The sequence below is a fragment of the Bidens hawaiensis genome, unplaced genomic scaffold (assembly GCF_021521415.1).
Source record: "Bidens hawaiensis isolate Kalapana, Puna unplaced genomic scaffold, B.hawaiensis_p1.1 tig00005935_1, whole genome shotgun sequence".
Classification (NCBI taxonomy): domain Eukaryota; kingdom Viridiplantae; phylum Streptophyta; class Magnoliopsida; order Asterales; family Asteraceae; genus Bidens; species Bidens hawaiensis.
This window is the reverse complement of record NW_027491390.1, coordinates 1,355,475-1,427,563: the sequence shown is the minus strand read 5'-3', so window position 1 is coordinate 1,427,563 and position 72,089 is coordinate 1,355,475. Positions and strand designations below refer to the sequence as shown.

At 35.6% G+C, this 72,089-nt stretch overlaps 5 protein-coding genes across 6 annotated transcripts; 2 read left to right on the top strand and 3 right to left on the bottom strand.

Annotated features, from left to right (window-relative positions):
* Positions 1-18,342: 18,342 nt before the first annotated feature.
* Positions 18,343-20,171, bottom strand: LOC143631043 (uncharacterized protein At4g22758-like). 2 transcript variants are annotated; one of them, XM_077099907.1, is made up of 3 exons: positions 19,967-20,171; positions 19,580-19,847; positions 18,343-18,703 (listed from the first exon to the last, which is right to left on the bottom strand). In XM_077099907.1, exons 2-3 carry the CDS (start codon positions 19,821-19,823, stop codon positions 18,519-18,521), a joined length of 429 nt encoding a protein of 142 aa, XP_076956022.1. In that variant the 5' UTR covers positions 19,824-19,847; positions 19,967-20,171; the 3' UTR covers positions 18,343-18,518. The 2 variants fall into 2 exon arrangements, with proteins under 2 accessions (XP_076956022.1, XP_076956021.1); XM_077099906.1 differs by having other exon boundaries at positions 19,580-20,170.
* An 8,088-nt stretch (positions 20,172-28,259) lies between these two features.
* On the top strand, positions 28,260-30,965 carry LOC143631042 (MLP-like protein 43). Its single transcript, XM_077099904.1, has 2 exons — positions 28,260-28,446; positions 30,655-30,965. The coding sequence occupies exons 1-2, from the start codon at positions 28,260-28,262 to the stop codon at positions 30,924-30,926; spliced, it is 459 nt and encodes a 152-aa protein (XP_076956019.1). The 3' UTR covers positions 30,927-30,965.
* Positions 30,966-38,655: 7,690 nt separating this feature from the next.
* Positions 38,656-41,825, top strand: LOC143631041 (uncharacterized). Its single transcript, XM_077099903.1, has 7 exons — positions 38,656-38,837; positions 39,087-39,340; positions 39,445-39,500; positions 39,584-39,662; positions 40,549-40,687; positions 40,769-40,882; positions 41,469-41,825. Exons 2-7 carry the CDS (start codon positions 39,150-39,152, stop codon positions 41,658-41,660), a joined length of 771 nt encoding a protein of 256 aa, XP_076956018.1. The 5' UTR covers positions 38,656-38,837; positions 39,087-39,149; the 3' UTR covers positions 41,661-41,825.
* Positions 41,826-42,136: 311 nt separating this feature from the next.
* On the bottom strand, positions 42,137-58,925 carry LOC143631060 (protein ESMERALDA 1-like). Its single transcript, XM_077099917.1, has 11 exons — positions 58,496-58,925; positions 57,003-57,069; positions 56,859-56,926; positions 56,751-56,778; positions 55,875-55,950; positions 55,066-55,263; positions 54,783-54,987; positions 44,188-44,355; positions 43,566-43,733; positions 43,289-43,479; positions 42,137-42,502 (listed from the first exon to the last, which is right to left on the bottom strand). The coding sequence occupies exons 1-11, from the start codon at positions 58,850-58,852 to the stop codon at positions 42,352-42,354; spliced, it is 1,677 nt and encodes a 558-aa protein (XP_076956032.1). The 5' UTR covers positions 58,853-58,925; the 3' UTR covers positions 42,137-42,351.
* Positions 58,926-62,129: 3,204 nt separating this feature from the next.
* On the bottom strand, positions 62,130-64,116 carry LOC143631040 (10 kDa chaperonin, mitochondrial-like). Its single transcript, XM_077099902.1, has 3 exons — positions 63,966-64,116; positions 63,714-63,853; positions 62,130-62,379 (listed from the first exon to the last, which is right to left on the bottom strand). The coding sequence occupies exons 1-3, from the start codon at positions 64,068-64,070 to the stop codon at positions 62,331-62,333; spliced, it is 294 nt and encodes a 97-aa protein (XP_076956017.1). The 5' UTR covers positions 64,071-64,116; the 3' UTR covers positions 62,130-62,330.
* Between the last annotated feature and the right edge of the window lie 7,973 nt (positions 64,117-72,089).

Here is a 72,089-nt window from a genome sequence, read left to right as displayed (position 1 = left end):
CTCAAAGAATGATGAAAATACTAACTTACCCTCCGTCATAGCCCATCTTTTTTTCCTCTGCCACTTGCTACCACCATTTAGTTAACAGTGCGAGATTGGTGTCCAGTATAGAACCCAACCATATTAACATTTGTAATATGAAAAAAGAATTTCAATAAGTGAACATGCTGTTTAATTATTAAACTGCATTTAATAATTAACATCATGTTGTGAATCCAAAACATGATTGATAGTTTGATACTTCATTAAGAATTATAAAAATAATATGAAATAAGTTTTTTCTTTAAACGACTAGTTTTTATAAAAATCCATTCCCTACCAAAAATAGAAAATTTTTCACTATTTAACTTGAAGTTATTGTTTTTTAATTTATCTCAAAGTAGTACAATTATTAATCCAAACAGAATCAAACTAATAGTTTTGGACTTGTGGTACTATTAGAGTAATTGCTTGTGGGGTAGTATGTGTTAAAACTCAAAATTAAAAGAACACAATTTATATTTACACATTCACTCCATTTTCACATATTTTAAAACTATTGTTTCAAATCATAAAAGCCAGACTAATTTTTTTCGCGATATTGACCATAACTCGAAGGAAGCCAGGCTCGACATTTTTCCCGAATAAAGTTCGATAAATTACAAAAGTAAATAGACCGTAACAAACTTCTAACGGTATTTTTGTCACTTTAACAAACGGCGAGATATGTGTGAAGGTGAATTTGGTATATATATGTTGAAGAAAAATGAAATTTATGAACTAGGAGTGATATTAATTTCCGACAAGATAATAACATTACACGATGGCCGTAGTTAATGGTATTGAACTTTCAATGTTGGGGGACCTACCTGTTATTTATGAAAGTCAGATGGTAAAAACGTAAGATATTAAACTATTGATAAAGGTGAACTGAAGTCAGAATAACCAATGGTTCCCATTCGTTGATTGGTTGTTTGTTGGTCAAATTAATAGGAAAAAATGATATACTTGTTGTCACTAAGTTGACCAAAATAAGACTCACCCACGATCCCAATTTCATCATGTATATAATGATGTTAGAAACATAGTAAGTTGAAAACTGTAGAATATGTGAGAAACTTGTAGATACAAGTTTACAAGTTTTTACTTACTTTGACCACACTAGTTTTTAATTTTATCGGTAACAACTTTGTAACGAATCGAAATGCATTCAACGCTTCTGATTATCCCATGTTCTCCAACGGTGATATTATCGTTAAAGTAATATGTGAGGTACTTCGGAGATACGAGCTCTTACTCACTTTGGTCAGTCTGGCTTCTATATGATAACGTAAGTTACATTGAAGTAACTATGAAAACAATGTAGTATTTATTTTTAAGATATAGTTTTGACTAATGTAATAACAAGTATTCTAATTTAAAATTGTATTGTAATAACAATTATGATACTTTAGAATAATTACTCTAATCTTCTTAGAATTCACACATTAAAGGTTATTTGTACCAGATCTTATTAATAGAAAAAAAATTTTGACATAGACCTATAAAAATAGCATATTAAAGTTTGTTTAATCATATTTTTGTTAAAGTTTGATTAATATAATTAGATGATCACATGGTTATGGAATAATTTTGTTAGTTCAACTGCATAAAGTAATACCATAATAACTACTGACAAAAATATGAGCTCGCGGCCTTTTTTTTATATAACTTTTAAAATAATAAACCCGTCGTAAATAGAAAAACATCAAGATGTATGATTGAATGAGCAAATGACATTATTTACAATAACTTCTAAAATTTACCTATTTCTAATTTAATTAAAGAAGTATGCTTATAAAGGCAAAGCTTGTTGAGTGTATAGTTTAGTGTAGTATCATTTTATTATGTTCTTGTTAAGGCCATGTTACTTGAATTATATCTTATTGTATAGAGTTGGCCCTCTGGTTTAATGGAATTAAGTGATAGTTAAAGTATAGAATCTTAAGATCTTAGGTTCGAAATCTAACTCAATTGAAATTTTTTCTAAAATGATGGTTTTCCTCGTTAATGGTGTTTCTGGATGAATGAGGCATATGCCTGAAATGTTAAAAACAATATAAAAAGTTAATTATGAGACCTACTATAGTCTGGCACAAGCTAACAGTTTAATGACTAAATGAGAGAAACAGAAGGTTATGAGAATTTCTAAATAAAAATAAATATAGATAAATAGGAGAGTTAATGGCCATTTTCGTCCTTGTGGTTTGCTACTTTCGCCACTTCAGTCCAAAAATTTTAAATGAAGCATATGCCTAAAATGTTAAAAATGATATAAAAAGTTAATTATGAGACCTACTATAATTTGGCCCAAGCTAACAGTTTAATGACTAAATGAGAAAAACAGAAGGTTATGAGAATTTCTAAATAAAAATAAATATAGATAAATAGGAGAGTTAATGGCCATTTTCGTTATTGTGGTTTGCTACTTTCGCTACTTCAGTCCAAAATTTTTAATTTTGTCAATTTAGTCCTCATAGTTTTAAATATTAGCCAATTACGTTCCATCCGTCTAATGGCATCCAGCTATGCCGTTAGTTTAAGGGTATTTTTGTCTTTCTCCTTTTAATTTTGAGTTAATGGTCATTTTAGTCCCTGTGGTTTGATATCTTTGCCAATTTAGTCCAAAGTTTGAAAATTTGTCAATTTAATGTTCAGTTTAATTCAGTTTTTTAATTTTTAATGTTTTTTATTTATAACCCTGAAGAGCATAATTCAAGCCCAAAACCATCGAGCAACCTCAAATAATGGTATGCATTTACTCTGTTGACAACAGTAATCATACCCCCCCTTATATATAGTTTCTAGACATTTTCTAAAATCTTCTCCATGGTGGAATTCAATGGTAAAGTGGTCAAGGTAATTCCCTGAAACCGAATTATACAGAAAAAACTAAAAATTGTTTTGTTGATTAATATATAATAGTTGATTACGACCCAGATTTTCGTTATGATACGTTAATCTCTAAACCCTAAATATTATGCATTCATCAAATAAACGATTTTTAGTTTTTCCGTACAATTCGGTTTCACATAATTGCTTTGACCACTTTACCATTGAATTCCACCATGGGAGAGAGTTTATGAACCGTCTAGAAACTAAATACGAGAGGAGGGGGTATGATTACTGTTGTCGACAGAGTAAATGCAGACTTGTTTTGGGTTTGGATAATGCTCTCTAGGGTTATAGAAAAAAAACTAACTTAAATTGACAAAATTTCAAACTTTGGACTGAATTGGCAAAAGTATCAAACCATAGGGACGAAAATGACCAATAACTAAAAATAAAAAGGAGAAAGACAAAAATACCCTTGAACTAACGACATAGCTGGATGCCGTTAGACGGATAGGACGTAATTGGCTAATATTTAAAACTATGAGGACTAAATTGACAAAAATACAAATTTTGGACTGAAGTGGCGAAAGTAGCAAACCACATGGATGAAAATGGTCATTAACTCTAAATAGGATAAACTCTAAAATGTATGCTTTTACTGCCCAACTAATAGAATTAGTATCATTTATACATAACTTCAAAACTTGTTAGTTTTAGTTTAACGAAAATTACACCATGCGTAATGGATAGAGCCTTTATAGGTCGTTTGGTGTCGTGCAACGTCACCTCATCATAAGAGTCTTTTGACTTAAAAGGGTGTAGTGGATGGAGCTCGTTTAATTATTTACCTTATTATTTTTTATCAAAAAGAAAAACAAATAAACAAGCCAACCAATCACCTTCCACTTCTTATCTCCTCAAAAGCGCCCCAGGGCAGTGTTCCGGTGCTTTGAAGGCGTCCTGGGGGTGATAGCGCTCCACTACGCATGGTCTTATATCATTTAGAAAATAAAGCTTTGTTGGTGGATGTGACTGTGCATAGTTTATTATAGTTATTTTAAAATTTTAGCATGTGCTTCAATTGTATAAGAATGATAGCTAAAACTTGAAATATTTATGATCTAAGGTTTAAAACCGCACTAAAGAGATTTTTCATTGAGTGAGTTTTGTAACTAATAGTGTTTTTGGATGAGTCAGATCTTATTGAGTAAAATGTTATATATTTGTTTATAACATAGTTGAAAGCTTATGCTTTTAAAATTTAAATTACGTGAAAAAAAAATTAAAATGGAAAATGGGAACTTAAGTCAATGCTATATTATTTGTTGTGGACACTTATTTTTTTTCTCAAAAACGGCCGCTCACACTTCCAATGTAGAGATTGCAGAAAAAATGTCTGACCATGATGGCTATACTTAAACCCCAAACGAATAGGATGAGTATAGCCGAAACTCAATGGGTATAGGATTAGATAATACTCGACTCAATTATTCAAAAACGTATACACGTTTACCTGAACCATATTCCCGATTCATATACCTAAGAAATTTTTTGAAATTTATAGGTTGTGAAGTATAAACATTAAATAGACCGAGTATGACAAATTATTAACTATTATTTATTTCACTTGTATATATGGAGTGTATTATATTTTAATATGTAATAATTGTTGTATGTATACAATGTATAAAATAATTATAGATTTATAGTGATATAAAAAAGTACTTGAAATCCCTACGGGTATTCTGATACCTGACGGATAATAGACCGAGTATGAGACACAGTTTTACAAACGAATATGAATACGGAATTACTAATACTAACTCTTTGTCATTCATATTCAAATCTACACGTTTTTCATTATCAAAACTCTAAATTCCTTTTTAAAGGAATACTGTTATATATACACCTTGTTATCACTAAATGTTATCTGATATACATAATTATAAGTCTCGCATTACTTTTTTTAAACAACGTTTGGAAATATCCCAATATTCAAATAGATCCTTTTTAAATAAGATGTCAACCATCCACAAATATTTGACGCTCCACGTATGACCCCTCTGTAAAACCATCAAAAAGAAAACCCACTATGAAAAAAAAACCCTTAAGTAAAACAAATTTCTAACCTAAAATCATACGATCTCAAACTTTAACCATTACCACCATAGAATTAGACTAGAAGGTCAATTAAAACAATATTTGCTTACAACTATAAGATTTAACCTCACCTCTCTTTATTATTAGAAAATTGCACCAATACCTATATCTATACATGTCGAGAGAATTTGGTTCGAGTGGTAAGAGACATGTAATTCCTAAATATAATCGCAGGTTTGATTTTCGTTAGGGCTAGTTCGACGGACATCTAGGCGATTTCACAAATTAGGGCTTTAATCCCGGTCTCGAACCCGTCACAAGGCGAGGGTTTATAGATTCCTACCGGTTTTCGCGCATCAGGGAGTACGGTCTCACGTAGTGACGTAGGTCGATGAGTTGACCTTAGACATAGCTCCAAACATGGTAGGTTTACTCGTGAGATCATTTACCATTAAAAAACCCAATACCTATACATTTTATTAAACGACCAACGAATCCTCCAAATGAGCTATTAGCTAAATCCACCAAATCATATACCATTAAATACACTCGCATTTCGATCGAGGAAAACCCTCACGTAAGACCAAGGCCAGTGAACACTTTTCTAAACACACGACAATACAGTGAGATAAAACTCCTTCAGTTCAAGGTTTCAATTAGTGAAAACCACCTATTCGTATAGTCTCTCATTTTCACTCCGATACCTCTGAAACTATATGTGAAACGATAATTGATTTTGGGTCACGAAACACCAAGATAGCGTTTGGTATGCATGAATGAGAGACGGAATGGAATGAACCATTATGATGGAATAAAAAAATTGTGTTTGGTTGGTCAATGGAATGGAATCAACCATTACCACATCCATTCCATTTCCTCAAAAACAACCCAAATTACCCATTACCACATCCATTTCATTCCCTCTAAAACGACCCAAATTCATGAATTTGGGTCGTTTTAGAGGGAATGAAATGGATGTGGTAATGGGTTCCATTCCATTGATCCACCCCTTGTTTTTTTCATTACATCAATCTTTCACACTATATCACCTCCACCACCACTATCTATTGCCCTCTCACCTCCACCACCCACCACCGCCTCCACCCCTGACCACCACCACCACCCGCCTCCGCCGCCACCACCAACCACCACCCACCACTTACCAGCGCCGCCACCACCAACCATCGCTCTCAGCCATCACCACCACCACCCGCTGCTTACCACCGCCACCGCCACCACCACCCACTATCATAACCACCTGCCACCGCTGCTTTCAGCCATCACCACTGCTACCCGCTGCTTACCAACCGCCACCACCACCCATTATCATCACCACCTGCCACCACCAACAATCTCTCACGTCCATCGCCACCACCATTACTGCTCGCCGCCCTCCACCACCGTCCCACTGACACTACCATTTTTATTTTATTCAGGCTTTTTCTAGCTTACCAAAAAATAAAAATTAATAATTCATTTCATTTTCACATGGTAACCAAAATGTCAATGGAATGGTAATTATCCGTTCCATTATCTCGTCAATTCCATTCCCTTGTTCATTCCATTACATCACTTATTCCATTACCTCAAACCAAACAAACTCAAGGCATTCTCTTGCCATTGGATCGTTATCAACCTATATCTATACATAAAGATATTTTAGATCATAGAATATTGATAATTAATATATTCTCTTCATTTAAAAAAAAAAGTAAAAATTATTATATAAAGAAAGAAAGAGAGAGATGTTGAGTTTGTGTTGTGTTGTCCGCCTGATGGTCCATCGGTTGTCGCGCCCACCCGTCACGAGCCTCTCTCTCTCTCTCTCTCTCTCCCTCCACACCCACTTGTATTTCAATTACAATTTTTTTCATTCTCATCTCTCATTTCTCACCTCCCACCAATCCACCGACACCTCTCTCTCTCTCTCTCTCTCTCTCTCTCTCTCCATCCCCCAATGCCCAGATTCATGGCTTTGTCATGGCTTGAATCCATGATATGTGACCTTCCACTACAAAACCCAAACCCAAACGCACCGGGTGTTGTTGATTTGGCCAATGGAGATACTTTTGTTAATGTTAATGACCAATAATAACACCACGTCGGCGTGGAAGCTCCGGTGAGCGGAAAAAGTCTACTCGGCTGAGTCAACTCAGTGAACTCGACTGAGTCTGCCTGAGTCAACTCGTGAAACGACGTCGTACCGACCAGGAAGATAAGATCATAAGGTAAGGCTGAGGGGTGTGGGGGGCGCGAGTGGGGGCTCCAGCCAATAATATTGTGACGTGTGGCAGAGAGAGAAACTTGATAAGATGGGTGTTGGTTGTGGTGCTCGCGCCCCGGGCCCTGGCGTGGAGGGGCGCGAGCGGTTTTTTTTTTATTTTTTTATAAATGTATTAAAAAAAAGTATTATTAAAAAAACTCATAAATTATTTAAAAAAACACACATTAATTAAAAAAACACATTAATATCTAAAAAAAATTAAAGTACTAAAAAAAACATTATTCTTATTATTCGGCTTGGTCTTCTTCGATCAACCTCTTCCGGATACGTTTCTTTTGTTTTTCCATCAGCATTTGGTCGACCGGATTTAGGTTACTGAAGTGTCTTGTAAGGAAGTCCAAATCTCTCATTCTTTTTTGGATGATTGAAAGCCGGATGATTGTTGCGACCCCGAATAAAACATCGGTTGGTCCGGTGCCGACCATAAATCGTCGTAACTGTAATCTGAATCTAGGTTTGGGTACCAATTTCCAGCCATGTTTTTAAAAAAAAGTTTGGAAGATGGGGTGATTTTGGGTTTTGGGTGTGGTATGTGATATTGGTTTTGGGTGGTATGTGATATTGGTTTTATAGAGAAAATTTTTTTTTTTTAATAAAAATAAAGAGCCAACGGCTCTATTTCTAAGCCCCAACTGCTCTTCACGCATTCCCAGGCCAACTTTACGCCCATTTTCAGGCTGAGGGGTGTGGAGCCCGAGAGGGGGCGCGTGAGCCCATCCGCTCGCGCCCCGGGGCGCGAGCACCACACCACCGAGGCGCGAGAGAGGAGAGGGGCGCGAGCACACAGACCAAGGCAGGCGCAAGAGGGCTAGCGGGTGAAAATGGGCGTAAAGTTGGCCTGGGAATGCGTGAAGAGCCGTTGGGGCTTAGAAATAGAGCCGTTGGCTCTTTATTTTTATTAAAAAAAAAATTTTTTTCTCTATAAAACCAATATCACATACCATCCAAAACCAATATCACATACCAATATCACATACCACACCCAAAACCCAAAATCACCCCATCTTCCAAACCTTTTTTTAAAAACATGGCTGGAAATTGGTACCCAAACCTAGATTCAGATTACAGTTACGACGATTTATGGTCGGCACCGGACCAACCGATGTTTTATTCGGGGTCGCAACAATCATCCGGCTTTCAACCATCCAAAAAAGAATGAGAGATTTGGACTTCCTTACAAGACACTTCAGTAACCTAAATCCGGTCGACCAAATGCTGATGGAAAAACAAAAGAAACGTATCCGGAAGAGGTTGATCGAAGAAAACCAAGCCGAATAATAAGAATAATGTTTTTTTTAGTACTTTAATTTTTTTTAGATATTAATGTGTTTTTTTAATTAATGTGTGTTTTTTTAAATAATTTATGAGTTTTTTTAATACATTTATAAAAAAAAACCAGGGCCCGGGGCGCGAGCACCACAACCAACACCCATCTTATCAAGTTGCTCTCTCTGCCACACGTCACAATATTATTGGCTGGAGCCCCCACTCGCGCCCCCTCTCACGCCCCCCACACCCCTCAGCCTCACACGCTAGCCCTCTCGCGCCTGCCTTGGTCTGCGTGCTCGCGCCCCTCTCGCGCCTCGGTGGTGTGGTGCTCGCGCCCCGGGGCGCGAGCGGATGGGCTCACGCGCCCCCTCTCGCGCTCCACAACCCTCAGCCTAATGCATGTTGTGCTGAGTTGGAAAACCAAGGTTCAGTAGGTGGGGCCCACTTACCCACTAGTTGTGGTTTTGTTTATTTATTTATATTTACCAAAGTAATATTTAAGTTTTAATTATTTGTAGTTGGGGGTTAAAACTGGATGAAGGTGAAAGTTGTGTGAGTGGTATGAAATGTTGTAGTATTATTATTCTTAAGGGAGTTGATTGAAAATAGGGTCAATGTGTTTATAATAATATTAATATTGCGAGTATGTTTTGTCGTAAAGTCAAAGGTTGTAGTAACTTTAGTTTGATCTAAAGTTCTTGAACTTTGTAAACAAATTGTGTAATATGACTTTGAACTTCTACACAATAATTTAGATATTATTTAGATTCCTAACGTAGTTGAGATATCTTTTTGAGCACATGTTCTTTACTTTAAACACATGAAACTTAATTGAACACAATTACACAAGGTATACTTTAAATTTAAAACGTTTATTATTGTCTTAATATAAAAAGTTAAGTTAGATAAAACTCATTGTGAACTCTTCATTTAGAGTAAGAATTAAATTCAAACATGTCACGGGTTTCCTTCTCTTCATCACATTAGCCCCCCCCCCCCCCCCCCCCCCCCGGGTCTAATAAATATACCCTCTTTATTCTCGTCTCTTACTGTTTGCTACGTATGTAGGGTATGAAAAATATTATCTTTCATCTCACTTTCTTCTATCAGTTTCAAGCCACGTCAGATACGGATGTTAGACAATGGTTGAAACCAACCGAACAATCTAATTGATTATTACTTTCAAAGGTAAAAGTTTGATTTTTTTTAATTACACAATTTTTATTCAACTTTTGATGATTTGGAAAGCACTGAAAATTATATGATACAAGGTTTAGGACCCCCCCCCCCCGGGCTCAAACCAGCATGAATTAGTTTTTTCAGGTTCAACCTAATCACCACATAGATGATTTGGTTTAATTTATACAAAAAAGTGTAATTATCGACTTAACCATGAAGATATGTCAAAAATGGCTATATAGAACCGTGAACATCCTAACGTCAGCAACGTATGCGTGATCCTTAGTGTTAGAGATGAGATACCAACGTCACTACTTTAGGTTTGATGTTTGAGAGAGGTGGTGATCGCGGTCCGCCTCAAGTTACATCCCCTCACCTCTTTCAAGTTTCCATCGAGTTCGCTCTTATTATTATTATTATTATTATTATTATTAATTTGGGTGTCACATAAAACATGATAAGTTATATTATAATTCTATTGGTAAAAACTCATATGGAGACTCTATTAATATTTACCGATGCAAAGGCAAGATTTCACAAGAATATTTAATTTGTATATCGTCAAGAACTTAGAAAACTATATTATTTACATTGATGTAAGAGATCGAGGGAATAACTCAAAAGAAGAGGATGGATAAGAACCAATAGATTTCTTTTTATAATAGATGTTAGTTAATAAGATTATACTAAATTGAGTTAGTGATTGCAATTATGAGATATATACTAAATTCTAGTAACATATGACTAAACCTATTAATGGTCAAATTTACAATGGAAGCAGGATACCCTTCAACTTTTTGGATACATTGTAAAATTAATGTAATTTGTTTATTTTTCTGTTTTATGTGTTTAATTTGAGCAAATATTATGATACTCCTAGATTTAATAGTTTTTAAGTATCCCTAATATTTCTTTTAAATCCGTCTCAGGCTGCCTATAATATGAACATATCACATGAACCATCATGTAACTAACTTAAGAAACGATTACGCTTAACTTTGTAACATGTTATCAAATAGCTAAAGAAAATTCAATAAAAGATAGCATTCAAAGTCTAAAATTTGATAAGCTCTATTATTAGTATGGTCATGGAAACAATATAAGTTTTGTAAATGCTATTAATTATTTATGTTAATTAATACTACCCTATTTTCTTTAATCTATTATATGTAGATATGAAAATAGAAGGTCCCTATCCTATGCATTTGATGATTTGCCTGTAAAGTCATTGAGGAATAAAGTTAGCTCCAACCTTTCAATACTTTTAAGTTATGATTAAAATAAATAATATATAATTCATGTGTGAAAATGACTAATACATTTTATAGCCCTCCCTCATCAAAGTGATTATTGAAGTGTCTTTATAAATATTCATAAAGTCCTTGTCACCTTTACCTCTTTCATCTTCTACTATAGGTACAAAGAAATGTAGGAATATATCATCTTCAACTTATGCATCAAATTATTATTAAAATAATATTAAATATGATTAAATAGTTATAATCAAGACATTGAAATCATAACAGGTTAACTTATCAATTATATATATATATATATATATAGGAGAGATATTTTGAGAACTATGTTGAGTTTTATGAACTTAATAACTTAATTCTAAGCCACATATTTAATTAAATGGATTGAAATATGTGGTTGAGATTAAATCTGACAAAAAAGTCAAAGTAGGAGAGATAATAAATATGTAAGTGGTTACACTAACTTTTACGTCCGTTACACATGTGTAAAAAGTCGACTCGGTGCGTAAAAAATTATGAAATTTTTTACGTGTATGTAACTTACATATATTACGCATGTGTAAAAAAAATCGTTACACTGAGTTCTTAAAACTCAAAGAGGTTCTTAATTGAAATCTCCCCTATATATATATAGGATTTGATTTCTTTTGAGAACCACTCTGAGTTTTAAGAACTCGAAAGAACTCAACGTAACAAAAAAAATTTTTCGAATTTTTTTTACACATGTGTAATACGTAAGTGTAAGTTATGAACAAAAAATTACGGTATTTCTTACACATTGAATCGACTTTTTACAAATGTGTAACTAACGTTTAAACTTGTGTAATTATCAAAAATACTTATTCTCTCTCATGCTTTATTTTTTAATTAAATTTAATATCAGCCACATATTTCATATCATTTAATTAAATGTGTGGTTCAAAATTGAGTTATTAAAGTTCTTAAAACTCACCATGGTTTTCAAAATAACCCTCCCCTATATAATATATATATATATATATACTGGTTAAAACATATAACATTACTTTAGCCTAATTTTAGATTTTTCCAAACATAATTCTAATTTTATTTCTTTTGTTGAAAGTTATTGTGGTTCCCTATTTGCCAAAGTTTAGCCTTATTGCGGTTTAAGTGTTGATCTTAGACCTTAGTGTTAAGGACTAGCTAGGTGTTTCTAGGGGTTGGTACATGTTTCGTGGTTAATATGAGGTCATTTATTATTATTATTATTATAGAAAATTGTGGTTTTTGTCAATGTAGTTTGTCTAAATCTGTGGTTCTAATCAAATAGTTTCAAATTTTGATTTTCGTTCTTGTGGTTTCATTTATCTGCAATTAAAACTGAATTCATTAACCTCGTTAAGCATGGTCGTTAAGCCCATTAGCTTACCCATCACGTGAGAGACAGTTTTGTCATATTTTTTCCCCGAATACACCTCAGCCTTTCACGTGAGAGGACTTGCGAATTACGACTGTGGTTTATTTGGGAAGAAAAAAAGACAAAAATGCCCCTCACGTGAGGGGCACGCTGATGGGTTTAACGCCCAGACTTAACGGAATTAATGAATTTGGGTTTAATTGCAAGTGACATGTAACCACAAGTACGGAAATCGTAAATTTGAAACTACTAAACTAAAACGTTGATTTAGACAAACTACATGAACGAAAACCACAGTTCGCTCTTATTACTATTATTATTGTTGTTGTTTGAAAAAATATTATTATTTACACCCATTAGTCTTTCCGAACTCATATATATTTTTTCTTTTAAACCCCATATCAAATTTCAGTCTCATTTTTCAAACCAAACACTAATCAAAGTGCTAGACAACAAGCTATTTATCAATTTAAAACCTAAAGGTAATTTGGAAAACACAAAGCCAGCCCACTTTGTATACATAAACCAAAGAATGAGAAGCATATTGGAAGGATGATTGCTCTATAGCATATCACACTAAAATTGGACCCTAATTAATTTAAAGAATATATCACTTACTTTTCTTAAAATATTTAGTTTGCTTTTTTTACTTTATTTTAAATAATATCTTTTAATTTTTAAAAATCAAAACATTTGATATAATATTTGTAGGTTTTCTGGTTATAATTAAGTCCATTTTTAATCGTATCTATACTATATAATAAATAAAACTTATTAAGTGCCACATGTTATCACCAAATTGATTCTTACAAAAATTTTCCCTCATATCTCTCATATTAAATACCTTTGACAAATTGTTTTTCTTTTTAATAATTTTGTATTTTTATTTTTTTTTTACTTTTTAATCTTTCATTTTCTCTTTTTAATAATTCTTTGTATTTCATTCTTTTACTTTTTAATATTTCATTTTCTCTTTTTAATAACTATTTCCTGATTTAAACAATTAAATTTCAACATAAATATGTTATTTTGTTTTATATAAATATATATATTAGTTATTAATATTAGGTTTTTATAAGTACTCAATTTTCACGTTAATATTGAATAATGATTCCAAAAATTAAGATTTTAAATATATTATATTAATTAAGGTTTTATAAGAAATAATATTATTGGATGAAGATGTAAGATTAATTTTAAAATTAAATTTCAATAAACTTTAACTTAATAAATATATATGATTACTTACTAAATTACAAGTCTTTTTCTTTCAACCCCTAAAAAGACAAATTTACTATTGATGTATTCTTAGTGTCTATGTTAACTTAAACGAGCGGGTTCTTTAACAGGTTAAAATATCAAACATGGTTCAAGCCAAAACAATTTATGATTAAAATGAGTTTCGATCCACGGGTTGTTTTAAAAAAGTAGCCATTTACAACTTCTTTTTAATTAACTATTTAATCAACCCACCATTTATGTTAAGTATATAATCTTAAAAATCCATAAAAATATAAACACTGGACTACCTGTTTCAGTTTTTCAGGTGGATAAAACAACTTATCTTTGGAATACACATGTTAGACATTAGCACGTTATTAATCAAACGATAAATTGACTTTGTATATTCTTCTATTATTGAAGATTTTAAAAATACAATTTTCTTTAGTGAGCGGGTAACACTTGCATCGAAAAATGAGGCCGCTTAAGAAATTAGAAAGTGTTCGCTATCTATGTTCTGTCAGTGATAAAATGATACGTTATAAGAAAGTATTAGTTTTCTGATATTTTGAATGACCTTAAAATTTAAGGTTGTCAAGTTATAGATTAGTCATAAAAGTTAACGTTGAATTAATGTTGCTTAAAATATTAACTAGAAAATTGGTGTATGCAATAAAACTAAACTATATGTGAAAATACAATATGATAACCATGTTATAGAAGCCGAAATCATATCCGAAATTAATATTTGAACTCACATTTTTATCTTAAAAAAATCTTATACCTTTAGATAAAATGATTAATTTCAAAGTATGAAATTTTCACTTTATTTTTGTTTTGCATTAAAGATTAATAAAAGCTAAGGTAAATCATTATAGATGGTTGGTTTGTTTTTGAGACAATTTATTTTAACTCATGATAGGTATGTGTTGCATTATGTAAAGTTATAAACAGAAACAATGTGAAACTATTAAGGTTTTATATAAATAATAAAGTTACAAATAAAGCTACAAGTATCGTGCACAAAGAAATATTTAGAGATTTATAAATTTCTAAAAACTTCTTAATTCCATATTGTTTAATGTGAAATTTATTATACCATATAATAGATCTTTATTTCTTTTAAAAATATTTTTTGTATTTTACTTTGTGTTATTATTTAAATAAATTTATTTATTCTAACCGTGTTTTACACGGGTAACTAACCTAGTATGTAATACACGCGGACATAAACATTTTGTGAAGATGATAAACAAACACATCATAACAAAGCTTAAATATATACTCCCTCCGTCCCATTTTAAATGTCCATTTTTTCATTTTTGGTTGTTCCAATTTAAATGTCATTTTTATACATATAAATTCAATTTTCAATTGTGTCCTTACTATTACTCATACTAGATGTTTCATTTTATAATAAAATGAAGAAAAATGGTTTTTATCCATAATAACTTAAAGGACATTATTGTCATTTTACAGCTCATAAAATAAAATGATCAAACATTTTTCAATTTGTGTGTTTTGGATCCAATGACATTGAAAATAGGACGGATGGAGTAATAATTAAACACATATAATCATTTTGTAAAGTCATGAAACGTATCCTTTATCAACAAAATATAAATTAGAGTCTAAAAAGTATACTTTAATATAAAAAGTAGGTAGAAATATTGATTTAACACATAAAAATGGTAACTATAATGAAATATAAGAATCCATTACTAACAAAACTATTATAGAATATTCATTGAAACACATTTACCCCACATGATAAAAATATTGTTTACATTTTTAAAGAGAGAAAAAGGCCATTTATGACTAATAACCAATTTCAAAACACTTTGTTCATTCATTCAAATGAATAATTGGAGCATCTTGATTATAAAAATAATATGGTTGTAGCTCGTTACAACCATTTGGTTGAGTTTCCAGCTCAAACTTTGCCATTTTCTATGCTTTTCAGATTAATATATGATTTATGATGCACCTTTTAGATTATGTTTATGTTGATTATTGGCTAATGAGATATAACGTATCTTTCTAAAGTTTAATCCAACAATTGTTTTAATTTCACATGTCATAAATCATGATAGATTCGGTTTGTGCATTACTTGGCCCCTAAAACCCAAAACTTTATTTTTAAAAGGATCGGGTTTGCTATAAAAAAGGATGTGACGCAACTTGTAGCTCGTTTACTTGCTACTTTATTGTAATCGGTTTTAATAAAATAAAATAAAATTATAGAGAATATATTACTGGAAAACATACAGGAACAATCAATACCCTACTAACCATCAAGAGTCGTCAATTACAACTTGCCTAGAAGAGATGGCCTTCAAAATATGATAGGAAAAGATTCATTTTGCTCTTACTAATTTGATTTTATTTCTTCCTACCCTTTTCCTTTAACAAAAATGTATTAGAATAAATAATAATTTATAATATGTCGTTCACACTCCAAATTCTCCAAATCTCCGATTAGTGTATACTTTATCCTTTCAAAGAACAGAGAAGTATATGGGCCTAGCCCAGGGTTTAAAGGTTGATCTCACATGTCAAGCCCAAATGCTAATGTGAGAATTATTTAAAATCTCTCTTGTTTATATATAGATAAAATTTCGGTTCAACATTCAAGGAAATGGAAATATATGGGCCTAGCCTGTGGTTCAAATAAGAGGTGCGCAAAATTCTCGGTTCCAAAACTGACTCGGAACCGACCCGTACAATGGATTTTTCCCTGGAACTAGGGTACCGGAACCAGATTTACCTGGTTACAACCCGGCCCGACCCTACTCGAAACACAAAAAAAACTCGAAAAACCCGGTCAAAAACCTGACTATACATAGATTAACCCAGTTTTGACTTTTGTTGACCATACCCGGAACCGGTTCCTACTCGGTTCCGATTCCTGAAAATACTCGATTTGTGCACCTCTTGTCAAGCCCAATTATATCAATATGGGTAATAATCTATTGTAAGAATTGCTAAGAGATATATCCTTTTTGCTGTATTAAAAACGTGCTAATTTTATACAACGGGTAAATTGAGGTAGGTTGACAAGTTAAATTGTTGAACTCGAACAAAATAATATATTTATTCCTCTAAAAGACATATAATCTGTATACATTTAAAATCGTTTGTAACAAACATGACCGGAACCTCTCTCTCTCTCTCTCTCTCTTAAGTTGTTCTAGTCATTTATCTAAACGAGTTAAACGAGTTGGTTGACACTTGACATGTACGTGGGTTGTTAATGAATTGTAAGCTGTAAATGGATTACTGGGTTGTAATAATATGGTAGAATTAGTCATACATGAGATGGCCTAACATGTTTAATTAAACGAACTTAAAAAGTTCTAAATATGACCAACTTAATTGAATAGGTTAACCAGAAAATAAGCCATTTATCAAGGAAGTTATATATAAAAAATAAATAATAATCAACCATCCATGTTGAATCTCGCGTCACTTACTATATAAACAAACAAACATACCTGGCAATATCTCACTTATAGAGTAAGGTATTTTACGGTATTTTCAATGGTACTAGCACCAAATCCATGAAATAGGATGTTACTGGGGGATGCGTTAGGCAAAGGTTTTTACCTATCACTCATTTAATTAATAACTAAAAAAATAAACCATTCAAAACTGTTTTTTCGTTGAACCAATAATTAATTGGATATGTATTGACGATTTCGAGATGTTGGGATGTGAATTGTGATTTCATGGATCGATATCGTGAAAAAATGGATTCGCGTACCTATTGTATGTTAATGTATTATTGTATTGGATCTTTTCCCTATATATATATTGAGCTACAACACCCCTAAAACAAAAACCCTCTATTTGCTGACAGGGCGTCACATGGCACAAAACGCCATATTTTGTTGCCCCTCCACTACACATAGCCTAAGGCTGTTTGTTGCGGAGCCAAGGCTCCGCCACTTGCCACTAGTCCACAACAAGCAAGAGGAAGCTTCCTTACCCCCCCCCCCTCTTTTTCGTTAGTGTAAATTAACATGTTTTTGTTCAAAAATGTGTATATGGAGCCAAGACGCCACCACTTGCCACGCCGGCCACCAGTTGCCATGTCGGCCACCAGTCCACCACAAGCAAGGGGAAGCTTCCTTACCCTCCCTTCTTTTCGTTACTGTATATTAACATGTTTTCGTTCGAAATTGCGTATACGTATTGAGTCCGACACTCGTTTACGAATTGAGTCCGGCCCTCTCCACATTTCCTTGTGCCCCCTTTATCTACATTTCCTTACGCCCCCCTTTTTGCCTTTTAGTGTAAATTAACGCCCTTTTCGTTCGTAAACGTGTATAATTATTGAGTCCGACCTTCCTCGTTTAGAAAATTTATACTAACTGAGTCCGGACCCTTCACATTATATCCATGCTTCGCCACGGATAGGCTTAAATGAAAACACTTGATTAGAAAGACTTATGTCTAAACAATGTTCACCTAATGACTAGGTGGGAAAGACTGAAAGAACACATGGCCATATTTCTGTCTAAGGTGTGTACACACAATGATTATTAAAGACACCTTACCAAACCTAAAATGAAAGGTACCTGATTTGAACAAACATATTCTATACAACTAATTACACCTCATCAAAATTTAATAACTCAAATTCCAAATGACAATCCTCAATCAAGCCTGGTTGACACTGCCAACCACCTTTCTTGACAAACTTAACCATCTATAATAACATGCACAACCAACCCAATATTATTATTATTATTATTAGTTACCAAACTTGTATCCAAAGAAACACCAGCCTTAAAACCATAAAATAGAAATCATTACTTCAACATTGTTGAACATAAATCTTGTTACATAAACAGCAATCAAGAAATTCAAAGGCTTTATTCAACAGGGAAACAAATTAAAATTCCCCAAAACAGAGAAACAAGAAGCAAATAAAACTCGGAAATTGTGAACATTATTAGAGAAGCATTCATTTCATTCAATGAGTAGAGACTTTAAGATTGAGTAACTTATTAAACCATGATTTCCAGCTGCCGGAGTTCTTCCTCGTTATTCCCACTGTCACCGGCTTTCCATCACCGACATCCTCCACCGGCTGAGGCTTCTTGCACAGCATGAAGTTTCGGACTCCGAAAGAGCCAATGGCCTCCACTGGGCTCAAAGCTGTAATCAAATTCAAAAATTAGTAATCAAATTCAGCAAATAAATAACAATTAGTAAAATCATATTCAGCAAATTAGTAACAAATTTCAGCAAAACAATAAATAATATTCAGTATACTGATAACCAAATTCAGCAAACAAATAATCAAATTTACAAATCCAATAAGCTAGTATTCAACTTCAATAAAATAGTAATAAAATTCAGCATATTGATAATCAAATTGAGCAAACAAACAATCAAATTTACAAATCTAATAAGCTAGTAATCAACTTCAATAAATTAGTAATAAAATTCAGCAAAATAAAATCACATTCAAGCAAAATAGTAATAAAATTTCAGCTATATAATAATCAAATTTAGCAATAAAGTAATAAAATTTCAGCAAAATAATAATCAAATTTAGCAATATAGTTAATTAAGTTTATCAATATAATAATCAAGTTTAGCAATATAGTAATCAAATTCAGCAAAATAATAATCAAACTTAAGCAAAACAGTACCAAATTTAAGCAAAATAATAATCAAATTCAGCAAATAAATACTAAAATTCAGCATACAGATGATCAAACACAGCAAAATAATAATCAAATTCAACAGATTAATAATTAAACTCAACAAACTAACAAACAAATTCAGCAAACTAGTAACGATTTAACGAATTTCAGCTCAATGATAACCAAATTCAACAATTTATTAATAATTAGAACACTAAAAATCAGCAAAATAACAATCAAACCAAATCAAAATCAGAAAATAAACAATCAAATTCAGCAAATTCAATAAACTAGCAATCAAATTCAGCATCTTAATATCAAATTCACCAAATTATCAACAAGAACAGCTAAAATTATAAACCATATACATATATATATATACCTTCGGTTCCTGCGATCGGACAATAGAGAACAAATTCATTAACATTCGACCCGAGAACCGGAAGCCGTCCTTCTTTCGCATACGACTTAAGCGCCGTATCCATAACCGTGGCGACAACCTCCTCCGCATTAACCACGAACCGGATCGGCCCGGCGCTTCCAATAACCGTAATACTTATCAACAACCGGTTCTTCCCGGCCTGACTCTGACTCTGACTCTTCTTCTGCTTATTATACATCAACATCCTTCTTGTCTCGTATACGTAACCCTAACAATTCACAATTATCCAAAATTGAATCAAAAAACAAAAACAATTGATTGATCGGACGGTGGCAATTGATTGGATTGAATTGGATTCAGGGATCAAGGCCGACGCAGCGGTGGTACCAGCTGTCTTTGGAAGATCCGAAGCGGGTGATTGAAACGATCCCCCTGGAGGAACGGGGGGAGACCATAAACCGATTACAGAGGATTTCCACCATTCACAAACGGAGATTTGCAGGGGTGAGTGTGAGAAGATGATGAATTTGAGAGAATTGGAGTTTTTAGGGTTAGGGTTTGTTTTTGATTTGATGTATTTGGGGGAAAATATTGGGGATATAAAGGGGTGAGCTTGCTGAGGCGGCCGACTCTTTCGTTAGCTTAATAATAATAATAATAATAATAATAATCATATACTGGTATATTTGATAATAATCTATATTCATTTTATCGTTACTGGTTTCAACGATCATCTGTTAAAAATGACTTAACGCCGTTATACTTTTTTCGAATTTCTAACTAATATTTTGAGGCTTTTGATCGAATGATGATACGAGTCGATTGACGTAAAACTTAGTTTGAAATGGTGCTCCAAAACAACGAGCTAAGTTTTACACCAATCAACTCGTATTCCCCTTCCGATCAAAATCACTACAACATCAATATGAAATTTGGAAAAAATGTATAACGATGTTAAGTCCTTTTTAACAGGGACTATCGGGAGCCAAGTTTTTTAAATTTGGGACCGACCGTTACAATAAAATAAATAGTGCTTATTATCGGACAATACCAGTCAATATGAATTATTAAAATCCAATTGCCTGATAGAAAGGGGTTCAAATAAAAAAAGTTGTTTCCTAGTAATGGTAAAAACCAATATAATTTTGACATTTGGCACTAAAACCTATGGTGAAAGAATAATTATAGGAAACTATGTCGGTTATAATGGTGAAAGAGTAATTCTAAGAAACTATGACGGTTTTTTGTAATTTTAAATCTCAATCTTTGATTGATATGATCCAATGACTATGATTTATTCTTAGTCTTTTTAGGAAACTACTTATTTTTAGATCAGCCTAAAGTTAGAACTTCATTAAACCACACGCGAAAACCAACCACTCTCCAAGGAGGAGAGAGAGGGTCGCGATTCACATTACATAAAAAACAAATTACACCAAGAATTCCAATCGCTAACCGAAACCTTGTGTCTGTTCTTATACCACATATAAGCCTCACCTGATAATATTATGTTCTTTGTTAAGATTTAAGAGTTTGGATAGTTTTGTCATTTTGTAGGGTAAAGTGGCACGTGGAAAGTGTTACATGTGTGCTTGTGTCATAACTTTTGTACGTATCCTGTATCCATCAACTCAAATTTGATTTCTTTCTCTTATATGCGTGTCCTTATCTTTAGTGTACAAGTTTATATGGATTATATGTACCTCTATACGAATTATATAGCTTAGCAAATGTATAAAAGGGACAAAAAGTGACAACATTATCGGTCAATACGGATCGTATAGCTATACAAGCCATATAGGTTTTCAACTGCTTGTATAGACTAATACAAACTAACACAACTCATATCCTATACGACTCGTAGAACCTTATGTGACCCGTATAGACGAAAAATGGTGTGTGAAAATACGCTATGATGCATGAAGATTTTATGCCTTTTCTTACTGTGATAATAATAAAATTAAAATTAAAATTGTTTATAAATAAAACTAGTAAGAATACACATGTTAGCCTTTTTTATAAACGATTAAATGTTGCATTATACATGGTTTGAGCCATTGACCTTGTGTTTCACCCTTAACCACTTTGACAATTGACACCCTATCAAAGCTACATGTGGTAGCCTTCTGATATTGTTGTGCATTATAAAATTTATGTCATTTGAGCTTGTTTTATGGTAGTATAGATTAATAAAAATAAATAGATATTACTTTAAAATGCGGATTAATAAATAAAACTTATGTTATCAAAATTGATTGAATGTAGCGAACTGAATCTAGGCCAATACTCGTTATGTATTTGTCATGTGATTGCAGGTCGAATATTTGTTTGTTGTGTAATTACGTGGCATATATTTATTGGGAAATCACTCGTCGGTATTGTATTCTCCTGGGTACGTATTTGTTAAAAATTTGTTGTTAGGATTTTTAATACGTCTCTTACCATTTTAATTTTATAGAAATATGAAAGCTAAAGATTATTGTAATAATCAAAGAACGAAAAGAAAAATATTCATGAGTATAATTCATGTAAATGGATAGCCAGATAGGTATATTTCGGGTTAGATATGTTAAGGTATATATTATTACTAAAATATTTGATATCTGTACGTAACAACTTATTATACCTTCCTTTTTGTACCCGTAATAAAGTATATTATTGACGTTTTTAATTTAAGAATATCCTCCTTTGATTATATCAAACAACTTATTCCATTTTTTAATTATAAGCTTCCATAATATGCTTTAACATCCTTTATTATGCGAGTTCCTATTATGCAGTTACAAACGTAATAACGTTTTTATTTAACACAAACTAAACTATATCTGGATAATGGGTAAACGAGCAACAAGCTGCGTCGCTACCTCCTTTTGGATCGCAAAACCTATTCTACTAAATATCAATCCTTGGTTCCTCGGGCTCTGCGAGTCCTTATGGACCACCTTCTGCACCCGCTCCAAAAAGCTAACCGCCTCGGGAGCTAGGGATCCAAATGTGTCGAAGGCAAATGGAATGAACACGTGTTGATTCTCCAAGCACGCTGTCTTATGCTTAGCAACCCTCCTATATTCCGCCCTCAAAACCGTCTGTCTAGGAACGAAGCCACTGTCTCTCAGCCCCACCAATGGGGACACCCCAGTGAGGTCGACACACGCATGCTTACCCCCTGCCCAGCCAAACACAAGAAACGTCCGCAGGACGCAGTGTAGATCTTCCCTCTCTCGGATCAGTTAGAAAGTTAACAGGTGCCTCTTTTTTGGCTGAGATCCCGGCACATAAATACTATTTTTCTTTAACAGCTACATTATGTACACTACGAGTATTAAACTGAAGACCTCCCCACACTATTTACTACGATTTTAAGTTGATATTTTATAATATTTTGTAGCAATTAAATTAATTCAAAAAAGGTAGTGAGGAGATATTATTTTCTAAAAGCATTCATGAGGATATATCCGATTTGATAACATTTATTTTGGCTTTTATCCTTTCACATGACATTCGCGTGGGTAAACTGTCTAAGACCATGTGTCCACGTCGAACCTTGGTTGGCAACTCACGGACCACTCCCTTTGTTAAGGCACCCCACGGACCACACTCTTAATTATTTGCCTGACGCTATGGCGTGAAACATCGAGCCCGCTAGACGTGGTCCATGTGCGTACCGACATGGAGTGAGAACTCAAAGATAAGACCGGTTCGACTGGTTATGAAAACGTTGGATTGTATCATCACAATGGGTGTATTTGTGTAACTTTTACGGTCATTTTGATGTCACTTTCTAAGTTTTGTCACAACGCATATGATATAAGTAGCTAGTTAATTTTAAGAGAAAAGTGTCAAAAACGTTTATAAGGTTTAGTCAATAATGCGATTTTCGTCCAAAATGTTTTTTTTCTTGCACCTAGACTCTATATGTTTCTTATTTCTTGCCAGTTACGTCCAAATCAACTAGTATTTTACCCGTCCGGTGGACGGGAATATGACGTCTATATTATTATAAGATCCACCGACTTTAAACATTTGTCAACTTGTTTGAGATTAACAACGCGTTATAGTACTCACTTAACATTTCACCCCTATTATACTATAAATATCGAAACAATTTTAATTTAGGGAGACCGAATAGCACGGTCCACTTCACAGTGTCAAAACAATTTTGATCAAATAGCACGGTCCACTTCACAGTGTCAAAACAATTTTGATCAAATATCAAATTCTAAAGTAGTAGCATCCATTTCCAACCAGTACACAAACCCCACACAATTAATTTACTAATAACAAAAACTGTTTTTACACAATTAGTAATCAAACATCTTAAAAATATTGTAGGGGTATGGTACTAAACCCGGTTTTACGACCCTAAATTTATTATGTTTGGCTTATTTTATTATATGGACTAATACAATGTTATTGGGCTGAGGGGATTTTGTGGAGGTAACCCTAACTGAGCTAGGCCTATTAGGGTACCATGATGGTGGCCATGAGGCTCCCTATATAAGGAGGTCTCCATCTCCTTATTAGGGGTGGGTCATTCTCAATAAGAGCCACCACCATATTTTTGTGTCTGTGAACAAGAGATCCTGGGGATTTCTTAGCGGTCACCTCCACACCCCCAAAAAGTCATTGCAGATCCCAACCAGCCGGAGAAGAAGATCAAGACGTGGTTTGTTCATCTCGAAATCTGTGGAAACATCGTCATGGATCAGGTCAGATTCATCTCGTGCTTCGACATTGGCGCCATCCGTGGGACGGCAATGAACCACGCCTCGCTCCTCGTCTCGGCCCTCCGATCTGTTTATCAATATCTCGGGTCTACGGTTTCTTCTTTCAGATATGTCCTATGGAAATCCAAAAATCCGTAGATCTAAAAATACTTCAAGATCTGGAAATACACAGGAAGAAATACTACCGAACTTTTGGGGAAAACCCTTAGATCTGTGTTTTTTCTAAATGAAATATACCAAATCTAGTTATGATTTTTTCAGATCCGGGTTCGTTTGAGCAACAGTCACACTTCATATTCATAGATCTATAAATCCTATTAGATCTGTTGGTTTTACATAAAACCTACCTGATGTGGATATTCAAAATCTCTAGATCGTGCGCGCCACCGCGGATCAAAATCGCTCCCTGTGGATCAACTTCGGATTCCGCATGCGCGCTCCCGGCGATCACTCTACGCCACAGCGGGTCGCATACGCGCTCCCGGCGATCACTCTACGCCACAGCGGGCCGCATGCGCGCTCCCGGCAATCACTCTACGCCACAGCGGGCCGCATGCGCGCTCCCGGCGATCACTCTACGCCACAGCGGGCCGCATGCGCGCTCCCGGCGATCACTCTACGCCACAGCGGGCCGCATGCGCGCCCCCGGCGATCACTCTACGCCACAGCGGGCCGCATGCGCGCCCCCGGCGATCACTCTACGCCACAGCGGGCCGCATGCGCGCCCCCGGCGATCACTCTACGCCACAGCGGGCCGCATGCGCGCCCCCGGCGATCACTCTACGCCACAGCGGGCCGCATGCGCGCCCCCGGCGATCACTCTACGCCACAGCGGGCCGCATGCGCGCCCCCGGCGATCACTCTACGCCACAGCGGGCCGCATGCGCGCCCCCGGCGATCACTCTACGCCACAGCTCACGCATATCACATGCTCATGAAGACAGCCAAAACCTATACTCGTGGCGCATATCACATGCTCACGCATCACGCATGCTCACGCGTATCACGTGTGCTCACGCATACCACATATGCTCACGCATCACGTATGCTCACGCTTCACGTATGCTCACGCATATCACATGCTCACGCATCTCATATGCTCACGCATCACATATGTTATTGGGCTTCACGTACGCTCATGCATCTTAGATGCTCACGCATCATGCACGCTCACGCACCACATCTGCGCGTGAGAATAAAGGAGACATTGCGCAGGCCGCGCGTAAGTGACAACAAATGAACAGTCTAATCCAAATCAGGATAAGAACAACCATGATTGTACTCATATGGCTACGCGCCATACTTAAAGGTTGGGAATCCTCATAATATCCCATATGGCTACGCGCCATACTTAAAGGTTGGGAATCCTCATAATATCCCATATGGCTACGCGCCATACTTAAAGGTTGGGAATCCTCATAATATCCCATATGGCTACGCGCCATACTTAAAGGTTGGGAATCCTCATAATATCCCATATGGCTACGCGCCATACTTAAAGGTTGGGGATCCTCATAATATCCCATATGGCTACGCGCCATACTTAAAGGTTGGGGATCCTCATAATATCCCATATGGCTACGCGCCAAACTTAAAGGTTGGGAATCCTTATAAACCCATAGGCCACGCGCCAAGCTTAAAGGTTGGGCACACCTCATAATTTGCCCGAGGATGGGAACCATGCAATACATCCACTTTTAGTTGACATGTTTTTGCAGGTTCGGCTACGAGCCGCACAAACACCAATGACATCATTATTATTATCCGGCCATTGGTGCCTCCATTATTATTTTGAAAACAGGCCGGGATATTCATCCTGTGCGGAGGAGGCCCTTGTGGGCCAGTCATTATCATCATTTTACAGCTCGTAAGACGCCTCGCGCGCAAGCTTTTATTATTCTTATAGCTCGTAAGACGCCACGTGCGCAGGCTTCATTATTCTCATAGATCCGTAAGACGCCACGCGCGCAGGCTTCATTATTCTCACAGATCCGTAAGACGCCACTCGCGCAGGCTTCATTATTCTCATAGATCTGTAAGACGCCTCGCGCGCAAGCTTTTATTATTCTTATAGCTCGTAAGACGCCACGCGCGCAGGCTTCATTATTCTCATAGATCCGTAAGTCGCCTCGCGCGCAGGCTTCATTATTTTTACAGCTCGTAAGACGCCTCGCGCACAAGCTTTTATTATTCTTATAGCTCGTAAGACGCCACGTGCGCAGGCTTCATTATTCTCATAGATCCGTAAGTCACCTCGCGCGCAGGCTTCATTATTTTTACAGCTCGTAAGACGCCTCGCGCGCAAGCTTTTATTATTCTTATAGCTCGTAAGACGCCACGCGCGCAGGCTTCATTATTCTCATAGATCCGTAAGTCGCCTCGCGCGCAGGCTTCATTATTTTTACAGCTCGTAAGACGCCTCACGCGCGCAAGCTTTATTATTCATATAGCTCGTAAGACGCCTCGCGCGCAAGCTTTTATTATTCTTATAGCTCGTAAGACGCCACGCGCGCAGGCTTCATTATTCTCATAGATCCGTAAGTCGCCTCGCGCGCAGGCTTCATTATTTTTACAGCTCGTAAGTCGCCTCACGCGCGCAAGCTTTTATTATTCATATAGCTCGTAAGACGCCTCGCGCGCAAGCTTTCTTTATTCTTATAGCTCGTAAGTCGCATCGCGTGCAGGCTTTTATTATTCGGCGTGCTATATCTTATTCATGCTAGTGCACCATCATTATCATAAAAACCACAACACGTCACCATCATGAAGAAAACCTCCCAAAACTCAAAGACAATAAAGATAAGGCCGAAGAAAAGGGAAAAAACCGCCTCACGCCCTAACACACCTCATAAAGTCCAACGCTCCACATAAACGCTTGCGCGCCCAGGAGCAACGCTGGACTTGGGGGGGCTTGTAGGGGTATGGTACTAAACCCGGTTTTACGACCCTAAATTTATTATGTTTGGCTTATTTTATTATATGAACTAATACAATGTTATTGGGCTGAGGGGGTTTTGTGGAGGTAACCCTAACTGGGCTAGGCCTATTAGGGTACCATGATGGTGGCCATGAGGCTCCCTATATAAGGAGGTCTCCACCTCCTTATTAGGGGTGGGTCATTCTCAATAAGAGCCACCACCATATTTTTGTGTCTGTGAACAAGAGATCCTGGGGATTTCTTAGCGGTCACCTCCACACCCCCAAAAAGTCATTGCAGATCCCAACCAGCCGGAGAAGAAGATCAAGAAGTGGTTCGTTCATCTCGAAATCTGTGGAAACATCGTCATGGATCAGGTCAGATTCATCTCGTGCTTCGACAATATCTAAACGAAAGTTTTAAAAGCTCTCTGGTTGCTCCCTACATTCTCTCAAGCCATCAGATTGCATTATTTGTAAATGGAGACTTCTCATGCATTTAACCCGAATTCAGGGGTATGGGTCTCACCAAACCTAGATATTCTTTAAACGGGTTATAACATCTCATTAAATAAAAAATTAATCTCACAAAATATTTGATGCGAAAATCCTATAAAATAGGGATTTACTAAAAATGAATATTTGATTTCTTTTAAAAAGATATATATTATTTATAATTAAAAAACAATTTTATAGTAAAAAAAATAAACATGTCATGGGTCTCATTAAACTCAAATAGTTTTTAAACTGGGTTATAACATCTCATTTATTTGTGAAACCCTTTAATCATCATAAACTAAGTATATTATTAACTTTTGTACAATGAATAAAATTAAAATCCAAAAAATATATAAACATTATAAACGAATAATGTAAAACCCCCGCAGTACGGGGGATAAAATCTAGTTACTTATAAACTTTAATTATTTTTCCTATTACTAGTTTACTACTATAAAAAGGGTTATGGCATAAGTATATCTTCCACTCAAACCTTTTTTTAATAAACAAGTGGTTTCTTTGGAATACTTGATAGCTAGATGGCTCTAACAGGAACAATAACTGCCAATGTAGAGATTAGTTCAGGTGGAAAGGTGTTACATGATCTCTTGAGGCACACACCAAACGACTTATCTTTCATTTGCCCTAGCAAGGTTCATTCATGTAATCTTCTCAGTGGTCGCATAGGTGCCGTTGGATCCACCATTGTCTGGCACTTTACCCATGGTGCATAAGTTTTTACACGAACTCCGTTCCTTTATTTACGGTTTAGTTCTTCGTTCATAATCTTACGTGGTTGGTAAAGTTTGATGACCAGGATCTATAAACACAAAAACAAATATTTAGATCATAAGCTCGATCTTTATAACTTTCATTAACTCAAAAATTACAATTCTTATACTCACCGTGATATAACCTACAAGCTCGGGTATATATATATATATATATATATATGGGATGGTTCAAGAGAGAAGTCAAGTTATTGTGAAAAGTGTGAGAAATGAATTATGACCATTGATTAAATTGATCAAGAGCCTATATTAGTTATGGCATATTCGTAAATATTGGTAACTAGTTTTAATGACTTTTAATTAAAAAGGTTACTCTTGTAATTTTGTTGTTCTGTTAAATTAATAAACATGAGTGACCATATTATGTTTATGTTTGGCATGTACATTATTTCCTTTTTAATAACAAAACTTGTCTTGTCCACCACCTTGTATAATTAAAAAAACATGAGTGACCATAAATTAATAAATAACTTTTTAACTTTTAATACAGATTCATAAATTCTTCCTACACGACATCAAGTTGTTCCTACATCTCTGCAATTACTTCCGTCTCATTTATAAACTGTTCCTACACGACTTCAATTTTTTCCTACACTTCTTCAAATTCTTCCTACACATCTGTATATTTCTCCTACATACTGTAATTACTTCCTACTCATTTAAAAATTGTTCCTACATGACTTCAAGTTTTTCCTACACTTCTTCAAATTCTTCCTACACATCTGTACATTTTTCCTACATACTGTGATTTATTCCCACACAACTTCTATTTCTTCATATACATCTACAATATTATGATACTATGATTTTATATAATAATATAATATTCAGCGATGTGGATTGAATTGCAAGATATCGATATTTTGATACTATGGTTTCACCTTAATGTATGGATTGCGGGATCCATTATTTAAATTTCATATAATAATAAAATATAAATTATTTAAACAAACAAATATAAATTTCTAGCAACAAATAAAAGATATTAAATATTAATATAGCTAGGGTGAATAATTTAGAATGTTAGTTCATTTAGTTGCAATAAAATAATAAAAAATTAATTCATGTTCATATGAAACTTTGAGTCAATCATGAAACTTGTGTCAGTTGAAGAAACTGGTTGTATGCATCACACTATCACAAGGCAATTACGTAACTGCCACAAACATAATATGGTCAATCAAGAAACAGTTTATATAAAATCTCATGAATTAAAGACACCTCAGTCGATCAACGAATATTTCCATATAAAAAACTTATTAGACGTTACCATCCTACCCCTTCATTTAAATAAAAAGAAAAAAGAATAGAAAATTACTTATTGGTTGGATCCACTTCTCGCATTTCTCGCAATAAATCGATTTCTCTCATGAACCGCTTTGAGCTTTAAGAACTCGAAAGAACTCAACATAACAAATTTTTTTTTTGAATTTTTTTTACACATGTGTAATACGTAAGTGTAAGTAATGTACAAAAAATTATAGTATTTTTTTACACACCGAATCAACTTATTACACTTGTGTAACTAACATTTAAAGTTGTGTAATAATCAAAAATACTTATTCTCTCTCCTGATTCATTTTTTAATTAAATTTAATCTCAGCCACATATTTATTTCCATTTAATTAAATGTGTGGTCTAGAATTGAGTTCTCAAAGTTCTTACAACTCATCAAGTTCTCAAAATATCCCTCCCCTATGTATATATATATATATATATATTTATATATATTAGTTTAAACATGAAAACCTAATTAGACTAGAATACAAACTCCTTATTATACTCAAATACTAATTAGTAAAAACATATTTAAACAATACTTAATAAATAAATTCCTTGTTATCCAAGTCATTTGCTCGACTTGTCCACCAAGTAATTTATTCCATGTAAACCAAATTACGTACTCAACTTGATAAACAAGACACCAACTCATCATAGACTAGATGAATCCCTCCAACGGAAATTACGTCCAACAGTTAGATCATTTTAATTTAGGATCGTCTTTTAGATTTCAGATGCCTTATACGACTTGTAAAAATGACTCTTAACGTAGATGCATACATGCATACAATTAAAAAACGTGAACTCAAGTTACATAACTAAATTCACTCATTTCTTGCATTTCTTTTTATGCATGAAAAAGATGGAAAAAAGTACACCGCAACAGAATTAATCGAAGAAATTGACGAGGCGAACCAGAAAATCGTGTTTAAAGTAATTGGAGGGGAACTTGTTGAGGAGATATACAAAGCATTCAAAATAACATTTCATTGTGAACAAAAAGATGGTAAACAAATGGGAATTTTCACTATGGAGTTTGAGAAGCCAGATACAAGTGTACCGGATCCAACTTCTTTCATGGACTATCTTTGCGGTATTATCAAAGACATGGATGATCACGCGAGCAAAAAATAGATCTCCGAGCTCTATTAAGGCAATGATGGAATGTGCCTTTGCGTGTGTGTATGTGTGTGATAAGTAAATAAAGTTTGAAGCGTATAAACTAAATAAAACGGTTATGGATCCGTATTAGTTCTTGTGAATAACATGTTATGGGTTTGACCATTTGTCAAGACCCGAACCGACAAATGGTCAATAATTAAAAACCCGTTTTAGTATCTTTAGCCTAATGGAACTTGCATTTTAGCATTTTCCCCACCTTATTACTTAACATTGGTTAAGTAAATATTAAGGTTAGATACTTTAACCCGGTTTTGAGCAAACTTACATTTTTTAAAAGGGTTATTATTATAAATTCTTAAATAGTTACATTTTAAACCTTGAACTTTAATTGATTAGTTTTTGCAACAATTATTTTATTTAAAGATCTTCAAGACAACCTTTCTAAATCCAAGACTTTCTTTTATTTAGGCTTCATACGTTAAACTCGTCGTTCCGGCAAATCTCCAAATAATCAATCTTTCAAGTTTATTACTTGAACGTGAGTAACTTCATACCCCGTTTTCTATCTTTTATTTTGGGGGTGACATTTCAACTTATCTAAACTAAATGTTTATACTTGGGTCTTAAACCACAAACGTTGTTGTATACCTTACTTGAATAATTGCTCGATTTGGTGTTCTATGCTTATTTGACTATGTGTTTATCGCTTTTGGATGGTGGAACTATAAATCCTAGACCATTTGGCAACCCCTCATGGCAAGGTGTCTTTAACGTAATGCAATTAACGATAACTATAAAATCCTAAACTATTTGGCAACCCCTTATAGTTGGGTGTCGCTAACTTGTTAGCGATAACTATTTATCCAAGTTTATAGCTATTGTTTATGGTTTTGTATACTAGTTTTGTGGCTTTTCATACTATATATCTATTGTTCAAACTTATGAATTGCTCACCAACCTTTGTGTTGATAAACTTTATTTTATGAAATGTTACAGGTTTGCATCTAGGTTGATTATGGAGTTCGGTGAAGAAAACATCACAAATACCGTTAGGATATTAGCAAAAATGAACAATATTTGATTTGCTATATTTTGTTATATTTTGTTGTATTTGAGTTATGAATATTTGGTTATGTGACATTTTCGATGTTGTGAAATGAAATGAGTTTGTTAAATATTGTCGCTTTAAATAGTGTCATGCGCTTATGAGCAATCGTTGCACCCCGGCATGTTCTGCCGCCTTTGGTCGGGGTGTGACAACCCGAATAACCCGATTAGTGGCGATACTTAACTTTATATACAATGATTAAAAGGTGAAATAAGCACTATAAAGACAATAATGTTTCATTTATGTTGTGTTCATTTAAATAAACGAACGAACATGAACACATATTTCACTCGTTCATCTATGTTTGTGAATGTTTGTTTATGATTGTTCATTTAAGTTTGTTTACGTTCGTTCATGTTCGTTTACATATTAATAGAAAATTATTAAATATTATTTGCATTTAGTAATTATATCACCCTAATATGTTTTATATTTGTTTGTTTGTGTTTATTTAAATGCGTTCATTTATGTTTTTTAATGCATGTTTGTGTTCGTTAATATATGTACATATATGTTCCTTCATGTTCTTTAATCTTTGTTTAATTATGTTCATTTATGTTCGTGAATTCTTCGTTTAGATTTTAAATGAATGATCATGAACACAAATATTTGTTCGATCAAGTGTTCATGTTCGTTAAAAGTTAAATGAAAGAATACAGACGCCTTTGTTCATGTTCGTTCGGTTCATTTAAAGGTTTATATGTGAAATTATAAGAGAATTACTTGTAAAAGAAATTGAAAATTAAGTGGAATGGGAAATTTCGCAACCAACAAGTTACAAACACATAAAACAACTTAAAATTATAAAGTAACATGGTTAACCCGATTAACCCGACAAACCCGAAACCCGAATAACCCAAACCCGACTAACCCGAACCTTAATAGGGTCGGGTTGCGGGTTAGATATTTTTTAAGGAAAACCCGACTAACCCGACCCGATTAACCCGAAACCCAATCGGGTTGACCCGATTAACACCCCTAGTTGTGTGATTGGGCACCACATTTAAGTTGAATTGGTTGGACGGCTCACGGCTACGTGTACTTGCGCGGATTGTAGCCTGTCCCAACACTCGAGTCATGACCTCACATATTCTATGACATAGCCACATAGGCTCATAGTTGGTAAACAATGGGGGCAATTGGACCATGGAGTTTGAGAAGCTGGATACAAGTGTACCATATCCAGCTTCTTTCGTGGACAATCTTTGCGGTATTTTTAAAGACATAGATGACTATGCAAGCAGTAAATAGATCTCGAAGCTCTATTACAACAATAAAAAGTTACGGTTAATGGACGTTGCTGACCTCTAATACGATATTTCATGGTAGTACAAATGGTAATAATTATTATTATAAAAAAAGTTACAATGTTAAATCATTTAATTGGTCGTTAGACATATATATCTAGCCACCATAACTTTTCATTGAGATCGATCTTTCATATACGTTTTATTATCAGTAAACAAATTAAAAATAAAAAGTTTCAAAAACCATCATCAACTATCAGTTAATGCTGGCCTTTATAACGCTCAACTACCTTCCGGTGTATATATATAGTATTATATATACACGTCAGCAAGATTCAAAAGGACCTCCAAGTATCAACAAGACCATGTTTGGTTGTTGATAGTTGATACTGTGACAGAGTCAGACTATTATTATTTCCTGATGGCTGCATATCTTGTGGGCACCTAGTAATAATATTAAACCAATTTAACAAAGATATGACTGTTATCAAACTCTTCATGAAGATTATTAAACACCTAATCATAATCTTTTGTGTTTAATAAGAATGAAAACATTATTACTAGTATGACCGGATTTGCTATCTAAAATTGGACCGCGACGCAATTTGTTGTATGCATGGTTACCTGTCACTTTATATTTAAATTGTTTTGGATGACTGCTTTATGATTTGATACTACATGAATATTACCTGATTCTCTTTTCAAAGTGATATTAATGTAACAAATTGTCTAGACAACTTATTTTTTATTAGATATTTTACATGACTAATTAAACTTAACTTTACAAGTTATTTTTGTGCTTTAGACGTGCTTACAATATTAACAAGCCACGTTATATACGCTTTACATATAAATTACATTAAAATTCTAAAGCGCACATAAAACATAAACCATGTTACTAGATAATTGAAATGCGCATGTTGATAACATGTCTCAAACCCACAACCGATATAAGAAGCTATATTTAAATCACATTTTTTAAACATCTAACTCACAAATTTGTATCTTTTGTTCATCACGGGATTTGTTTGAACCCTCGTCACTTGTTACTGTTAGGCCAAAGACTCTTTGATAATTAATATCGTGTCAAACGAATAGTGTCGATCTCTAGCTAATAAGCTATGATACTTGTCTAAGTTGAAACAAGAAAATAAAAAACTCCTATAAACAAAGCCCTAATCTTCATTTTGGAAGTGATTTATAGGATTTGCTATATTTGACTTTCATCCATGTTCATTTTATTCCCTTAAAAAGCACCTGCTGAATTAAATGACAGTATAGACTATAGAGATTACAGGGTGTGATAATTTTAGCCTTTTAGCAACCAAAAAGTGTTCTTTCCCTTTGACAGTAGCCAAAAGTATAGCAAAACCATAATAGTAAATAAACATTATAACAACAAAATTTTGCAAAATCCCAGTTTTGCCCCTCAATTAGGTCACAACCCACCTACCCTTTATTATAATATAAAGGGTTAAAGAGTCTTTTTACACACATGGCTATGTTATTTTTAGCTAAAAAGCTTGAGCCACATACAGTAAAGAAGTAAGTGAGAGGCATGTATACTGCATAGTATTTAAGGCACAACACAATAAATTCTTTGCCAGAAGGTTTCAGAGGGAACAAGAAGTTAATACTTGTACACTGTGCATTACAAGTGGTACACAGATTTGGACCTTTCAACCATGTAAAATAAACAAGAACAGTAAATTCCCTTATCTAATTCGCTTATCTAAACTGTAAAGCTAATTAAAAGTTTTGCTACCATTAATTCTAACTCATATGAATAAATTAATCATTAAAAAAGAATCAACATTAGCAAAGCTCTGTGCCTCTATGACAGATTTGTTTAATATTAACCTCAAGAGCTGGCATAAGTTGATGAGTAGCCAGTATTACCTCTCAACTTTCTTGACGAATTACATTTTTAATATAAGAAGTTTCTTCTTTTTTTTTCTTCGTCGTTTTATGTATTGGTTACCCTTGAACAAAATTTTTTAAGGCGTGCGCTGCCTTCAACTTTTCTTCTGGATTCGCCACTAAATTAATTAACCTAATTGTGAAGAGGGTTTGGACCTGTGTAAATTATTCTTTTGTCTTCATCAAACACAGTGTTTCTTTCTTTTGTAGTTGCTCCTTGTGGCAGTTGACTAGATATTGAGACTGCTGCATGGGACTGAGGTTGTGTTGTTTTAAACAACATGGTTTTCTTGTGGTTATGGTGGTTGTTGTGGTGGTGGCAAGATGATGGTGGCAAATGAATGAGAATTAAGATGGCCCAGATGAAAAAAAGTTGATATTTTGGATGATAATAATTTATACTTCTTCTTCCTCTAGTTGATGATTTTTTTGGAGAAAATATAGCCATTTGGAAGCTAAGAATGAGATCTTTGACTTGAAGAAAGCAGGCCAAATTGAGTGTCTTGTTATTGTAGTGTTAAATGACAAAAACCCTACTTTTGAGTTTTGAGTTGTGTGTGTGGTTGGGGAGTGTTTGAGAGGGTTTAGTGTAAACTGTAAAGCTTTATGGGTCTGAGTCACATGACTTTGACCCTTGATTCTTGGAATATGTATAGTAGTATACATACATATATATATATATATGTATTGTTTTTGGTTCTAAATATTGGGCTTTGAACCTTTTGTTGACTTGGTTAATAAATACACTATACCAAAACTACAACAACATGTTTTGGCACTTCTAAGTTATAAGTTATCCTTAGACCATCCATCATCTATGGTGGGGGTATCGAAGTCCCTTCACAGTGTCACGTCAGCGTCACGTAATCACTGAGGGCATCGAAGCCCCAACCAATAATGTCTCGTTATGGTTTAATACCCGAAGGGCGTCCATTATATATATATATATATATATATATATATATATATGTATGTGTGAGAGATGAAGAGAGAGAGAGAGAGGGCCCACCAAAATGCCCCCAAAGGCGCCCATAGCATTTGTTTTTATAACAGCAACTTTATAAATGGTGTTCTTTGGATGATATATGCATGTATGGATGATCATTTGACTGATTAAAATGTTACACAAGATACAAATCCAACTAAATATGTAAACAACTTTATAAGTCATATAGATGAATAGGAAGCACCATTATAGACAAATTACCCAAAACAAATCATCACCTAAAGGCTCTTTTCAACAACTATATATGATACCAATATCGGCAAAGTTTCCTATGCGAATTTTTCATGGTGATTACGGATTACAACTTTTACGAAGGACGCCTACTGATTATCAAACAAAACCATGATTTGAAAAAAAGAGAGGTGGTCTGTGATATCATGCAAGCAAAGCCCAACAAGAGAAGTTCACTACAAAAATGGTAGAGCAAGCCCAATTGTCTCACCAGTTAACATCTTTATATGTTAGTATTAGCCATGAATCCCACATCTGCCTAACTAAATACATATTTTGAGCTATAGAAGTTATTGCATATTTAGTTAATTCTTTTCACACACACATATACATACATATATATATATATATATATATATATATATATATATATATATAATGTTGCGTTACTTTTTTTAATAAAATAACCATGACCAACAATTTTTCGGGTGGTGAGATGTCAATGAAACAAGTCAAACAACTGCTAATGACAAATCGTGTGCGATCTACTACGAGCGATGTGGCCATCAATGATCCATTAGCAATAATCGTCAATTATCTATCGGTGAATATTATGTAAGATATGACGACGAGTCTTTACCGCAGACTAGATTTTCAACGAATTTCACTAATAGATTACCGATTGTTGATATCTTCATGACGGATAAGCAATGCATGGTCGAAAATTCCTCTTCTTTGTGATGTTGCAATGTCTACTAAGTTCTCTCTCGTTGACTAAATCATCTATTTGTGGAGAGGTAGCTTGTGCCTATTTCTCACCTCTTTAGCTAAATTCCAATGTAATAACATGAGTACATGACTATCTAGTAAGGAGTTTTACAAAGATGTCATATAAGGTTATTAACAGTTAAGCGTGTTCAGTTATATCACGGAACTATGATTTCATCTTTTCTCTATAAAAATCAACTTATCATTATGTGTCTTTCAAAGTCAACTTATTATTTTGGGTCTTTCAAAACATGTAATTACACGAGTTTGTTCCATATAATATGAACAAGCATGTGTGTATGTACGTTTATACTATGTGTTATGGGAGTCACCCAGTGACGCGAGGAGACCATGTAGGATATGTTTAGCACAAACACTACAACACCTCAAGTGTGAAAGGTGTTGTAGTTTCTATCAATGGTAGCTTCACAAGCGTTGCACACCACGACACATGTAAGCAGGTGTGAAATGTGAAAACTCCAATTGCCTATATGGTACATGTGTGGTGTGGTGTCTAGCTACCTGGCCATTTTATATCTCCCGTTACAGATAGCCTTATAGTTTAAAACATTTTCTTCAAAATACCATTTCCTTATGCACCCACAAACATGTCTATAGAATTCATAATTTTTTTATATGTTTTATTCCTAGGTTCATCACGAGAAGAAATAGACAAGCGATAATCCTTCACGTCAAACCGATCTTCCCTATTTAGTTTATAATCATGATAACTTGATAATCGACTATTGCGTTATATCGGATATGTTCCCCCTCCATATACTGGTTGAGTTATACTAAATTGGGTTCTAATGAACATGTCCCCCCTCCAATTTTTATGAAGCGGGAAATATAATTTTACATAGGCATGTAAAAGAACTGAATGAACAGGAACAAGCTAGGGTATGTCCGTGTTCGTTCTTTTAACTTTATAAACACAAACCCGAACCCGTTCACGAACACTAATCGAACATATATTTGGTGTTCATGTTCGTTTGTTTAGAAAATGACCATGTTGTGTTTTATTTAAAATCTAAACGAACAGTTCACGAATATAATTAACATAATTGAACAAAGATAAACAAACATATTTTGAACATATATGCACATACTTAAATAAACACAAACAAACATAAATGAAAATAAAGAAACGTAAACGAACATAAATGAGAATAAACATAAACGCGCATATACGAACGTTCACGAAAATAAATGAACAGAACGCAACATGTAAAAAGTTTACTAAAATAAACAAACATAAATGAACTTCTCATCGAGCGATACTAAAAAGTTTACTGAACATTCGGTTTGTTTACAGGAGAAAGTTGTTTGTTACAAACAGTTTATTGAACTTCTCATCAAATCACACATCACACAAGTAGTTAGTTGTTAGTTAGTAATTAGGTTTGGATTTATGAAATTTTAAAGTTAGTTAATTATGTATAAATCCCAGTAAACTAAAATAATATATTACAATAATTATCTTTGTGGGCCCATAGAAATAATAATGCCAACAACATATTTGATTGTCCTACTGGAAATTTGGAACTCAAAAGTGCCACGAATATGCTAAATTCCACTTCTTCTTCTTCGGAAGATTCGTGTTTTAATTCGCATCTCTCTTCAATTCTGTCATCTTCTTCACCTCTTAAGTCTTCTTAACCAATACCCACTTCAATTCTTCTCAATTCGCCTTCCAATTTCAGGTATTTGTTAACTTAGGGTTTCATTCTTTCAATTGGGTATTCATGTAATTAGCTAAAATTGATATCCCAAATCATAATTAGAGTTATGGGTCAGATACCAACATATTATACTAATCGTAAATTAGTCTTTTTTAATTTAAATTTGATGTTAAAATGATCAAATCAAGATATGCACATAAGGTGTTCGACGAAATGCTCCGGCTTTCTTGGAACTGGAAATTGGTTTAAAGTTTATATTTTTTTCTGCAGTTTTGTATCTAGTGACTTGCATCTGTGTTGGCAATCAGTCAAAGGGTTGACTGATTGCCATTAATGGGTTCCGAGGATCAACCGATCACGAGCACGGGTGGAACCCGAACGCTGGACCGAGTACATGGAGTTCATGTGATTCAACATTCACCATTTGGGATTGAAGAAATCTCGCAAGATGGAAGCTTTCAGCGGGCGACGGAGGGAAGGTTTACCGTAGGTGTTCATCAGCTCTTAAGAGTCCATACCATGCAGTAAGTAGCTTCGGTTTGCTACTTTGCTTTTATTAATAAATTAATGTTCTTTGTAATTCTATTTATTTTAACAGTTTTATTATCTTTTTTGTTGATGGTGATAGGAAAGTATGGCAGCAGAGACCGTCGTGTTTGAGACCAATTCATAGTTGCCTACATGGTACGAACAATTTATACGGCATGTCGACATTAAATGTTTTTTAACGACAAAATCTAACGTTTAAAATATAAAATTTGTGGTAGGTGATAGACATCTTGGTGAAAGAATTGCAAATGTGCTTACTTCAATTCCTTTTATTGCTGTTGGTATTCAAGCTCCAAGGTATGTTTTCTTTTTATTTTCTTCAATAATGATTAGCATGTTGGATATGATTTGATTATATGAATAGAGGTTACGAGTCAAAATGGGTTCATGTTATAGCAGTTTTTTTAGGTCTTGGTGGGTTGACCTATAAACTTTTTGTCCAAAGTTCAGATTCTTTGATACATAACTAGTGTGTCAAAGATTAGTAATTTATTAAATTATGTTGTAATTATAATATGATTTTTTTTAATTAAAGTTATATATAAATTTAAAGTACACTTTGGATTACTTTAGCTAGGCTTGTAAATGAACCGAGCGAACATGAACTGGGCATGTTTGCGTTTGTGGTTTAAGTTTAACCGAAATATTGTCTGAGCATGAACAGTTAGACGAAAAGCGTTTTCTTGTTCGTGTGCGAACACGTTAAGAAAATGAACACAAACGAATACAAACAAATGAACAAACTTAACATAGATGAACAAACATAACCTAGAGAATATGAAATAAAAAGCAAACGTGAACATCTATTTTTTGGGCCTAGAATTAATAAAGTAGGCTAAATTGTAATGAGTGATATTTTAGTTTCATAAAACCAGACTAATTGTTATGGGTCCAAAAACTTTAATGAATATACAAACGAACGGACTTAAATAAATATATGTGAACTAACATAAATAAATGTTAACAAGCGAACATACACGTATATGAACGAACGCTCACGAACATAAATGAACGAACGAGACATATTCATGTTCGTTTCACTAAATGAACAAATTATTTTTTTCATGTAATTCATTCGCTTATTAATTAAACAAATATAAACGAACTTCCCACCAAACGATTCACTTAACTTTCGGATTATATAAGAGTAAGATGCTAACTGTTTATTATTTTTTATATGTAGAAAAAATCTAAACTCTAAGCTTTATGCGAATTCATTAATCGGGGTCGGAATTGCTTCAAGTTTGTACCATTCTTCTAAAGGAAGATGGCGAAAGTATTTAAGATGGGCCGATTACACGATGATAGCTACCGCTACAGTGGTTAGTTTTTTATAATAATATATTATTATTGATGCATAAACATAAAACTAAGATTAATTCTAAATTTATTGCATATTTCAGTGCTTATCGAGGGCTCTTAGAGACGAAAACCCTAAACTGTTGATGGCTGCATCCGCTTTGTGTCTTCCTATTCAACCACTCATGATTTCACTTGTTCATACCGGGATGATGGAGGTATGCAGAATGACCGTTTTTACCCTTATTTTTCTAAAACTATCAGGTTTACTTATTCCGTTAAAAATATTCAAGAAATTATCATTTTTGTATTTTACCCTTGTTTTTCTAAAACTCTAAAATTTCATATTTACCTTTTTTAACATTAGCAATATTTTTCTCAAAATGGAGATTTACTCACTTCATAAGAAACAAGTCATATTTAACCTTCTCATTTTTGTTATATAAGCTTTTGAATAATAATATTTAAAACTATGTCACATTCTTTTTCAAGACAAATTAGACGTTTAGAAGGTTAAAACTGATTTGGTAAAAATTATAAAAAAATTGAAGGTTAAAACTTGTTTTTAACATGGTAAAGTTATTGTTAATGGATTAATATAAATTTTGAAGTTTAAAAATAGGTAAATATGAAAGTTATAGTTTTGGAACAATAATGGTAAAATAGTCATTTTAGAAATTTGATACTTATAACTAATTTTCACGGGTACATACATATATTTCACAAATTTGTAGGGTTATATATGAAATTCTTTCCTTTTATCGAAAAATTAACGTATCATTTAATAATATGTATGTTGTTCAGGTTGCATTTGCAAGAAGAGCTGTGAAAGATCCAGATCTTAAACCCGTGCATAACGTTCACAAATTGTCAGCACTTTTAGGTGGTGCGTTTTTTGTGGCGGATGATTTGTTTCCTGAAACACCATATCTTCATGCCGGTTGGCATCTAGCAGCCGCTATAGGTGTTGGTGCTTGTAACAAGCTTCTAGAATAGCATAATTCAAATTTGCCGATATTGCCTTCCATTTATCCACTTATCGGTGGACCGCAGAACCTTTTATGTAGTAAAAAATAAAGATTGAACATTCATTAGTTTGGTACTTTTGGTTTTTTTAATATATGTAAAGGTAGGTTTGTAAGTGTAGGTGTTATGTTTTTAAACCGCAATTCCCCAACAGATTTGGAATTAAAACAGTTTTGGAGAAAATGTTTGGATGATTTTGATAAGGATATTGATTTTGTGTTATCCGAAGGCTCTGATATCAATTGTTGGAACAACGGTGTTGCAAACATTCGCTGAATTCCCCAACCACTACCTCACAAACACGCAAGTCTTCGTTTACAAACATGAAGTCGTCCTACGTTTTAATCTTCGATGCTGATTGAAGTGCTTAATCTAAATGATGGTCAATTACAAACTAAAATGTGAAATATAATCAAATTTCTGTTTTACAAATACATGTTCCTATTATCTCACTAGTCATCAAATTAAAAACTAATGTACAAACTACCAATGAAAATAATGTTAAAACCAGTTACATTGCAGCTTGTTAGATACAAGAGCTGCATGAAGATGACAGTGTTAAAACTTATAAAATAAATAAATAAATAAATCTGAAATGCAAATAATGTGAGGAAAAGACCAAATAAATTTCTATCAACAAAAGAGGTTAACTTGAGAACCATCATGTTTTTGAGTCCTCTGTTTTATTTGTATGACACATGCAATTTGGACATGGGAATGAATATATAGAATCGTTTGGTCTTTTTAATTCAATTCCCTTTGAATCGCTATGAGCCCGCATGCCAAGCATGTGCCTTTTAAACGTTCTCCAACTGAAAATTCAAAAATTTAAACAAAATTAGACAATCCGCTTACAATTAATTAAACAGGCCGAGCTCAAGCTAACGCACTCAAAGAACACATTTGAGTAACAAGTAGAGTTAATTACATGGATAATTTTTCACTTCTAGTAATGCCAGATTATATAGCTGTTAAACTGTGATCTTATTATTAATATTATTATAATTAGTAGTAGTTTTTATATAACTGTTAAACTTTGATTTCCTTTATTTTGCTTCATACACATGTACTTAGAGCCGAGGGTCTCTCTGGAAGCCACCTCTTTATTCCTTTGGATAGAGGTACGGTGTGCCTACATCCCACCCTCCCCAGACCCTACTTATAGCTTTGCTGTCGGTGGGATTTTACTGGGTATGATTGATTGATTGATTGATAGTAATGCCAGATTACAGTTCTGTAAACTTTCATTTTATAGTTTTAAGGTAATTTAGTAATTTACATAAATTAACGTCAGGTCGTCTACTAGTGTTAACAAACAAACGTTGTTCACTCAGACAACACACTTGGTCCTTAGCACTACTAGAGATTGATTTTTTATAATTACAAATACCCTAATTATTAAATTCTACAAAGTTTCATTTTTATAATAGTTAGGGTATTTTAGTAATTTTACTAAAATCATCAGCTAGTGTTAAAAACCAAATGCGTTGCGTCTGAATGAACAAGGTGTAATTTCTGAAAAGTTGGGACCAACACCGTGATCGGACCTTGCCACAGGGACCATATGTCTAATTAACTAACTCTAATAAATAACATACGCGATATTAGGATTGTCAAAATACAAAGCTAACTTGCGTTTATCGGGTCTTATCGTCTTTGCGTGTCCATTAAACAAATATCTTCTATGACCAAGCAGAAAATGTGGGAAATTTCCACCCTGAGTTGTCACAAACACTTCACTATGAAGACACACCGTGTAGTCTATAGCAGCCATCCTCGAAGAATAATTCTAGAAATTTTTTTTACAAGTAATTAATATGTTAATTATGATACAAATAATAATTAATATGTTAATTATGACACAAAGTTACAAACCTTAAATGGCGCAAGTTCCTCATCGGATGCTAACATTTCCTTGGTTTGTAAAAGCGGAAACATTTGTAACAGAGGAGCCATATATCTCTCACAATTATATATTTGTCCAGATGCAAGATATATAGACGTACTTCTATCGAATCCCATTCCTCTAAGAATCAAACCAACCTATATTAATCCAAATAATTATAAAGTAGAATTAAAGTTAAGGATTTTTAGAGAGAATTGAATACCTTAGGGCTTAGACTTAACTTATTTAGGTCACATACCATAATGGTATTTCCCTTACATATATTATTGTTATTATTATAATTATTATTAGCTTTTATATAGCTGTTAAACTGTGATCTTATTATTAATATTATTATAATTAGTAGTAGTTTCTATATAACTGTTAAACTTTGATTTCCTTTATTTTGCTTCATACACATGTACTTAGAGCCGAGGGTCTCTCTGGAAGCCACCTCTTTATTCCTTTGGATAGAGGTACGGTGTGCCTACATCCCACCCTCCCCAGACCCTACTTATAGCTTTGCTGTCGGTGAAATTTTACTGGGCATGATTGATTGATTGATTGATTGTTTTGAAATTATTTTATAATAAATTTTAAAAATTTTATTACCTCTAAAGGTGTTAATGGACACTTGCCATTGACCCTGTTGACTCCGGGCTGAAGGATTCTACCAGGTTTTGTAAATTTACCTTTCCAACCCCGTTCTCGTGCAGCAATCATATCTTCAAGTTCTCTTCGTCCACCGTCATATACACAGCAAGAGAAAGCAATCATGTCCTGAATGCATGTTTTGTATTCGATTACGTGAGATTAAATAACAAAAATCAAATAATTAGTTATAAAAGCTTTTGAATTTGACCCGTAAATAATCATAAGAAGAAACTGCATTTTAGGCCCCTAAATAATCAGATTATCAGTTTTAGGCTTTTAGCACGTGAATCCAAATACGCTTAGGCTGAGGGGTGTGGGGGGCGCGAGAGGGGGCGTGAGTGGGGGCGCCAGCCAATAATATTGTGACGTGTGGCAGAGAGAGAAACTTGATAAGATGGGTGTTGGTAGTGGTGATAGCGCCCCGGGCCATGGTGTGGAGGGGCGCGAGAGGGGGCGCGAGCGGTTTATTTTTTTATTTTTTTATAAATGTATTAAAAAAACGTATTATTAAAAAAACAAGAACGTCTCCCTAACCTTTGTCCAAAAGACCTTGCTCTTTTGGTAGTCCGCTGCAAAATGCATAAATAAATTTGTAAGTCATTTAACTTTTTTATTTAACTTTTTTATTAAAAATCATTTTTAAAAACGTTAAAACAATTACCGCAACGCCGATCCTCAGAAGTGACTATCCAAGCCCGACACAGGGCTTCCTTCTCATCCGATGACCACGGAGTGATTTTCCGTTTCGACCTTCCGGTCGAAGCCGAACCCGACCCGTCCGTTGCAATTTGTTTTTTCCGGTGGACGCGTCTTCTTTGTCCCGCAGCTTCACCTTCTGGTTCTTGTGTCTCCGGAACTACAAAGTTAGGAGACGGTTGTATGTTGGATGGTTGAAAGCCGGATGGTTGTTGCGACCCCGAATAAAACATCGCTTGGTCCGGTGCCGACCATAAATCGTCGTAACTGTAATCTGATTCTAGGTTTGGGTACCAATTTCCAGCCATGTTTTTAAAAAAAGGTTTGGAAGATGGGGTGATTTTGGGTTTTGGGTGTGGTATGTGATATTGGTATGTGATATTGGTGTTGGTTTGGGTTTGATATAGGTTAATAGAGAGAAAAGATTGTATGTTATATTGTTGTGGGTTTGTGTTGGATATAGGTGAATATATAGAGTTATTTGTATGAAAAAAAATTTTTTTTTTTTAATAAAAAACGAGCCCAAACGGCTATATTCACGCAAACCAACAAACCTTCACGCCATTCTCAGCCGCTAGCCCACCCGCGCCTGCCTCTTTTTCCGCGCTCGCGCCCCTCTCGCGCCTCGGTGGTGTGGTGCTCGCGCCCCGGGGCGCGACCGCCTCGCCACTTGCGCCCTTTCTCGCGCTCCGCACCCCTCAGCCTTAGGCTGAGGGGTGTGGGGGGCGCGAGAGGGGGCGTGAGTGGGGGCGCCAGCCAATAATATTGTGACGTGTGGCAGAGAGAGAAACTTGATAAGATGGGTGTTGGTAGTGGTGATAGCGCCCCGGGCCATGGTGTGGAGGGGCGCGAGAGGGGGCGCGAGCGGTTTATTTTTTTATTTTTTTATAAATGTATTAGAAAAAACACAGCCTTCCTAATGATGGATTTCCCACGTTGAAGTTAGGAAAGGAATATTTCTGTGGTTTTTCAGAAATTTTTTCTTTTTGCCTTTCAGATGTTGAAGGCTGTGTTTTTTCGTGATCATCAATTTTGTCTAAGACATCCTTGATAATTTTGGCAGCAATAACTTCTAAATTTTCTTTAGTAGCCATGTTGTCTATTTTATTAATTAATTCTTTAATTAATTCTTCTATTTTTACGAGCGAACTCATATGGAAGATATTATTGTCATCCTCTTTTTGAGACTTTTGATTTCATTCTTTGCAGTAATGATTTTCTTTTCTAGGATTTTTATATTAAGAGTTCTTTTATCATAACTTAATATAAAGTTTGTTTTTTGCTCATTTATTCTTGCTGAATATATGATTATTTCTGCTTCTTTATGAACAATTTCTTCTTCTAAAGCAGCAATAACATTTGAAATTAGTTTTGAGGACATTATATCCCAACAACTTCTTTTAAAATTTCTCCGTACTTATCTATCCTTTCAGACATAGACCTCATTAATTGGAGTTCACTGTTACCAGCTTCTCTTAATTGCGAAGAGGTTCCAGCATAACTATGCCTTGGTTTGGACACAAGTATTTGTTTATTTCGAGCAATATCGATTGCCCAGTTTTCTCGTAACTGTGAAGGTTCTGAGAACTTACTTCCTTCTACGGTTCCGATTTCTGAAAATATATCTTCTATAGCTATATTTTCTTTTTCTTTATACTCAATTGAATGGGTACTATTTGTTAAAGCATATGAGATTAAATAATTAATCGTAAATACTTTATTTCCTGGTTCCATCAGGTCGGTTCTTTCACATTGATGTATGAAACTTAAAGTTTTATCGAAATCTTTTGAATCTCGATGTAAGGCAAATTTAGGATAAACAGTAAACATAAATTTACCATATGCTAAATTTCCTTGTATAGCTCCTAGGAGAGCATCTTGTCTATTGATAATTCTATTATCAACTAGAGCCATTTTTATTGGAAAGTTAATTCCATCTCTAAATTGCGCTTTTAGGAGAATTTTTACAGCGCCAATATGTACCATAGAGAGGGACTTTCTTAATTCTGGTTTTATTTGCAAAAGTCTTTTTGCAATTTCTCCCTTTGTTAGAAGTGGTAAATACACTTCTCCAGATGTATCTCTTATATCCACTGAGATTTCTTCAGTGTTGAAACAATAAAAGATTTTATTAATTAATTCTTTAATTAATTCTTCTATTTTTACGAGCGAACTCATATGGAAGATATTATTGTCATCCTCTTTTTGAGACTTTTGATTTCATTCTTTGCAGTAATGATTTTCTTTTCTAGGATTTTTATATTAAGAGTTCTTTTATCATAACTTAATATAAAGTTTGTTTTTTGCTCATTTATTCTTGCTGAATATATGATTATTTCTGCTTCTTTATGAACAATTTCTTCTTCTAAAGCAGCAATAACATTTGAAATTAGTTTTGAGGACATTATATCCCAACAACTTCTTTTAAAATTTCTCCGTACTTATCTATCCTTTCAGACATAGACCTCATTAATTGGAGTTCACTGTTACCAGCTTCTCTTAATTGCGAAGAGGTTCCAGCATAACTATGCCTTGGTTTGGACACAAGTATTTGTTTATTTCGAGCAATATCGATTGCCCAGTTTTCTCGTAACTGTGAAGGTTCTGAGAACTTACTTCCTTCTACGGTTCCGATTTCTGAAAATATATCTTCTATAGCTATATTTTCTTTTTCTTTATACTCAATTGAATGGGTACTATTTGTTAAAGCATATGAGATTAAATAATTAATCGTAAATACTTTATTTCCTGGTTCCATCAGGTCGGTTCTTTCACATTGATGTATGAAACTTAAAGTTTTATCGAAATCTTTTGAATCTCGATGTAAGGCAAATTTAGGATAAACAGTAAACATAAATTTACCATATGCTAAATTTCCTTGTATAGCTCCTAGGAGAGCATCTTGTCTATTGATAATTCTATTATCAACTAGAGCCATTTTTATTGGAAAGTTAATTCCATCTCTAAATTGCGCTTTTAGGAGAATTTTTACAGCGCCAATATGTACCATAGAGAGGGACTTTCTTAATTCTGGTTTTATTTGCAAAAGTCTTTTTGCAATTTCTCCCTTTGTTAGAAGTGGTAAATACACTTCTCCAGATGTATCTCTTATATCCACTGAGATTTCTTCAGTGTTGAAACAATAAAAGATTTTATTTTTTCTAGTAAAAGCTCTTGAAACAAGACTTTGTAAATTATTAGGTTGGTTAAAAACTTGTTTAGAGTTAAGCTTAAATTTAAGCTTGTTAATTTTTGATAATTGATCAGAATTAATCATGTAATCTGATGAAAAACCTTTTTCATTTTCACTGAAATTTATTATTTCAGTTGTTTGTTGTTCCGATTCCTCAGAATCTTTTGCAAACAAATTTTTGTTTTCCATTTTTAAAGAGTTTTAAAGAATTTCTATCTCTTATTTTTTAAAAAAGAGCAACGAGGCTCTGATACCATTATTGCGGAATGCTATGAAAGATTTATTTTGATTAAGGAAAGATTTATTTTTAAAGATAAGGAGAAACATATATAGAATCATTTGAAGTATAATAACAGTAGAAATAAATTTATACCTTACAATCTGTAATCAGTCTATCTTGTTCTTGTAAATTCTGAACTTCTGTAAGTGACCAATCCAACAACACCATGATTTCCCTAACGCCCTCCTGGCTAAACGGTACTTCCCTTGGCGGCTACATAGGATTCCAGGTTTTACAGAGTGCAAATTTGTTATGAAGAAGATAAAGGAGTAAGATTTAAAGGATATTTTTATTTCATAACTGTTTTTCCCGAAGGAAAAACTTCTTGATATCTACATCGTTTCTCCTCTAAGGAGATTTTACTCACACATGCTTTAAGAAAATTACAAGTAAAAGAAAAGGGGCGAGTGTCGATGCCCTTAAACCTAAATCATACTTCTTTATATAGGAGAAGCAGATTTTTACAAATGACCAAAATGGCCTTCCTCTATCGTCATTGATGACGTTTTTAGTCTATATACCCATGTGTTGGGTCCAGTTCTCTGGTGTCTTCTTCTGAAAAGTAGATTCCTTCTTCAGTGGAAGAGCAGCTTTTTGCTTTGCACCATGTGCACTGGTGGTCATCAATAATTTCTTTTAACTTTTGGCAAAGTTTTTCTTTAGTGGTGGGACTGACTTCCACATTGTTCTCAATAATTTGTTGTGTAAAATTATTGATAGCTGTCCATTCGGTTTGTGGAAGAGGCGTTGCACTATAGCTTGTAATAATGCAATTACTGCTGCAATAATTTACTTTATTAAAGCTTCCTCTCTTGATTTTATCAAGATTATGAAAGATCCTAATGAATCTTTCTGTTCTGATTGAACTCCAGTTTTCAATGTCTTCATCATCATTCATAATTTTTGAAGGATTGACAGTTCTTGTTTTGGCTAGACCAATTTCTAGGTGATGGTAGGCGGGAAAAGTACTTCCTTGATACCAATCAGGGAGAGTGGATGTGCATTTGACAAAGATATTTGCATCCTTTGCTGCTGCGATTTTCTTTCGAAAGTTTTTAATTGCTTTCTTCACTCCTTCTGTCAATAAACTTTAACGGTATCTCTTTTTTGCCGAACTCTGCAGAAAAACGTGTAGCTTCTTGTTGGGCTTGATATAGAGTTTTGTATTTTTTAAACGGGTGTGGATTTCCCGAGGTATATTTGGAGACTAGAGACCAGTCTTCATAAATGCCTCTGTGATCACCGTCAGAAATAACATAAAATCTAGAAGTATCTTTTTCTGGTTTGTTAGCTATTTCTGAATAACTTGGTCTAAGAGAGACCTTTTCAGTTTTTGGCAAACTGTCAGCCATCAACGGATTTGTTGTGTCTTTACCAGAGCCGTTTGCTGCTGGACTAGATGAAGATTGTGGTTCCTCATTTACCTTATTTTTGCTTTTTTCCAAAGCAACAGGAATTAACGGACTTGAGTGTTCTTTACCCTTAGCCGTTTGTAAGGGAATAGATTCAGATTGTATCCTTTCGGATTCCTGTTCTGAATTAACAGTTGTTGCTTTTAGACTTTCGTCATATAAAGCTATTTTTTCTTGAATGGCCTTTAGCTCAATAATCAATAATTTTTCTTTAAGGCGTAATGCCTTTAATTCATCCATGAGAGGATAAAAAAAAAAACTTTTCTTGAAAAGTTTATTTTCTAAACCAGAACCCTCTTTATTTATCAAAAGAAATATTGAATTTTGAGATGATAAATATAAACCTGTGTGGTTCTTATTTATAGCCGGGTGAATAGTGATTTCAATTATTTTGAAAATCACGTGTAAGGCAATCAGCCAAGACATTTTTTGGCCCCTCAAGGTGCTCAATATCAAAAGCATATCTTGAGAACCACATCTGCCATCTGACGAGGCGTCCTTGTTTATTATCTCCAGAAATTTTTGTTTTAAGGAAATAAGTAAAATTTTTGTTATCTGTCCTGACTAGAAATTTTACAGGAGTAAGATAAATGGAAAATTTTGAGATAGTATTTTTTACTGCCAGTAATTCTTTTTCATTACTGTGATAATTTCGTTCAGCTGGTTTAAAGCTTCCGGAAGTGTATCTGCATATCTCTTCCTTTTCGGCTGTTTTAGCCTTTAGAACTCCTCCCCAAAAATCATTTGAGGCATCTGTTTCAATAATAAGAAAATCTTTTTCTTTTGGAAGATAAAGTTTTGGAAAATCTGTTAATTTTTTCTTTATCTTTTTTATGTAATCAGTATCGGATTGTTTCCATTCCCATACATAATCTTTCTTTAATTTTACCTGTAACGGTTTTCTAAGCTCTGCAAGCTTTGGGATATAACTTTCCGCATAAGTTAAAACACCCAAAAATCTTTGAAGATGCTTCTTGTCTTCTAAGATATTAGGAAATTTATGCAAATTTTCTAAAATGTGTTTTTGAGGACAATGAGTCCCTTGGTCAATTTCTAAGCCTAAGAAATTTATCTTTGTTTTAAAAAGATTAGCTTTCTTTCTAGATAAAATTATCCCATATTTTTCAATTGTTTTTAGAACTGAAAAAACATGAAAATAATGCTTTTCTTCTGAGTTTGAGAAAACTATTATATCGTCAACGTAGACGGTGCAATACTCTTCTAATCCTCTTAAAGCGTTTTGCATATGTCTTTGAAATATGCTGGGAGCTTGTTTTAAGCCAAAAGGAACTACCTTCCATTGATAATGTCCGTCTGGGCATGTGAATGCAGTTAATAACTGAGATTCATCGTCTAATAGTACCTGCCAGAAACCACTTTTGCAATCGAAACTTGAAAAAATGGTTTTGCCTCTTAAGAGGGTTAGTAACTCCTGCATACATGGGAGGTTATGGCTATCACCTTTAGTAGCTGCATTGATTGCTTTATAATTTACAACCATACGCTTTTTTCCTCTTCTTTTTTCTGCCTCATTTTCAACTAAGAATGCTGGAGACATGTGAGGAGATTTACTTGGGACTATTAATTTAAGATCTAATAGTTCTTTAATTTGTTTTTTAAATTCTTCCCTATCCTGGGGACTATATTTCATAGGTTTTACCCTAATTATAGTTTTTGGATCAATTAACTCTATTGACGCCTTCATCCATTTTTTGGATTTTTCTGGATCTATAGGATTTTCTGAGCATACCTTTTCAAGTATTTCTTCAATTTTTTGGTACTTTCTTATTTCTAGAAAATATTTTTCTTCAGGTTTTATAACTTCCTGAGTTATATTAGTACCTGGTATTTGTTTTATTTTTGAATCTTTTTTCATAGATTCAAAAAATCCGGGCTTTCCTAATTGAAAAGCTTTTGTTATTTTTTTAATCAAAATCATTTCCTGATTTAGATGAAAAGATATTCTATCAAGCCATTGGGTAAATGGTCCATATAACTGACAGAAATTGTTTCCTAAGAGTATATCAATACCTGATTCCTGTTGATATATTGTTGGAATAATAAAAGGTTCTCCTGAGAAATAGACAATCAGATTTCTACAGACTTTATCCAACTTAATTGTTTCTTGATTAGCAATTGTTACGTCAATGCTTCTGGGAGTATTTTCCCATAATTCATCGGGTATAACATACTTGCTTGCTAGACATAGACTTGCCCCAGTGTCTATATAACAGTGTAGTGTTATTATTTTATATCCTTTTAGGAAAATTTTTCCTTTGATATAAATTGAGTTAGGGTTAGTTATGTTTGAATATACTAACTCTTTTTCCTTTTGAAGATCAATACAAAAGTGTACAATGTCTTCTTTCCAATTGATGATTAAATTTTTATTCATTCTGATTCTTCGGAAGAGAAGTCTTCAGAAGATGAATCACTAATTATTTTTAATGAATATACATGCCTATATTCTTCAAAAATATCTTCAGATGGAAAATATCCATCAGTTTTTGCTATAGAGATAAGCTTCGCTTTCTCTGGGAATTTTTGTCTATTAGGACATTCGTTAGCATAATGCCCTTCTTCAGAGCATATCCAACATCTACATTTCTTTTTTTCTTGAGGACAAACTTTAGGTTTTTCTTTTGAGAAGTATTTACCAGGAGTGCAAATTTGTTATGAAGAAGATAAAGGAGTAAGATTTAAAGGATATTTTTATTTCATAACTGTTTTTCCCGAAGGAAAAACTTCTTGCGAGAGGGGGCGTGAGTGGGGGCGCCAGCCAATAATATTGTGACGTGTGGCAGAGAGAGAAACTTGATAAGATGGGTGTTGGTAGTGGTGATAGCGCCCCGGGCCATGGTGTGGAGGGGCGCGAGAGGGGGCGCGAGCGGTTTATTTTTTTATTTTTTTATAAATGTATTAAAAAAACGTATTATTAAAAAAACAAGAACGTCTCCCTAACCTTTGTCCAAAAGACCTTGCTCTTTTGGTAGTCCGCTGCAAAATGCATAAATAAATTTGTAAGTCATTTAACTTTTTTATTTAACTTTTTTATTAAAAATCATTTTTAAAAACGTTAAAACAATTACCGCAACGCCGATCCTCAGAAGTGACTATCCAAGCCCGACACAGGGCTTCCTTCTCATCCGATGACCACGGAGTGATTTTCCGTTTCGACCTTCCGGTCGAAGCCGAACCCGACCCGTCCGTTGCAATTTGTTTTTTCCGGTGGACGCGTCTTCTTTGTCCCGCAGCTTCACCTTCTGGTTCTTGTGTCTCCGGAACTACAAAGTTAGGAGACGGTTGTATGTTGGATGGTTGAAAGCCGGATGGTTGTTGCGACCCCGAATAAAACATCGCTTGGTCCGGTGCCGACCATAAATCGTCGTAACTGTAATCTGATTCTAGGTTTGGGTACCAATTTCCAGCCATGTTTTTAAAAAAAGGTTTGGAAGATGGGGTGATTTTGGGTTTTGGGTGTGGTATGTGATATTGGTATGTGATATTGGTGTTGGTTTGGGTTTGATATAGGTTAATAGAGAGAAAAGATTGTATGTTATATTGTTGTGGGTTTGTGTTGGATATAGGTGAATATATAGAGTTATTTGTATGAAAAAAAAATTTTTTTTTTAATAAAAAACGAGCCCAAACGGCTATATTCACGCAAACCAACAAACCTTCACGCCATTCTCAGCCGCTAGCCCACCCGCGCCTGCCTCTTTTTCCGCGCTCGCGCCCCTCTCGCGCCTCGGTGGTGTGGTGCTCGCGCCCCGGGGCGCGACCGCCTCGCCACTTGCGCCCTTTCTCGCGCTCCGCACCCCTCAGCCTTAGGCTGAGGGGTGTGGGGGGCGCGAGAGGGGGCGTGAGTGGGGGCGCCAGCCAATAATATTGTGACGTGTGGCAGAGAGAGAAACTTGATAAGATGGGTGTTGGTAGTGGTGATAGCGCCCCGGGCCATGGTGTGGAGGGGCGCGAGAGGGGGCGCGAGCGGTTTATTTTTTTATTTTTTTATAAATGTATTAAAAAAACGTATTATTAAAAAAACAAGAACGTCTCCCTAACCTTTGTCCAAAAGACCTTGCTCTTTTGGTAGTCCGCTGCAAAATGCATAAATAAATTTGTAAGTCATTTAACTTTTTTATTTAACTTTTTTATTAAAAATCATTTTTAAAAACGTTAAAACAATTACCGCAACGCCGATCCTCAGAAGTGACTATCCAAGCCCGACACAGGGCTTCCTTCTCATCCGATGACCACGGAGTGATTTTCCGTTTCGACCTTCCGGTCGAAGCCGAACCCGACCCGTCCGTTGCAATTTGTTTTTTCCGGTGGACGCGTCTTCTTTGTCCCGCAGCTTCACCTTCTGGTTCTTGTGTCTCCGGAACTACAAAGTTAGGAGACGGTTGTATGTTGGATGGTTGAAAGCCGGATGGTTGTTGCGACCCCGAATAAAACATCGCTTGGTCCGGTGCCGACCATAAATCGTCGTAACTGTAATCTGATTCTAGGTTTGGGTACCAATTTCCAGCCATGTTTTTAAAAAAAGGTTTGGAAGATGGGGTGATTTTGGGTTTTGGGTGTGGTATGTGATATTGGTATGTGATATTGGTGTTGGTTTGGGTTTGATATAGGTTAATAGAGAGAAAAGATTGTATGTTATATTGTTGTGGGTTTGTGTTGGATATAGGTGAATATATAGAGTTATTTGTATGAAAAAAAATTTTTTTTTTTAATAAAAAACGAGCCCAAACGGCTATATTCACGCAAACCAACAAACCTTCACGCCATTCTCAGCCGCTAGCCCACCCGCGCCTGCCTCTTTTTCCGCGCTCGCGCCCCTCTCGCGCCTCGGTGGTGTGGTGCTCGCGCCCCGGGGCGCGACCGCCTCGCCACTTGCGCCCTTTCTCGCGCTCCGCACCCCTCAGCCTTAGTAAAATCAAATTAACATTTCAACAAACAAGAAAAAACAAACCTCTTCAAACCTTAAATGCACCGAAATATACTTTCCACCATTATTCACACTTCTTTCTTTCATTCTTGAAACTAATATTGCACCCATTGTATATATAGGATTTGAAAACCGCAACGCTTTGTAATTAGCCAAACAACGAAGCCGCTGAACCAAAGGGGGTGCATCAAACGATAATCGGTTTGCGAAAGGTGAGATCCTTATGACCCTGAAATTAAATTTAATTATATATAAAAGTATAAAACACATCAAATTTATAAAATGATTATAAAAACGTTAAACTCACTTTTCTTCTAGTAGCTTTGGGAGAACGGTATCTTTATAGTAATGAATAGGCGCCCAGGCTTTTATTCTGAAGTTGAATACATTCGACATGTTGTGGTCAAACCGTTCCATTAAATATCCTGGTATTGTGTTGACCACCCGTACATCATTTTCTAACGTTTTAACGAAAAACTCTTCATCATATATGTCACTAAATTTGCTGCAAAAGCAAAGAGTGTGGTCAAATGACTAATGGTTGACTTTTCGATTTTAACAACTGAATCTAAGGTGTCAATCGCGACGGGTTGGCGGGTTGGTTGGTTGACTTAATCAACCAGAACACGATTCGTATTTTAATTCGTGTAAAAAATTATCAATCCTAACCCGCACACACTTAATATATGTAACTTGAACACGCCCGTTTAACCCATTTATCTAAACGTGTCTAACGTTTTGACGGATTCTAATCAAGTTGTAAACTTGTTTATCAGGTTGGCGGGTTGCAAAAAACATAATATTGTGTAAACTAAACACGAACCGTTTAACCCATTTATGAAAACATGTCAACGGGTTGACGGGTAATAATTAAGATGTAAACTTGTTAATCAGATAGGTGAGTTGTAAATAAATGAAAATTGGGTAACCTAAACACGACCCGTTTAACTCATTTATCTAAACATGTCAAACAAGTTGTAAACTTGTTAATCTGGTTGGTGGGTTGACCTGCTTAACTAAACACGTTGGCGGGTCAACCTGTTGACAAAACGGGTTAAACAGGTCAACCGAACACAACCCATTCTTTTAAACGAGTTGAATCTAATGTTCACAAACCTAGGATCTCTCCAGATGCTATGAAAATGGAAATTAGGAATCACTAGTGTCGCGTTAAGATATCCCGCCACTGCAACTGAAGGGGTATGCACCCGCCCCAACATCGAGCGGGGCGGGTCAACCCATAAAGTACGGATAAGAAGCTTGAAATCAAGATGTCACGAAGACACAAAGCCGAAACCTATGCGCAAGCGCACGAAACACCAGTGCGTGGCGCATATCGCATATGCACACAGCGCGCACACTCAGTGTGAGAATAAGAGAAGACCCCGCGCATCCCCAGGATAGGCGCATAAATGAGACAATAATCTAATCCAAATCAGGATAAGGACAACCGTGATTGTGCTCATCAGACAACCTTCCAGAAGGTATCTTTTAAGGAATAAAGAATGTGCTGAGGTTGACAGCTGCCAATGAAAGGTGGACAACTCAGCAAAGCCCATGTGCTACCACGTGATGGCACATGGGTCAGGTGAAATACCTTGGTCAGAGAATAATCAATGAAAGAGCACCAGGTGTCCTAAATACACGTGGCGCGAAGCAATAGGGGGAGGCTAAAAAGGCCCTAATTGGGTCTGAGCCAAATCATTGGAAACCCTAGCACTATAAATACTAGGCCGCCTCCACAGTTGGAGGCAGGCAAGAAAATAAATTCTAAGTCCTTTACTCATTTTCACATCCTAATTATCCTCTCCTACAATATCTGATTCTCACACCGGAGGGTTACCCCAAAGAGGACCCCTCTGTCCCTTTCTGAGGGGTAAGCTCACGGTACTGTTCGTTTTGTAGGTGGAAGAACTCGTATCTCGGAAAACCATCGGTGATATAGCACACTCGTACCCGAGGAACGTTGATCGTATACAAGTAAGTCGATACACGCTTCTTCAGCAACTGCATTGCATATCTATAAAGATTATATTTATAATAAGTAGTTATTATCTTGAAACAAGAAATACAAAACATCAAATGTAACATTCGATTTACCGATGTTTTCTGCTGATTTAAACCACCATTTGCTTCAACATAAATGTACCCGGTTGACTCGGGTAAACCTGCAACAAAATTGATGGATTATGGAAATGAACTCACATAATATTAAAGATTCAAACTTTGAGAGTTTTAACATACCTATTGAAGATTTGTTTATACAAGGTTTCCAATCTGCGCCTTTAGCTCGTTTCCATACTGTTGATATCTACTTTAATTCAATTTCAAAAATCAACATCAATCAATATATAAAAATAATAATAAATAAGTAAAGTTCTTGTTCAAATCAAATCAAATCAAAAACTGTAAAATTTCAAACAAGGTCAAAATGCAAACTTTGCAAAATTATATTTAAATTTAAAATTATCAAAATTAGTTAAAAAAAAACTTTGCTAATCAAATCAAAATTAAGTGGAAACATTTCAAACTAAATAAAAAACTGAATCATCAAAATTAAAAAAGAGGGTTCAAGAATACTTTAGTGCAAACTTTGCAAATCGAACACGAGCTTCAAATACCGAGCTCGAGCTGGCCGTGAGCCTAAACAATCTTTCTAAAAAATTATCACGAGTCGAGCTCAAGCTTTAAACGACCCAAGCTCGAGCCTTGATACTCGGCAAATCAAATCCAAATTGAAATAATCAAAACTTTGCAAATCACTAATTTTTTAAAACGAGTTCAAACTCGAGCTCGACCCGGCCGCGAGTTAGCCTAAACAATCTTCTAAAAAAACGTTCATGACACAAGCTCAGGCTTTAGAGACAGAGCTATAACGGAGCCAAGCTCGAGCCTTGTTTACCCGGCAAACAAACATTGCAAATCAAATCCAAATTGAAATAAATAATATTATTAGCTCAAAATTAGATTAGGACAAACTTTGTAAATCACACATTTTTTAAAACGAGTTCAAAACCCGAGCTTCACATATACGAGGTCAAGCCAGCCATGAGCCTAAACAATCTTTTTATACAATTATCACGAGTCGAGCTCAAGCGTTAGAGATAGAGCTTTAACCTAGCCAAGCTCGAGCCTTGTTTACTCGGCAATCAGATCCAAATTGAAATAATCAAAATTAGGCCAAATTTTGCATTCTTATTCACCAACTTTTAAAACGAGTTCAAACCCAAGCTTCACATATCGAGCTCGAGCTGGCCGTGAGCCTAAACAATCTTTTTAAACAATTATTACAAGCGGAGCTCAAGCGTTAGTAACTATAACCGAGCCAAGCTCGAGCCTTGATTACTTTGCAAATCAAATCCAAATTGAAATAATCAAAATTAGGCAAATTTTGCATTTTTATTCACTAATTTCTAAAAATGAGTTAAAAACCCGAGCTTCACATATCGATGTCGACCCGGCCGTGAGCCTAAACAATAGTTTTTAAACAATTACCACAAGCCGAGCTCAAGCATTAGAAATATAACTATAACCTAGCCAAGCTCGAGCCTTGATTACTTTGCAAATTGAAATAATCAAAATTAGGGCAAATTTTGCATTTTTATTCACTAATTTATAAAACGAGTTCAAACCCGAGCTTGAATAATCTTTTAAATAAATTATCACGAGCCGAGGTCAAGCTTTAATTAACCGACCCGAATTAAAACAAACAAAATTAGGTGAAACGAACGACTAACCGCATCAGCAATGGAACGATCATCCTCCATATCCATCCGGAGCTTCGCGTACAGCTCGGGGCCCCGGTATACGGATCCAATGGCCATGGAGCGTTTAATCCCACCGTCAAATTGATGATGAGAAGAGTTGGTATTATTATTATTATAATAATACAACAACATGCAAGAGAAGTAGATTAACGGGACTAGCAGTAACACGCGTTGCCTTCGAACGAGAAGAGAGAATAAGATCCAGGCGAATGAACGGTGGGTTATTAAGGGTTTGGATGAGGTGCGAGTGTGACGTAAGCGTGGTGATGCAGGTGGTGATGGGCTGTGGTTGTTGTTATTGTTTGGGAGTCTGATTTTGGCGGGCATTATTTGGTTACATGATTATTAGATATAGATATAGATATAGATATAGATACAGAGTGTGTGTGTGTGAACAACAACAATACATTGGTGTGTGTGTGATGAATGATGATGAAGAAGATGATGATGAATGACAGAGTGTCTGTGAGTTGTGAATCACGAGATGGACGATGAGTTGGATCATAGGATTTTGGATTCGGATTCGGATTTGGATCTTAATCGGGTCGGGTCGGGTTCGTTTTGAGAGCCTTTTATTTTGTTAAAGTTCAAGCTCGGTTCTTGAGTTTCAAGTATCAAATTCGCTGAATTTGTGTCTGGGTTTTAACGCTCGAATAATTTTGTATTAAATAGTTTAATTTTTTATATGTTAATCAACATAGCCCAGAACCCGTATTAGTGTATCGTTGCTACATGAGTACGTAAACAGATTCGACCTACTTAGGTAAATCACTAGTTTTAATATATTATTGATAAAAAAAAAAAAAAAAACCTTACACAAACTTATGTCACAAACCAAATATTTGAAGATCAAATTGCTTGAACGATTGGGATTGTTGGCTTGTCCCGGACTTCATCGAGCACGGCTGTACGGGAAAGGAAAGTGTACATGCCTAGTCGTGTTTGCACGTCGAACAACATCGTTGGTCAGGAGTTCTTGTCGCGTGCTCAATGAGTCCAAGGCAGGATGGACTAAACCAACAGACCCTGATCATAAGCAGGCCGATTATATGGCATTCGAACACTACATGAGTATGTGAGGATTGCTTTGTGACGCTAAGCTCAGTTCGAGCTTGTATTGTAAGTTAAACAAGCCAAAGTTCGGATCAAGCTTCGATGTAAAGTGTGAAATTAATACACATAAGCTTAAAGGAAATAAAACATCAACAAGCATGAACAAGCTTCGCATATGCACAACGCTTGAGCTCATGCTCAATAAGAAGTAGACGATTCTTTTAAGGCATAGGGTAGAGCTAGAAATAGCTCAGCTTGTTTCGAGCTTTATTTCTATTTCAAGTAGCTTATGATCAGCTTGGCTCATTTGAATCCCTAATTTGATTGATTAAACCAAGCTGGCAAACCCAACTTTTCAAACAGGAAATAGAATCAGTTCACTCTACGTTGTCGAAATGGGTGATTTATTTGGACTTGTGAGATTTCAGTGATTTTTAACACCCCTAGTTAAACCCAATGTAAATAGAACTAGTTGAGATTTGAAAAGTCCGGTTTAATGTCTAGTTCACACGGTTTAATGGTTCGGTCTAGTATGAAGCTTGCAACTTGAAATCGACTTAGCAACTTTTATTATTTATAACTAGATTTTCTACTCGGCGTGTTGCGCCAAGCAGCTATCAAAACCCCAGCATTGAAACACGGGTGTTGGTAAAACCCGAGCGTTACGACGATGAGTCAACACGAATTCGATCAATATCGGCTGCATTCGTTACGATATAGACATCATTGGTAAAATTTTAGCGTTAAAACCCAAAAATATAATTCGTCAAAATGACATATAAGAAAACAAAATATTTAAGACGATGTTTATTTGGTTGGCAAATCCGGGAGGTGGTAAAACACAAGTGTTGTCGTTCCGAGCAATGAGGGGGTAACTTGATACGAATTCAGTCGGTTTGATTACGTGCATTACGATACCGGAACTAAAAATGAAACATAATAAAAATTGAGGTGGGTCAACGACCAACTTTTTTTTATTTTATTTAGGTTTGTTATGGTACCAGACTGAAAAAATGACGTTTGATCAGTTCCCATTACACTTATTATGGTAACCAAACTAAAAAACAAAATTCGTCGAACAAAACGGTGCCGTTAAATGCGGCACCAAAGTTCTTGTTTATATTATATAATAATATTTCCCTTCTCATTTCAGAATAAGGAGTTACACATGTTTGGTTACTATTCTATAAAATTATCGCTTTTATAATTTTATATAGAGTTAATGGTCATTTTCGTCCCTGTGCTTTGCTACTTTCGCCACTTCAGTCTAAAGTTTGAAATTTTGTCAATTTGGTCTTCATAGTTTTAAATATTAGCCAATTACGTCTCATCCGTCTAACGGCATCCTGCTATGCCGTTAGTTTAAGGGTATTTTAGTCTTTCTTCTTTTTATTTTGAGTTAATGGTCATTTTAGTCCTTGTGGTTTGATACTTTTGCCACTTCAGTCCAAAGTTTGAAAATTTGTCAATTTAATGTTCGGTTTATTTCAGTTTAATTTTTATTTTATTTTTTTTGTTTATAACCTTGAAGAGCATAATCCAAGCCCAAAACCATCGAGCAATCTCCAATACAGGTATGCATTTACTCTGTTGACAACAATAATCGTACCCCCTTCGTATTTAGTTTCTAGACATTTTCTAAACTTTCCCATATGGTGGAATTCAATGGTAAAGTGGTCAAGATAATTTCCTGAAACAGAGTTGTACGGAAAAAACAAAAAATCGTTTCTTTGATTAATGTATAGTTGATTTCGACCCAGATTTTCGTTACGATATGTTAATCTCTAAACCCTTACAATTATGCATTCATCAAAGAAATGATTTTTAGTTTTTTTTTTGTACAATTCGGTTTCAAGGAATTGTTTTGACCGCTTTACCATTGAATTCTACCATGGGGGAGAGTTTATGAACCGTCTAGAAACTAAATACGAGGGGTAGGGCATGATTTCTGTCGTCGACAGGGTATATGCAGACCTGTTTTAGTTTAATGCTCGATTGTTTTGGGCTTGGATTATGCTCTTCAGGGTTATAAAAAAAAGAATTAAATTGAACATTAAATTGACAAATTTTCAAACTTTAGACTGAAGTGGCAAAAGTATCAAACCACGGGGACGAAAATGACCATTAACTCAAAACAAAAGGGAAAAAGACAAAAATACTCTTAAACTAACGACATAGCTGGATGCCGTTAGACGTATGGGACGTAATTGGCTAAGATTTAAAACTATGAGGACTCAATTGACAAAATTTCAAACTTTGGACTGAAGTGATGAAAGTAGCAAACCACATGGACGAAAATGACCATTAACTCTTTTATATATCTCTTCTCATTTCAGAATAAGGAGTTTCACACGTTTTAAGACAAGATTCTTGCTTTTCTTTTAATCCAAGATTACTTAGAACTTTATATCGTAGCTCGTTAAGTGACAACTGGAATGTCATGTAAGAACATCTAACATCTTGTGAAAAATCATACAATCAGACGTGATGAAAATTGAATAATTTATTTCAAATGTCTTTTCCAAATGGACAGCATATAAAACAAGCACAATAACTACCACATAGTAACATAAAATAACATTAATAGCAAAAGAGACAATGTTATTGCATATTCGCATTTATGACTTTGAAATATAACACAATTCCATTTGCCAACAAATCTTTTAGCCTCAGTCTAATATCTCAAAACATAACATTAGAACATCCAGTCTGATTTAACACAATCAACAAAAGATTCCTATCTTGTTAACAATCACTCATGCAAAGTTCCCAATATGTCCTCGTCCCGGTATAGATGATACCTGCAACAAACAATACAAAATATCAGTAACGAGTAGTAACGAGTATATCTTAACAACATATAAACTCGGATAAAAAATGTTATGGCGTTTGGAGGCGGGAATGAGAAGAAATAATTGATCCGAGTTTGAATAAGAAAAACGGAACTTAAAAGTTTTAACTTTTCGACAAACCCGAATCAAAAAAGCTCAAAACCCGTACTATGATGCCATCGTTTAGAAAATCGATGTAAAGGGCGATCGAATGAAAGTGCACCTTACAGAAAACCCACAAGTATTTCAGAGCCATTGATGCAACGCTCTCCACTTTTTAAACATTCATGCCCATTTTAAATCCAAAACAAAAATAAAATATAATGGCGTTTGGAGGCGGGAATAAGAAGAAAGATTGAACCCGAGTTTGAATAAGAAAAGCGGAACTTAAAAGTTCAAAACTTTTCAACAAACCCAGGTACCCGTACTATGATGCCATCGTTTACGTTAATAAAATTGATGTAAAGGGCGGTTGAATGAAAGAGCACCTTACAGAAAACCCGCAAGTATTTCAGAGCCATTGATACAAAACTCTCCCCTTATTTTACATTCATGCCCATTTGATATTATTGAGACAAATTAAATTTATAACAATTTCTACATTCAATGCCTAACACTAACAATTTCGCACATTAAGATGCATCAAACAATTGATAAATCAATAACATAATTAAAATCCATGGGTGTAAACAAGGCAAGTAAAGCTCAACTAAGAACGAGCTCGGCTAGCTTTGACTTAAAAAAGCTCGTGCTTGGCTCATTTCAAACAATGGCCAAGGTTGCCTAGGGCACAGGTGGGCCCGGCCCACCCGATATTTTTACGCAATAGTGTAAATTCATCTGTTTTCGTCCAAAGTTTTTATACAAAGTTTAAATTTAGCCATCCTCGGCCAAAAGCTTTTATATGTAGTGTCAAATTTAACCGTTTTCGGCCAAAATGTTTTAAATACAATGTAAAATATAGCCGTTTTCAGCCAAAATGTTTTATACGTAGTGTAAATTTAGCCATTTTCGGCCAAAAATTTGAGCCCATGCCCCTTTGTTTGTGAAATTTTGTATACATTTTAAGTCCAAGCTCGAGCTCAGCTGGTGAGTCATTTTTCAGCTTAGGCTCAGCTCGTTTATTATTTATCAACAAATTTCCCATACATATCTCGATCTAAGGCTCGATAACTAAACGAGCTTCACTATCCGTAATTCATTTCACACACTAAACTACAGTCCTTAACACTAAATAAACCAACAATAAACAACTTAACAAATCTACAAACACTAATATAAACATAATAATATAGAACACGTACTCTTTTTCACCGAGCTTTACTTCAGTGCCACCGTACTCCGGCAACAGCACCGTGTCACCTTCCTTAACACCAACTGGAATCTTGTTCCCGTGTAAATCATGACTCCCGGGACCCACAGCAACCACCTTACCCGAATTCAACTGCAACCCATTTCACAAAACCGGTTCAATTACTAAACCCAATTCCAGATCTGTTAATAACAGTATGAATTGGCCAATTGGGTTATTAATTGATTAATTAATTAATAATTACCTTTGATGACTTCTCCGGTAGGAGGATTCCGGCGGTGGTTTTGGATGGTGGAAGAATCTTCTCCACCAGGACTCTGTTTAGAGATGGAATCAAGCGCTTTGCCATTGATAATAATATTAATAGTATTATATTAATCTGTAGGAGTGATCAAGATCGACTGTGATTTAAACACGATGGTGGAAGGTTCTAGGCGTGTTTGAGGGTTTAGGGTTTTGCACTGGACCCGGTTTGGTGGACCGGCCCAGCGTTGGATCTTGTTACATGGGCTATTATTAGCCTATTATCGTTGAGGCTCATAATAAGATGCATAGTTGCTTGCATACAATATGAAAATGATTCAAGTTGTAGTCTGGTTGATTTGTTTAACTCGTTTATTTCAACGTGTTAACACGTATTTGTTGTAATCACTAACTCAGTTAAGTGGTGGACCTACACCAAATGTGTAGATGTCGGCGGACTCCTGCGGAAAAAAAATATTTTAGAGGTATATATATGTTAAATCCCGTTTAACTCCTATGAAATCTTGACATTGTAACATCCCGAAATTTCAAAGTGATATTAATTATATTACTTAATAATAGAGGGAAAATTTACTCGGTTTGTCAGGAAATAAATAATAGAGTAGGAGTTGGTATGAGTCGGGCTAGTGTTGGATTAATGGAGACGGGTTAAATGAGAATGGGCCTTAGGTCTATGGGATTTCAGGGATATAAATATCCCCTAAACCCAAAATATCTTTCATTCCTTATTCTCTCTAACACTCCAAAAACACACACACACCACCAACTTCGCCGGCGGCCCGGACGAGAGAAGACCGAGATCAGAGAGAGAGAGAGAGAGAGAGAGCGATTAGTTGTGTTAACAAGTTAAACGAGATCCAAACAAGCTCAAAAATGTATGATTCTTGATCTTTGAAGTTTAAAGATCCAAGCTTTTTAGTGTATAAGCGACCGAAAATGGTCGGGAAGCGTAGTGGGTGATATTGAACCATAGAAAGGGTGTTAAAATCGCTCGAAATGCTGGAAAGAAACCGAACAGCGGCTGTCTGGGCAACTTCGCCTGCATCTGGGCAACTTCGCCTTCAAAGCGATGAACTTCGCCTGCAAGCTAAGTTCGCCTGATGGCAACTTCGCTGTAAAGTTAAGTTCGCCTAACTGGTAACTTCGCCTGAGGCCAAGTTCGCCTGATGACAACTTCGCCTGAAGCCAAGTTCGCCTGATGACAACTTCGCTGTAAAGCTAAGTTCGCCTAAGGTTTAACTTCGCCTAAAGCCAAGTTCGCATGAGGTTTAACTTCGCCTAAAGCCAAGTTCGCCTGAGGTTTAACTTCGCCTAAAGCCAAGTTCGCCTGAGGTTTAACTTCGCCTAAAGCCAAGTTCGCCTGAGGTTTAACTTCGCCTAAAGCCAAGTTCGATTAGAAAATAAATTAAAAGCGATAAGTTAAAGTAAGCTAATACTAGGCCACCAGATTAGATCAGGCGAGTATTGATACGTGTGACTTGTACAGTCAGCCGAGCTCAGTTAAAGAAGGGATTTACAGCTATCAGAAAAAGAAGCAGAGTTCAGGTGAGTTTCTAGCCCCATTCCTTGTTATGTTTTCGGGGCTGTGTGCATACTCAATATGTTTGTTAATACACTTATCCTAAGAGATAAGTGTATGCCTTATGTGGATAATGTGAAATGTATGAATGATTGCTTGATGGTACGTGAACGATCTTCGGATATTGCACGTACTGTCAGGTTGTAACGCTATGTATAAGGTAATTATGTTATGTATGTTTATGTGTATGAACATGATAGAGATAATAGAAGAAAGAAATGATAATGTATGGTTGTATGGTTACGAAAAGGGTACCGAGACCTAATAATACTCGAGGTATGATGTATGGCTGTATGGTTACGAAAAGGGTACCGAGCCCTACTAATACTCGAGGTATGATGTATGGTTGTATGGTAACGAAGAGGGAATCGAACCCTACTAATATTCGAGAACTAGGGAACCGAACCCTACTAATATTCGATATTGCACGTACTGTCGGGATATAAATAAAGATATTAATATTGTATGTAATGTAAGGATGATGTATGAACATTATGAATGAAAGCTTGTCGGTACGTGAACGATCTTCGGATATTGCACGTATCGTCAAGGGAAGTGAATAGCTCCTTACATGGATATTAAATAATAACTTATAGATAGTGTTCCTTCTATGGAAAGTATAGTGTTCCTTTTATGGAAAGTATAGTGTTCCTTCTATGGAAAGTATAGTGTTCATTCTATGGATAGTAAAGTGTTCCTTCTATGGAAAGTATACAGAGTGTTCCTCCTATGGAAATTATATATAGTATGGTAATGGTAATGGTTCTTTTAATAGATATTACGTGACGATCCTCCTATGGATATTTATACGAGGGTAAGGTAGTAATATGTGTCTTCGGATACGGGAAGAAATATATGGGAATAAATTGTATGTTGCCTGATTAACTAGAACTCACTCAGCGTAGCTGACTTTTAGTATGCACGCAGGTGAGCTGATTATAGAGTTAGCATGAGGATGACACACGGCATGGATTGAACGGCTGGCATCTGAAGAAAGAAGTAAAGATGTTTCAAAAATAAAGTTTTGTGTTATGGTATCAAAGAAAAGATTTAATGTTTTATAACAAATGATTGATGTTTTATATTCCGCGAAAAGTTTAAAAAAAAACTCTGATTTGAAGAACTGTGTTTATGAGTAAATCCGACGCTAAAGTAGGGTCACCGGGTTCGGGGCCTTACAAGTTGGTATCAGAGCAAAGTTCGAGAGATTTAAGCATCCTACATGCTTAGACTCGAACAGAGAATGGGATTTAAGTAAGAAAGGAAAGAAGATGCCAGTTCAAGAATGCTATGTGTCGCTCAAGCAAGATGAGTAAATGTAAAGTGTATAATTAAATGATATATGTTAATGAGAAAGAAAGGATACGTGAACGGCAGGGATAGGAATAATTGATTGTTGAATTGGCTAACTGCTTAAGTAGAACCAGCACAAATAGACTCATAAAGGGAAGTGTATAGGACACGGAAAGTAACGTGATCAGCTAATCACAGCCGGCCACTGTGATTACCTGTTAGCCTTACTATCCTTGTACTAAACGGTTCCTGGAGTGATGATGTTTGTGTTTTCCCTTAGAATACAATTACTGGAGCTGGAGACATTGTTGGAGCTGGAGGTCGCACCGGACGACGCGGCAGGCCTCGTCGTGTCCAGCAACCTTCGGTTGAGACAGCTTCCAACACCGAAGCTGAAGGAAGCGCAGCGGGAAGAAACCCGGAAAACAATGAAGGAGTTCAACTGGATCCCGCCATTCAAGCAGCTATTGTTCAAGCTGTGGCCACTGCTGTGAAGAATATTACCCCGGGAAGGTCTGCTGGAAGCCGTGAAAGAACTGTTGAAGGGGCAGGTGGTAATAATAGAAAGGATGACGAGAGGGAAAGGGGTGACTCAAGTGAGGTAAGATCTGTGAAAGATGATGATAGGAAGAGGGGCCGAGGCGGTTGCAACTATAGGTCCTTCAAAGGTTGTGACCCGCCTAAGCTGACTGGTTCAGGAGACGCAATCACTACTCTTCAATGGATAACCGCCATGGATAAGGTTATCCGCATCAGCGAGTGCCGTCCTGACCAAGCTGTCGGTTATGCCACCCAATCATTTGAAGATGAGGCTATGTATTGGTGGGAGAGTGTGGAGCAGAGGAAGACCCGTGAAGAGATCAAGGCGATGAGATGGAATGACCTAAAAGACATGGTGATGAAGAGGTTCTGCGCTGATACAGAAGTTGAAAGAGTGGAGATGAAGTTTCTGAACTTGAAAGCGGGAGAGATGACACAACGGGAGTATACTACTGAATTCAACCGCATTTCTAGGTTGGTACCTGACATGGTGAACACCGAAGCTAAAAGGATCAAGTGTTACGTAAGGGGACTTCCACGAAATGTTCGCACTTTGGTTAAGTCTAGTAAACCCGCAACATTTGACTCGGCCGTGGAATTGGCCGAGATGATTTATGAGGACCCATCGCCTTGATCTCTTCACGGGTCTTCCTCTGCTCCACACTCTCCCACCAATACATAGCCTCATCTTCAAATGTTGGTGGAATGACCTAAAAGACATGGTGATGAAGAGGTTCTGCGCTGATACAGAAGTTGAAAGAGTGGAGATGAAGTTTCTGAACTTGAAAGCGGGAGAGATGACACAACGGGAGTATACTACTGAATTCAACCGCATGTCTAGGTTGGTACCTGACATGGTGAACACCGAAGCTAAAAGGATCAAGTGTTACGTAAGGGGACTTCCACGAAATGTTCGCACTTTGGTTAAGTCTAGTAAGCCCGCAACATTTGACTCGGCCGTGGAATTGGCCGAGATGATTTATGAGGACCTTGCCAGCTGTGAAGAGGAGAAGATGGAACCGAAGAAAAAGAACCCAACCCCAGAACCAAAGGAAGCCAATGAAGTGGATCCACGCAAGAAGAAGGCAAGGCAGAAGGGGTTCACTGCTTGTGAAAAATGTGGGAAGAGACACTCCGGAGCGTGCAGAATGGGATTAGGTGTTTGCTACAGGTGTGGAAGAGCAGGACATTCCTCTTGGGAATGTAATGATTACCATAGGTGTCACAACTGTGGAGGACGTGGGCACCTAGCAAGGGATTGCAAGAAGCCAAAGGGAGGACATGAAGGAGAGAAGAGTGCTTGAGGTTAAACATATTCCTCCGTATGCTTAGAGAAGCCATTCAAGAAGGCTAGATGCTAGCCATAAGTATTAAATCTATGTGTAACTTATTGATGACTCGATGCGTGTTGTTTTATGTTGAAGTTTAGACTGGTGTTTATTAATTATGGTACGAATTGTCTGAATGCATGTTAGTCATGATAAATTGTTGTGTTGTGATAGAGTGTCGACTTAGGCTTTAGCATTAATATGATATAAGACAAAGCCTTTTAAAGATCGAAACGAGACTTGGTACATTGAGGGCCTCATGGACAAGCTACCGTAATAGCTAAAGCATATGAATACCACTCGATGACTACAATTAAGGAGTAAGAAGGATAACCTAGAAAGCAAAGGCGATAAGGAAGTGTTCGTTTCACAAGGAACAAGTTAGGTTTCGGGGACGAAACCTCTTTAAGGAGGGAAGACTTGTAACATCCCAAAATTTCAAAGTGATATTAATTATATTACTTACTAATAGAGGGAAAGTTTACTCGGGTTGTCAGGAAATAAATAATAGAGTAGGAGTTGGTATGAGTCGGGCTAGTGTTGGATTAATGGAGACGGGTTAAATGAGAATGGGCCTTAGGTCCATGGGATTTCAGGGATATAAATATCCCCTAAACCCAAAATATCTTTCATTCCTTATTCTCTCTAACACTCCAAAAACACACACACACCACCAACTTCGCCGGCGGCCCGGAAGACCGAGATCAGAGAGAGAGAGAGAGATTAGTTGTGTTAACAAGTTAAACGAGATCCAAACAAGCTCAAAAAGGTATGATTCTTGATCTTTGAAGTTTAAAGATCCAAGCTTTTTAGTGTATAAGCGACCGAAAATGGTCGGGAAGCGTAGTGGGTGATATTGAACCATAGAAAGGGTGTTAAAATCGCTCGAAATGCTGGAAAGAAACCGAACAGCGGCTGTCTGGGCAACTTCGCCTGCATCTGGGCAACTTCGCCTTCAAAGCGATGAACTTCGCCTGCAAGCTAAGTTCGCCTGATGGCAACTTCGCTGTAAAGTTAAGTTCGCCTAACTGGTAACTTCGCCTGAGGCCAAGTTCGCCTGATGACAACTTCGCCTGAAGCCAAGTTCGCCTGATGACAACTTCGCTGTAAAGCTAAGTTCGCCTAAGGTTTAACTTCGCCTAAAGCCAAGTTCGCCTGAGGTTTAACTTCGCCTAAAGCCAAGTTCGCCTGAGGTTTAACTTCGCCTAAAGCCAAGTTCGCCTGAGGTTTAACTTCGCCTAAAGCCAAGTTCGCCTGAGGTTTAACTTCGCCTAAAGCCAAGTTCGATTAGAAAATAAATTAAAAGCGATAAGTTAAAGTAAGCTAATACTAGGCCACCAGATTAGATCAGGCGAGTATTGATACGTGTGACTTGTACAGTCAGCCGAGCTCAGTTAAAGAAGGGATTTACAGCTATCAGAAAAAGAAGCAGAGTTCAGGTGAGTTTCTAGCCCCATTCCTTGTTATGTTTTCGGGGCTGTGTGCATACTCAATATGTTTGTTAATACACTTATCCTAAGAGATAAGTGTATGCCTTATGTGGATAATGTGAAATGTATGAATGATTGCTTGATGGTACGTGAACGATCTTCGGATATTGCACGTACTGTCAGGTTGTAACGCTATGTATAAGGTAATTATGTTATGTATGTTTATGTGTATGAACATGATAGAGATAATAGAAGAAAGAAATGATAATGTATGGTTGTATGGTTACGAAAAGGGTACCGAGACCTAATAATACTCGAGGTATGATGTATGGCTGTATGGTTACGAAAAGGGTACCGAGCCCTACTAATACTCGAGGTATGATGTATGGTTGTATGGTAACGAAGAGGGAATCGAACCCTACTAATATTCGAGAACTAGGGAACCGAACCCTACTAATATTCGATATTGCACGTACTGTCGGGATATAAATAAAGATATTAATATTGTATGTAATGTAAGGATGATGTATGAACATTATGAATGAAAGCTTGTCGGTACGTGAACGATCTTCGGATATTGCACGTATCGTCAAGGGAAGTGAATAGCTCCTTACATGGATATTAAATAATAACTTATAGATAGTGTTCCTTCTATGGAAAGTATAGTGTTCCTTTTATGGAAAGTATAGTGTTCCTTCTATGGAAAGTATAGTGTTCATTCTATGGATAGTAAAGTGTTCCTTCTATGGAAAGTATACAGAGTGTTCCTCCTATGGAAATTATATATAGTATGGTAATGGTAATGGTTCTTTTAATAGATATTACGTGACGATCCTCCTATGGATATTTATACGAGGGTAAGGTAGTAATATGTGTCTTCGGATACGGGAAGAAATATATGGGAATAAATTGTATGTTGCCTGATTAACTAGAACTCACTCAGCGTAGCTGACTTTTAGTATGCACGCAGGTGAGCTGATTATAGAGTTAGCATGAGGATGACACACGGCATGGATTGAACGGCTGGCATCTGAAGAAAGAAGTAAAGATGTTTCAAAAATAAAGTTTTGTGTTATGGTATCAAAGAAAAGATTTAATGTTTTATAACAAATGATTGATGTTTTATATTCCGCGAAAAGTTTAAAAAAAACTCTGATTTGAAGAACTGTGTTTATGAGTAAATCCGACGCTAAAGTAGGGTCACCGGGTTCGGGGCCTTACAAGTTGGTATCAGAGCAAAGTTCGAGAGATTTAAGCATCCTACATGCTTAGACTCGAACAGAGAATGGGATTTAAGTAAGAAAGGAAAGAAGATGCCAGTTCAAGAATGCTATGTGTCGCTCAAGCAAGATGAGTAAATGTAAAGTGTATAATTAAATGATATATGTTAATGAGAAAGAAAGGATACGTGAACGGCAGGGATAGGAATAATTGATTGTTGAATTGGCTAACTGCTTAAGTAGAACCAGCACAAATAGACTCATAAAGGGAAGTGTATAGGACACGGAAAGTAACGTGATCAGCTAATCACAGCCGGCCACTGTGATTACCTGTTAGCCTTACTATCCTTGTACTAAACGGTTCCTGGAGTGATGATGTTTGTGTTTTCCCTTAGAATACAATTACTGGAGCTGGAGACATTGTTGGAGCTGGAGGTCGCACCGGACGACGCGGCAGGCCTCGTCGTGTCCAGCAACCTTCGGTTGAGACAGCTTCCAACACCGAAGCTGAAGGAAGCGCAGCGGGAAGAAACCCGGAAAACAATGAAGGAGTTCAACTGGATCCCGCCATTCAAGCAGCTATTGTTCAAGCTGTGGCCACTGCTGTGAAGAATATTACCCCGGGAAGGTCTGCTGGAAGCCGTGAAAGAACTGTTGAAGGGGCAGGTGGTAATAATAGAAAGGATGACGAGAGGGAAAAGGGGTGACTCAAGT

Excerpts from the sequence above, each read along its gene's own strand:
- LOC143631043 (XM_077099907.1), bottom strand. The coding sequence starts at position 19,823 with ATGTTGATGTATAATAAGCAGAAGAAGAGTCAGAGTCAGAGTCAGGCC. Across the intron at positions 18,704-19,579 it reads TCCGATCGCAGGAACCGAAG|CTTTGAGCCCAGTGGAGGCC; the intron begins GTATATATATAT and ends ATTTGATTACAG.
- LOC143631042 (XM_077099904.1), top strand. The coding sequence starts at position 28,260 with ATGGCTCTAACAGGAACAATAACTGCCAATGTAGAGATTAGTTCAGGT. Across the intron at positions 28,447-30,654 it reads TGTCTGGCACTTTACCCATG|ATGGAAAAAAGTACACCGCA; the intron begins GTGCATAAGTTT and ends TGCATGAAAAAG.
- LOC143631041 (XM_077099903.1), top strand. The coding sequence starts at position 39,150 with ATGGGTTCCGAGGATCAACCGATCACGAGCACGGGTGGAACCCGAACG. Across the intron at positions 39,501-39,583 it reads AATTCATAGTTGCCTACATG|GTGATAGACATCTTGGTGAA; the intron begins GTACGAACAATT and ends AATTTGTGGTAG. Across the intron at positions 40,883-41,468 it reads TTCATACCGGGATGATGGAG|GTTGCATTTGCAAGAAGAGC; the intron begins GTATGCAGAATG and ends TATGTTGTTCAG.
- LOC143631060 (XM_077099917.1), bottom strand. The coding sequence starts at position 58,852 with ATGCCCGCCAAAATCAGACTCCCAAACAATAACAACAACCACAGCCCA. Across the intron at positions 44,356-54,782 it reads TGCATTTAAGGTTTGAAGAG|GACATGATTGCTTTCTCTTG; the intron begins GTTTGTTTTTTC and ends ACATGCATTCAG. Across the intron at positions 43,734-44,187 it reads GTCCATTAACACCTTTAGAG|GTTGGTTTGATTCTTAGAGG; the intron begins GTAATAAAATTT and ends GGATTAATATAG.
- LOC143631040 (XM_077099902.1), bottom strand. The coding sequence starts at position 64,070 with ATGGCAAAGCGCTTGATTCCATCTCTAAACAGAGTCCTGGTGGAGAAG. Across the intron at positions 63,854-63,965 it reads TACCGGAGAAGTCATCAAAG|TTGAATTCGGGTAAGGTGGT; the intron begins GTAATTATTAAT and ends AATGGGTTGCAG. Across the intron at positions 62,380-63,713 it reads GTAAAGCTCGGTGAAAAAGA|GTATCATCTATACCGGGACG; the intron begins GTACGTGTTCTA and ends TGTTTGTTGCAG.